This window comes from Lissotriton vulgaris, chromosome 10 (genome assembly GCF_964263255.1).
Source record: "Lissotriton vulgaris chromosome 10, aLisVul1.2, whole genome shotgun sequence".
Taxonomy (NCBI): domain Eukaryota; kingdom Metazoa; phylum Chordata; class Amphibia; order Caudata; family Salamandridae; genus Lissotriton; species Lissotriton vulgaris.
The window spans coordinates 887,038,804-887,110,892 of record NC_141698.1 but is presented as its reverse complement, the minus strand read 5'-3'; positions in this window follow the sequence as shown (position 1 = coordinate 887,110,892).

Genomic DNA, 72,089 nt, shown 5'->3' with positions numbered 1-72,089 from the left:
TGAATATTCATATGGTAGCGACAGATGGTCATTGATTGTAACTTGATTTACAAGCAAAAAGTGCTGGAAATAAAGTAAAATATTTCCCAGTGAGATTTTGTTTATATTACCTTTCCTTGATTGTTTTGTTCATGTTATCAAAATTCCAAACTGTTTTCAATCCTAACTTAACCAAAGTAAATAATGATGTGTTTGACATGCAAACTAGACAATCAAAGCTACTATATGACGTCTTCAATACTAACATTCTGACCTGTTAAAGACAGACCTGTCAAGTCACTCGTAATTTGCATGTATCATCTGCATTTCTTGGTAAACACCCACACATACGCAAAGTTAATCTCCAAACCACAAATATTCAGAGCTGCAGGCAGGACAGCCCCTCAGAGTGACTTCAGGAGGGAGTAATCTCACTGATGATTCAATCTCTTCCTAGCACTCACAGCTGGACTGCAGTAACTGTCCTCTGGTCACATAGGTGAGCTCCAAGGTTGGCTGACACTGGGCTGGGACAGTTAGTCCTGGTGTAGGGGGCGAGCACGAAGGGAACAGTTTTACGGGCACAAATCACAAACAGCAGTCCTTGAAAGTAGGGATACCCCGCAGCAACCCTGTTCCAGCAGCTATTTTGGACTGGATACCAGGAAAACATGGTGAATCTGTCCTGGTGTCATTTTCCAACACTAAGACACATTTCAGCAGTGCCCACATATTGTATGAGTTATTTTTGGGATAACAACATGCAGCCAGGAAGGGGGCGTTCTTATGCGCACTTCCAGCTAGGCCAAACCAAAGGCTTGATTTAAAGGACCATTTCCCTTCTTCTGTTTATTTATTATCCTGGCTAGGAGCTATCTGGAGCCCAACACCTGATTCCAATGGAATGGAAGAAAACAAAGGGGCACACCTTGCTATCACTTCACAAGTGCTTAAGAGAAACTATGATTTGGAGGCAGGTTTTTTGTTTTGTTCAACTCACTATGTAAGAGATGTGCTTGCAGTGTAAGAATGCAAGATTTATCTGTATGAGTAATCACATCAAACTTGATGTCACTGGCACCTACTATTTTTTTCGTTTAATTCTTTTATATTGCTATTCATCCTAGGGTAGGGTGTCGGAGTGCTTTATATTACACAAAGAGGCACAATAAATCATTTAAGTGGGTACTTCATTGTACAAGAAATGTTACATAAAACAATAAGGGTTATAAGTTGTAGAAATCACATATCATTCATACTTGTAGACACTGTATGTTAAGAATGAATGGTCGGGAGAAACACAAAGTCAGGATATAAAACCTGATGCAGCGATTGTGGTTGTCTGTACAATACGACGTTATAACTTCCCAAAGGCACCCTTCTTTGTAATCTTATAATAACGTATAATTGAGAAAAAACAATAAGAATCGAATCCCATGATTTACAGTTTGCATGCAGTTCCTTGATATTGGTAAATAGATCACTATGCTATATTCAAAGACTTGCAGCCTGTGAACTGAAAGTAACAAAATAATTTCAGTATCAAAAGCAGTAGCCCCTTCATTATTTAACACCTTGGCTGCTAGGCGTTTTCCCCCCCTGTGCTGGAAATTGCTCTTACTATGTATTCATGACGAGCTCAGCTCGTCATCAGCACAGCTCAACTGTGCATCATGACGAGCTGAGCTCGTCATCAGCATCGAAAGGGTTAAATAAAATACAAATGTGTGATTTGAATGTTACAGGGTGTGCTGTGCAGCAGGCACATTAACCCTCTAGGCTATTTTATGAGTTAAAACTGTGATTGGGCAAAACACAGACCTCTCTCGTAGCTGCATTAACCACCAAAGTTATCTTGCAGTCATAGCCCCTCAGAATTTCTGGGCACACAATTAACTGTACAGCAGGTGGTTTACCTCTGTAAGATATTTTAAAATACAGCCTCTATGTGACCAATTAAGTAATCTAGAACAGATTCACTGTCATGGATGTTCTTGTTGCCAATTTCTGTGCAGCAGATTAAAAAAAAATGTAACTTGATTATTTGACTCTGGTTTTCAAGCTCTGCCACTCTTGACTCCAACCCCCACCCTTTCCAATGCTACACCATGACCCCCAATTTATGGGTTCCTGGATTACATTTTTTCCAATTCCAGCACTGGCTGGGAGCTGTCTAAATTCGCTGGAACAGACACAAAAGGCCCAGGACAAGCAAGGTTTCCCGGCAGCAATACAGTCGACTCTAAGTGAGAGTGGCAAATGCACACTGTCCTGCTATCTTTGGAATGGTTGGTTCACTCCCTGGCTGTTGTTAAATAAACTTTCAATGGTCTACCTCGCTCTTTCCTCCTAGTTGAAAGTGTTCTAATGACTTCATTTGAAAGGACTCTGTCAATCACTGTCCCATGCAGATGCAGACCTCTAGAAATGAACGCACTGTGGCTGGACAGTTGTAAAACATCAGCCGGCAAAGACTTTCTTGTTAGTATCTTTCTCATTTCCTGTCTTCATTATCCCAAGACCCTTGCCAATACCTCCCTATATTCTGGCTTGCCTTGAGTGTCACTAACATAACAAGAGGATATGCCAAAACTGATATGAAAGTTTCAAACATTAAATGGCATCCAGAGAAGAAAAACTATTCAAAACAGGGAATTGCTAATTAATAGCTATTTATTCAATGTAAATGAAAAAATGCAACATATGGATCATTTCAATCAAAATGTTACATACACATATAGAGCAAATTGGACACAGCACAATAAAATTACACACACACCTTCACTAGTCAAGCATATCACAGTCATTCAACTCACATACATACATTCATACAAAATACTCAACACAATCTGGGATGACAAATGTACCAGTGTGGGAAGTAAAAGAAACTGCTCTCTTAATATGGAATTTACAAAACAAATTCTAAAAGATAGTACACTCCAAATAATCAGTGACAATAACAATTATCAAAAAACATTTCATAAAGGTTGTGTACTCAAAAAGAACTCAAATGTGGTACAAGTCAACTCTTGAATTACAAGAGCAGACCATATGACAGAGGCCTACGTGTTTCGAATCCCTGTGAGTCAAAAAGGGATTCTCCTCAAGGCCAAGGATATTCTGAAAAACAGAAAACACAGAACCTATATGTAAACTGTTTAAAGGAAGCAAGAGCACTAATGAGCACTGATCCACCAAGAACAAACACAGCTTACCCTCTTCGATTGTAGGAAGAAACTGGTGCAGTGTAGAAGACTCCTATAGAGTTAGGATAGAGAAAAGAACAGAAAAGATCAGGTTTAGTGTGCGTGGAACAAGACTGTATGGGCAAAAACCGTTCTCAACGGTAGGAAAGAAGTTCTTTTACCTATCAGTGTCGGCACTGGGTCCACAGTGAAGGACTGTATTTTATTAGCGAAATGCAGTTAACCTAGAAGCAGAGCATAACATTCAGTGCTCTGAACGGGCAAGCTCGCTTAGAAATAAAGCAGGATTTTACATGGATTGGCTGGTGTCTTACCAGTAACTCCTGAAGTCCGCGTCTGAATGGAGAGACTAGTAGAACGATTGGAAGGATCCACAGTTGGCCTTTAGTGACGCTGGAACGAGGAAAATGAGGTAATTAGATGAAATGCAAGGTGAAACTTCTCGCGTTTGCATTGAACAGCGGCATGTTAGAGAGCTTACCGCGGATCAACAGAGTCTCTCAGTATACCCGGTCAGTGTCTCAAAGTGCACTGATTCCTCAGGCATGCGCAGTCGCGGTGAAATCCCGGGCTGTAATCGACGTGAAGGAATTGACGGACTCTTGATGCAAAAACTAAAATCCAAAAGAATGAAATGTTTACGGAGCAATTGCGGCCTCTCATCTACGCTAGAAAACAACAGCGGGGTGAGGGGGGCTTACCAGGATGGAACCAAGCCTCCCAGCGTAATCAGTCAGCGTTCGAAGAGCACTGGTCCCTCGAGCGTGCGCAGTGGATGCGTGCTGGCAGCGTGTGGAAACCTGCTGTTTTAAACAATCTGGTTACTAGGGGAACCCGCCCCTGGGTGGAGACAGTTGACAAAGTCAGGACCCTAGGCGACTGGATCACGTGCCGGAATACTGAGTGCCACAGCGTGTGCGTGGTCGATTGATGCAGTCTATGTATATAAGAAAGGGGGGGATTGCATACATGTGGGAGCGTCAATCAAAGATGAAAAACATCTCCTTGTTTGTAGCAAAAAAATTCGCTTATGAAAAATGGTGTAAAAATAGGAAATTAAAGTTTGTAGATTTCAGACAATTCGTTCAGACCTGTGACGGCCGCGTCAAACTTAATGATAAGGAGTGCCTCCCTTTTAGATAACTTGGAGTCCCAATCTCCTCCACATGGATCTCGTTCCACTTTTGAGATAATGGTCCATTTCAAATCTCTGATCTGGTGGTTCAATTTTATCCAGTGATTTACCAGTGGTGCTGTCTCGACTTTGTTCTTTATCCTTGACTTATGTTGGGAGATTCTCTGGCGGATCTCTTGATTGGTTTTCCCAATATATAGGAGTCCACATGGGCAGAAAATCCCATAAATCACATACTTGGACTTACAGTTACTGAATGTATCGTGTTTCCACGAAATGCCTTTATGTTGGAATAGCACGCCTTCCATCGTAGTGTCACAACACAGGCATGTACCACATTTGTGGTGTCCAATGATGGGAGTTAAACCCATCATTTGTCATATCGACGGTTGTGCTTCCTTTACAGTTGTCGCTCTCACTACATAGTTGGCAATGCTGTTTTCCTTTTTGAATGCAAAAAGGGGAGGCTGATTTAGACTTTTGTCTAAGTTTTTTACCAGATGCCAATTGTGTCCAATAATTTTTTTCAATTGGTTGGCATTTGGACAGTAAGTTGTCACACACACCTGGCCTTTTAACTGGGGCTTATTCCGTCGCTCTAGGAGGGTTTCTCTCGGGGTCCATCTCGCCCGTTTCATTGAATTCCGCTCCAGTTTTCTTGGTTACCCTCGATCACATAGTTTGGACACCAAATTGGTGGCATGAAACTTATAATCTTCATTGGATGTGCAATTTCTACACACGCAAAGAAATTGGCCATATGGCAAATTTTCTTTGAGGCTCCTCGGGTGGTTGCTTAAAAAGAGGAGGGCCTTATTACGGTCAGTTGGTTTTATAAATAACGATGTAACTAATTTGCCTTCAGATGGAAATACTTCTTCATCCAAGAATGATATCGTCTTCTCGGAGAGGGACATGCTGAACTGAATGTCCGGTGTTCTCGCATTAAGCCAGTCATAGAATAATCTGAGGTTTTCTTCTCCTCCTGTTCATACCATAAAAACGTCATCTATGAAACGTAGCCACGTTCCAATGTGGTGTTTAAATGGGTTATTATTGTGGACATACGTATCTTCATACAATGACATAAACAATACCGGCAGTTCAGGGGCGAATGGGCACCCCATCGCAACTCCTTTAACTTGAAGGTAGAAATCTTTCCCAAAACAGAAGTAATTCTTTTTCAAGGCAAAGGACGCTAAATCCACCAGAAATTTGGTGGGTACTTGCACTGGTCTTGGTCTTAGTTCCAGGAAGTGGGTGAGCACTGCCACCTCTTCGTCCTGGGGTATTTGGGTGTATAGGGAGGTGACATCTTGTGTGACCAGTATGTCCCTCCCCGGATTGAATTCCACCAGTTCCAGTTTATTAATGAAATCTGTCGTATCCTATAGATACGAGGATACTTGGACCATGAATTGTTTCAGAAAACAATCAACATATTTGGCGATTGGTTCAAGTAGGGAGTCGCATCCTGCCACAATGGGTCTCCCTGGGAGCTTATTCTGATCTTTATGGACTTTAGGCAAAATGTAAAACAAAGGTACCTTTGGGTGTTTATTTTGCGAGAATTCCAATTCTTTGGGGCCTAAAAAACCTTGTTCGAATCCATCCTTAATGAGGGGGAAGAGTTGGTTCTGTAATTCCATTGTTGGATCCTTTCCAATCTTGCGATAGCAGACTGGATCATTGCGTTGTCTCAAAACTTCGGTGGTGTAATCGGCGGTGTCCCAAACAACAATGGCACCGCCTTTATCGGCCTGTTTAATGGTCACCGTAGAGTCATTTCGTAGGTTTGTTAGGGCATTGGTTTGTTCTTTCGTGATGTTGAATTTCAAATATTTCCTTTGTTTTTCCATTTCAGATATGGCTGAAAGCAAAGTTTTTTCGAAAGTGATGATTTCCTTGGGAATCTTATGGCCAGGAGGGCAGAATGTTGATTTTTTACGCAATCCTGTAACTTCGGATGGCAAGGGAGTTGGGTTTTCAGAGAAAAACATAGTTAGTCTTAGCTTGCAACAAAACTCTATAAATTCAGTTTCCATCCCCACGAAGTCAGTCCTTTTGGATGGGACAAATGACAATCCTTTTGAGAGGATACTTTCTTCTGCTTTAGTGAGACTAGGCCTTTCTTTTACTCACTGTTTCGCTAAAAAAACCCTTTGCCCCAATATCTCCTTTTCTCTCTTACTCCCCTTCTTCATCCCTTTTCCTTTTCCTCTTTCGTCTCCTCTAGCCCTAGAATCCACCCATACTGTAATCACTTTTCTTTCCCCAAGATGCTTTTCCTCCTCTCTAGTCCTTCTCCCCCCCTGGAGCAGCGTAATTATGGCTCCACCTGTACACCTAACAAATACGCAATATATACCAGCTCTTAGCATTATATACTTGTGTATCCTAATGTTATTAACCCCTTCGCTGCTAGGCCTTTTCCCCTCCTGTGCTAAGCCTTTTTTTGGCTATTTGGGGTAGTGCGCGCTTAGGCCCCTGTAACGTTTTGACAACATAAGGTATCCACGCCAATTTTGCGTCCTTTTCTTTCAACATCATGGGGATTGTAAAGGTACCCAGGGTTTGTGGATTCCCTTGGAGGGGTCCCAGAAATTAGGCAACATACAGTAACATTTTTGGTTTTTTCAGAAAAATGGGAAAACCGGGCTACAAATGAAAGCCTCTGGGTTTTCCCCTGCAAATGTTATCAACAAAGGGTTTGTGAGGCTGAAATCACCATTTTCCCAGCTTTTAGGGAATGACAGTCTTTTGTCATAGAAACAACATTTTTCACACAGTTTTAGCATTTTCTGGAACATAGCCTATTTTTGCTATTTTTAGTGCTTTCAACCTCCTTCCAGTTAATGGTAAAAATTAGTATGAAAGCAATAATGGATCCTGGAAAGCTATACTTTTTAGTAAAGTAGACAACATTCTGAATTCAGAAAGGGGTCATTTTTCTAAATCCATTAAGGTTTCTTTATAGAAACTAACAGTTAAATATTAGAAGAATTGAAAAATAGTTGAAAAAAACAGCCTTTTGTGTCAACCTTTTCATCTGTAACTTCTCCGCTGGACCTTCCTGGTTGTGGGGATATATAGGACTTGTAGGTTCACCAAGAACCCGACGAACCCAGAGCGAAAAACTGAGCAGCAACTTGCAATGGTATTTTATTATGTACCGGGCAATTATTCTTGGAAAATGTATACATGGAAAAATTGGTATGAAAGACACCTATATATATCTGAAATGGGTACAAATTATAGAGTTTAGAAAAAGTACATATTTGCACATTTTCAAAATTGGGAATACTCTTACTAGCATGAGAATTGTTGGTCATTTTTTTTAAAATGACTTCTTTTTTACTCAATGTCTTTCATTTGGAAGGGAGAAATGCATGAAAACTCAATAGGTAATAACAGGTGATTTACAAATCTAAATTACCCTAAGTCTCCCGATAAAAACGGTACCTCACTTGTGTGGGTCGGCCTAGTGCCTGCGACTGGAAACGGTGCAAAACGCAACGTGGTCACACCTCAAATGACCCTTTTTTGGCAAAGTGCCTAGCTGTAGTTTTTTAACCCTAGCTCTGCCGGCACCTAGGGAAACCTGGCAAACCTATACATTTTTGAAAACTAGACACCCAGGGGAATCCAGGATGTGGTGATTTGACTGCCTCCTACCAGGTTCTGTTACCCAGAAACCCTTGCGAACCTAAAAAAATGTCCCAAAAAACAAATATTCCTACATTTCTGTGGTGGAAAGTTCTGGAATCTGCGTGTATCCACAAATTTCCTTCCGCCCTGCGTTCCCCAAAGTTTTCCAAGAAAAATGGTGCCCCACTTGTGTGGGTCAGCCTAGTGCCTGTGACAGGAAACGGCGCAAAACGCAACGTGGTCACACCTCAATTCCGCAGTGAAAAATGACCCTCTTTTGGCAAAGTGCCTAGCTGTAGTTTTTGAACCCTAGCTCTGCCGGCACCTAGGGAAACCTAGCAAACGTATACATTTCTGAAAACTAGACACTCAGGGGAATCCAGGATGGGGTGACTTGACTGCCTCCCACCAGGTTCTGTTACCCAGAATCCCTTGCAAACTTAAAAAATTTACAAGAAAGCACATTTTCTCCACATTTCTGTGGTGGAAAGTTCTGGAATTTGCGTGTATCCACACATTTCCTCCTACCCTGCATTCCCCAAAGTTTTCTGAGAAAAATGGTACCCCACGTGTGTGGGATGGCCTAGTGCCTGCAACAGGAAACGGCCCAAAACGCAATGTGGTCACACCTCAATTTCGCAGTGTAAAAATTACCCTTTTTTGGCAAAGTGCCTAGCTGTAGTTTTTTAACCCTAGCTCTGCCGGAACCTAGAGAAACCTAGCAAACCTATAAATTTTTGGAAACTAGACACTCAGGGAAATCCAGGATGGGGTGACTTGACTTCCTCCTACCAGGTTCTGTTAACCAGAAACCCTTGCAAACTTAAAAAATTGACAAAAAAGCACATTTTCTCCACATTTCTGTGGTGGAAAGTTCTGGAATTTGCGTGTATCCACAAATTTCCTCCTACCCTGCATTCCCCAAAGTTTTCTGAGAAAAGTGGTACCCCACGTGTGTGGGATGGCCTAGTGCCTGCAACAGGAAACGGCCCAAAACGCAACGTGGTCACACCTCAATTTCGCAGTGTAAAAATTACCCTTTTTTGGCAAAGTGCCTAGCTGTAGTTCTTTAACCCTAGCTCTGCCGGCACCTAGAGAAACCTAGCAAACCTATACATTTTTGGAAACTAGACACTCAGGGGAATCCAGGATGGGGTGACTTGACTTCCTCCTACCAGGTTCTGTTAACCAGAAACCCTTGCAAACCTAGAAAATTGTCCAAAAAAATACATTTTCTCCACATTTCTGTGGTGGAAAGTTCTGGAATCTGTGTGGATCCACAAATTTCCACCCACCCCCGTTTCCCAAAGTCTTCTGATAAAAATGGTACCTCACTTGTGTGGGTCGGCCTAGTGCCTGCGACAGGAAATGGCGCAGAACGCAACGTGGTCGAACCTCTATTTCGCAGTGAAAAATTGCGGGTTTTTTTACAAAGTGCCTAGCTATAGTTTTTTAACCCTAGCTCTGCCAGCACCTAGGGAAACGTAGCAAAACTATACATTTTTGAAAACTAGACACCTAGCGGAATCCAGGATGGGGTGACTTGACAGCCTCCCACCAGGTTCTGTTACCCAGAAACCCTTGCAAACGTAAAAAAGTGACAAAAGAAAACACATTTTCTTCAAATTTCTGTGGTGGAAAGTTCTGGGATTTGTGTGTATCCACAAATTTCCTTCCACCCTGCATTCCTCAAAGTCTTCTGAGAAAAATGGTACCCCACTTGTGTGGGTCGGCCTAGTGCCTGCGACAGGAAACGGCTCAAAACGCAACGTGGTCACACCTCAATTGCGCAGTGAAAAATGACCTTTTTTTGGCAAAGTGCCTAGCTGTAGTTTTTTAACCCTAGCAAACCCACACATTTTTGGAAAGTAGACCCACAGGGGCTTCAAAGGAGGTATGGGTTGTGTGGATCCTCGAACATCCTCTTACGCAAAATCACTTGCAAACCTCAATTTTAGCTGAAAAAAACAGTTTTTTCACACATTTTTGTGTGGGAAAGTGTGGCATCACCGGGCTCACACAAATTTCCTACCACCCAGCGTTTCCTCAGGTCTCCCGATAAAAATGGTGCCTCACTTGAATGGGAGGCCCAAGTACCTGTGACAGGCAAGGGCCCAAAACGTAGTGAGGCGACTTCAAAGTTGCCTATGTCAAAACCACCTGCTTTTGCAAGGGGGGTCACCTGTGTTTTTGGCCCCGTGCTCGACGGCCATCTAGGGAAACCTACCAAACCCACACATTTCTAGAAAGTAGACACCCAGGGGGTTTACATGGAGGTATGGCTTGCGTGGATCCCCCAACGTCCCTTTGCCCAAAATTCCTTGCAAACATCAATTTTAGCTGAAAACATCAGTTTTTCACACTTTTTTGTGTGGGAAAGTGTGGCATCACCGGGCTCACACAAATTTCCTACCACCCAGCGTTCCCCCAGGTCTTCCGATAAAAATTTGAAGCCCCCGGGTGTCTACTTTTCAGAAATGTGTGGGTTTGGTAGGTTTCCTTAAATGGCCGCCGAGCACGGGGCCAAAAACCCAGGTGACCCCCCCTAGCAAAATCAGATTGTTTTGGTTAATCCTCTACCAAGTTCCCACACAGTTTATCAGTCACTCCAAAAGTGGACGGACAACCAGGGGGGTTAATCCTGGACTCCTTACCGGTGTACACCCTGAAATTAGAGACATATCCAGTCCGACTGTCACACAGTATATACAGCTAAATAGCGTGCCCTCTTACTAGAATGTATTGACTAAAAACCAAGCAGCCCTTGAACAACACCAAAGACTCATCCACTGCAGTTTCTTTCCCTGGATCATAGATCTCAGAAAATTGATCAACAAAGTGATCAATGACAGGCCGAATCTTGAAAAGACGGTCACAATCAGGGTGATCTTGTGGCAAAGCTAAACCATTATCGATAAAATGCATCATCCAAAGCAGAAGCAAATACCTATCACGACTCATGACTGCCGGAAATATAGCAGTTGCCATCAAGGGACTAGTAGACCAATATGAAGCCATTGATGGCTTCCTTAGCAAGCCCATCAAAAAAGTTAAACCCAAGAACTTCTTCATCTCTTCCAGATTTGTGGGAGTCCACCTGGTAGCTCTAGAGTGGGGCTTAAGGCTGGCACTGTTGTCCCTCAAAAACTGTTCAGCATACAAATTAGTCCGCTCAACAATCTCTGCCAAAAACACATCATCCATAAACAACTGCAAAAAATCAATCGGCAAAAAGTTTTCAGTGTTCACCCTACACCCTGGAACACCAATAAAGTCTGGGAAGTCTTGCAGCCCCAGGCTGCCGCCCAGCTGCCTCTTAACTCACTATACCAACAGGAAGTCTTGCAGCCCCAGGCTGCAACCCAGATTTCTCTTGTCTCACTATACCAACGGGAAGTTGTGCAGCCCCAGGCTGCAGCCCAGATACCTCTTGTCTCACTATACCAACGGGAAGTCTTGCAGCCCCAGGCTGCAGCCCAGATGCCTCTTGCCGCACTATCGGCACATCAATGTCCTCCTCTAACACAGGCACTTCATCAGCACCAAGATTAGCTTCATCTGCACTCAGAGTATCTTCATCATCAGATGATGCCATGTGGAGAGAAAACTCACTGCCTGAATCTTCCCCTCCCACCTCTGCCTCAGAATCAGAGCCAGTCTCTGGACCATGGTCAGAGGAAGAATCATAAAGCATTCCAACAACTTGCTGTTCTGTAATCCGGTGGCTAGCCATTATCCTTACTAAGAAGGGAGACTGCACAAACATGTCAACAACCAACACTGTGCAAAGTAAGTAAAAAAATGTGTGCCTTCATCACAAAGATCTATATACTGAAAAACTATACAATTCGCTTACAAGGGACAGCTACACTCACCAACACCTACTCTGCAAAGACACAGCAAATAGTCAACAATATCCCACTAGAAAGAAGAAAAAAAATAATCTACAGAAAACAAAATACACATCAAGCACAAATGCAAAACATTTTTTAGACATTCAAAAAACAGAAACCAAACATATGGGTATTATTACACACTTTGCAAAAAACACATTTACATTGAAATTGTACAAAAAAGGTCTCTTACCAAACACATTCAACTGCACAAACAGCAGAACCACCAGTAACGAAACCGCAACCTGCAACAGTCTAAAGAGCAAAAGCCTTGAACTAGAACAAAAAAGGGGGAAATAAAACATTACAATTCACAAGAAATAAAAACAATACACATTATAACAGGCTATGTCACAGGCTATGTCACTACACAAATGAGGGCAGAAAGGCAAAATAAACAAATATATATGTCCCCTGGAAGCAACCAATTTATTTATTTGTACATCCCTTGCACTAGTGGGCTTTTCTGCCCCCCCCCCCCTCACCCCCCCCAGGCCAGAAATGCCAAAAATATAGGTAATCTGTCCCCAAGGGGGAGGGGCAGACAAGTCTAACAAATTAATTAGGCCCATAAGGAAGTGACCCTTGCCCAAGGGGTCGCTTCCATTTCAAATTTAAAACACTCCCTGGTGTCTAGTGGGGTTTTCTGCCCTCCCCTGGGGGCAGAAAGGCCAAATAAAGAAACTGATCTGTCCCCAGGGGGGGCAGAATATACTAAAAACAAAAATGGCCCCTGGAAGCGACTGGTCACTTCCAATAAAAAAAACAGCAATTCCCTGGCTCTAGTGGGCTTTTCTAAGGCCATAAAATCAGGCTATCTGTCCCCAGGGGTGGCAGAATGAAATTTCTAAAAAAATCGGGCCCCCTGGAAGCGACCCTTGCCCAAGGGGTCGCTTTCATTTTTTAAAAAAATGAATTCCCTGGTGTCTAGTGGGGGTTTCTGCCGGAAGGGCAAATAAAAAAAACGATCTGCCCCCAGAGGGGGCAAAATATACTTTAAAAAGATTTTGGGCGCCTTGAAGTGACCCTTGCCCAAGGTGTCACTTCCGATTTAAAAAAAACACGAATTCCCTGGCTCTAGTGGGCTTTTCTGCCACCTCTGGGTCCAGAATCGGCTAAAAAATGGCCGATCTGTCCCCAGGGGGGGCAGAAAAGTCTGATTTCATTTGTGCCCCATAGGAAGCGACCCTTGTCCAAGGGGTCGCTTCCTTTTTGCCAAACAAACACATCCCTGGTGTCTAGTGGGGGCATTCCTGGTGCACGATTGCAACGCTGTGCGCGATCGTGCACCAGGAATACCCTGCATTGGGACATCAGGGGAGAGGAAACACTGTTTCCTCCCCCGATGGCTCAAGGCCCAACAAAATGCCCCCCCCCCCCGCCCCACCAGAGGACAAAACCTACCTCCGATCGCTGGACGCGCTGGAAACAAATGGTTTCCGCGCGTCCAGCACTTCCTGACGACATCGGGAAGCGTGGGGGGGCTCATGGGGTGGCAGCGGAAACTCTTTCACTGCCATCCCTGTTGCTGTGGGAACGATCGATGCCCAGGGGGGGCTGTGCTGATGACGGAGCGGTTCCGGGAACAGCGGATCCATGCTGTCGGAGGAGAGGAGTGAGACCATCGTGTCTCCACCTTCAACCCACCGCCGCTTCTATTGTGGAGTAAGCAATTGAGACCGCGGACCCAAGTGGTGACTCAACTCAAGGAGCAACGTACTCCTTGACCCAAGCCCCCATATTAAGGTGGCCTCATGGCCCTTCACCTGGACCCGTCAAGGCACCGCTTACTTTGGGCACGGTAACACCCCTTATGCCCAACTGCGCCTGACCAAGCCACCCTTGGAAATTGGCAGGCGTTCGTATTGCAAACAGGCAGTGATTAAAACAGTCCTGATGATGATCCCGGTTATTAGGAGCCTTGGGATCGAAACGTTGACGCTTTAAGACAGAGTTGCATGAAATTCATTTTGCATATTAATCTGTACACACTGTTGGTCGAGACTTGCTGTGATTGATTATTAATTTGCAAACGACAATTGGCTCCAAAACTCTTCTTGCCTGTTAAACCTCTTTCCTTGACTCACTTTCTTTTCGTAACCTATGGTTTTTTTCAATTTTCGGGATAGGTACAGGATTGTGCCCTATCTAAATGTTTTTATGTGACCCTCTTTAGGTCAATCTAATTCTTGTTAATTCTAAATTAAATATTCCTCGCCCGGCTGGGCATGGAAGCTGAACTATAGTACTTATTGTGGTCTATAGGTTTATTTATTTATCCATTGCAACTCCTGTTAACATTATTAAATGACATATACTTACAGATTTGATAAAAACCACCCTCACACTATTAAATGTATTAACTTTAGAAATGAGAAAGACTTGTTTAATGTGCGCATAACTGTTTCATATTTATATTTATAATCCAGTTCTTAGTCACATTTAGAGATGTGTGCTCAAAGTTATTCACCTTTATGACACTTTAACATGAGTCTAATGCACTGACAGGTTTATTCATGTGTGGTTGAATGTGTACATGTATATTGAATGTGCACTATAGATTCAATATGTTAACTTGTCATATCTACGCCCATGTTTCTTTCTGTTTTAAATTATGTTTTCCATTTTCTGCTTACATGTCTTTTTCTTGCAGGTACATTCTCACGGTTTTTAATTTTTTAATTTTTAATTTTTATTTAATTTTATTCAGACAGATATATAACAACGCAGATTAATTACAAGCATTGCACAGTAGTCGCAGTTCAGACATCTCGTAAGGGAGTTATTGCAACAATAAGCAGTGCAGTTCAATCATGTTACACAGATTTACATTATTGACATCGTTTGTTAGTTTGAGAATATATGTAACATTGTACTAGAGATAGAGAGAGAGAGAGCCTGAGGAGACCTTGACAAGGAATATGGGGAGCCAGAGTGTTAACTGAAAGTTTCCATTTATTAATGTTGCAGCGAATCAAAGCTAATCAAGGCAATATCATGCCCAGGTTTGGCCTGGGATATTTGGTGAATGTTGCAGGTCGCATCATGAAAATTATTATTATTATTATTATTTATTTTTATAAAGCGCGTAGTCACCCGGGAGTATCCCAGCGCTAGTAAAAACCCTAATTCAGCAGACCTGAGAAACGGGAGCTGAGAGCAGAGGAGAGGAGGGGTAAGGAATCAACACGGGGGAGCATGAGAGCTAGGGAAAGAGATGCGTCTTTAGCAGCTTCCTGAAGCGCAGATATTGTAGTTCAAGACGTAGGTCGCGAGGGAGTGAATTCCAAAGACGAGCAGCTTGTACCGAAAAGCGTCTTCCTCCTGATCTGGTTTTCCTGAATCTTGGGGTATTAATGAGGTTTTCTGCGTTAGAACGGAGAGATCTGGTGGTTATGTAAGGGGTGATAAAGTTGCTGAGAACTGGGGGGCCTTGGTTATGCAACGTTTTATGGACGAGGCACAAGGCTTTGAATTTGACTCGCTCCCTTATGGGGAGCCAATGAAGGAGTTTGAGAGCGGGTTTAGCAGATGATCTGGCCGGGGTGTTTGTGATGATCCGGGCCGCGCATTTCTCAAAATGGAAAAGACAATGGAGCCCCTGATGATACAAACAGAGGGGTGTTATTTTTTGGAGACTTTCACTGTAATAACTGGTGTTCCTACTGTCTGAGCATGAGCCACATTCCTTTGGACTTTGAGAGGTATAGAACTCTGTGCTTATTTCCTTTGACTCTTACTGAGATGTCTTAGGCTAACACTCATTTTCCTGTCCCAAGAAGAACCTTGACCGAGATTCTGAAAATCTGACATCTTCCTGCACTTTCCTGCATTTTCTTATTTTTTTGCATATCTCTGATTATTAGGTTTTAAACAATCTTCTTTCATTTTGGGCATAATGTAGATGGTTTTAGACTTCACCCATGTATAGCAGAGAGAACCAGAACTCTTCTCTGAGCATCATATTCTGTTATTGATCTTTTGTAGTGCTGTGACAGAACTTCTCGTTTGCCTTATTCTGGTATGCTTAAACTTTTTTAGGAGGTAGGGTTATCCCTTTGGATATTCTGTATCTTTACAGCATGGTATTGAGATCAGTTTACCCTAACCTGACAGAAAATTTGAAATAAACCTTCTTAACTGTAGTCGCTGATTCCTGCTCCTTATTCTGTAGCCAAATGGGCTGCACTGTTAATGAGAGGGTTTGATTAAATGCTAACTCCATTTACCTTTCAGTTGGCAAAAAAAGTCTATTGGATAACAAATGGTAAGAGAGCTGGCCCAGCCCTGGATCACTTCCATCCCGCTATTTTTACCACACTCTATGCCCCCTCACCATCCACTGGCCTCTTTTTCCCACAGTAAGTGTACCTTTTCTATTTGGTTCTCCCCATATTTTTTTCTGTCTATTGTACACGTTATTTTCCCACTTTTTTCTATGTTATTTGTTATCTCTTCACTCTGTTCTTTCACTCCTGCAATGTTCTAGAAAATATTATAGTGCTCTACTCTGCACTTCCTATGCTTATCTCCTCTCCACTTCAATTGCGGTTTCCTTCTCACACCTCTGCCACTCTCCCAATTTCTCATCAAGAGCACCAGTCCCCCCCCAGATTTTATTGTATCAGTGCTGCTTGTTTCGGCCTTCATCCCTTTTCCATGCAGTTTTCTCATTGGCGACGTCTCTTCTTTCTGAATTTCAGCACAGCATTATGCACCAGTAATTTCAAGAAGCTTACCTTTTTTTCAGAAACCGGCCATCTGATTTTTATTACTGTATGTTTTCTTTGCGTTCTGGTACTTACGGTTTTGTTATACTCACAATAGGTTCAGAACATAACATGTAGATAGAAAGAAAAATAAAATATAATAAACATTGGGAACCTTGAGACCTCAAAAGAGTGTTGAGGATGTAGCTTAAGGGCGAGGGGTCGACCTTGTAGCCTGGGGACAGGGTTCGAGTCTCGGGAGGACCGCTAAACCTCCTGTGATTAAGGGCAAATCACTTCATCTTTCTGTGTCTAACAAAAAAACAAACACAAAAAAAGCGTGTTTGTCTCTGTAATGCAACTAGTGCTCATGTAAAGCGATTTGATACCTTCTGGTCGAGTTCCAGCTATATAAAACGTCCCAAAAATAAAGGAGAATGTGTCAACTTTAGTGGTCCAGGTTCGGGGTTTAGGACAGAAGGGATGCCATGGCTGTGAATCACGGAGCCTGGTGCGCACTCGTGCTGCCTCTGTGATCTTCGCATATATCTGGCAGCCAGTGCCCAAAACAGCAGCAAAGAGCCGCCCAGGGACAGCTGTGCTGAGGTTCTGTCTGGGAACGGAAGAAGGAATGCGGGGCCGAGGAATTCGTGAAATAACAGACACTCACACCTCATGGCTGTGTAGCCTCTGACCTCAGGTTCCGCTTCAAAGTCCCCTTTATTTTCTCCTTGCCTATCGCCCCTCCCTCTCCTGGACTCCACCACAGTCAATCAGAGCGAGTGCTGAAAGGGCACAACCCTCGTGGGTCAGCAGAGTGGGGAAGACCACCAAACATAACAGCTGACAGGAGTGCCAGGAAACAGACTATCCAAGAGACAGACTGTCCAGGTCTGATGCCTGAGCTGCAGCTGAATTATCCAGATTGAGATCTAGATCAGCAGCTGCGCTTACCGCAAGCACCAAGTTAGGGGACACTATGCCAATCTGTGACCCACAGCACCCTGGCTGTAGCTCTGATACCTGCATCTGACTGTCCCATGCAGAGCAGACAGTCAGTTTGCAGAAGTGGTACACTGCTCCTCCAAGTATTGCTCGGTTCATAAATTGCCCAAGCACTTCAGCAAACCGGTTGCAGTTGCATTCCTCCAATCCACCCCCTGTCACATCACTATATATTTCTTGGGGCTACTGCGCCAGCTTTAGTGCATCTCTCAGGGTGCTTCCACGGCTGCTTTCACTCTCTCTCTCTAGAAGAACAACACCTATTCCCCTGATCCCCCTTCTGCCTCTTTCCCCGTTACCCACCCTCTCGAATGTCTTGGTCTCAGCGCTGGGATGCTTACGGGTTACTATGCGCTCTACAAAACCCCAATAAAAATAATAATAATAATAATAAGAAAAAGAAGAGCATGGAGGTTAGAGGAGTTGGCATAGTGATCTCGCGGTTATAATTATAGATGGCCCCACCGGATGTATCTGCAGGCACATAGTGTGGCCTCGATGTGATTTCTGAAGATACCTCTGCAGCTGTTGTGAGGACCTTTACAGATATAACCTTGCACAAATGGGAGCTGCTTCTGAAATGAGTCCATTGTGCAGCCTAACTGATTTCTTCCACCCACATAAAGTGTCATTCAAAGCTTAATTTGAGACAGTGTTTTTCAGATGCTCGGCACCAGCTCTTAATTGTCACCACCACACTTATGACTCTCTCTGCCACATGGTGGCGCTGCTCATTAAATTTAGAGATGAGAAGAACAACGGCTGTTTATGAACACAGTATACATTAAATGATACTAATACCTGCCTCCCCTGCCATTTCTTTAGCCTTGGGCACCAGGAATAATCTGAACTGTCGCACTTGCAGGCAAGAGAGATGTTTTAGTAGTTGTTTTGGTACCATCATTGGCCGCTATGGAGGGCAAAGGGTGGTGCATGCTGCAGTGGCTTCCTGTTCAGGGTCTTGTTCACTTATTATTCCACAAATTAAGCAGTGATTCAAAGTATCCCAGTGAGCAAACTGGAACCTCGGCTGTGATGGCGGTCCTCAGAAGGAGCTTTGGTCACTGCACGTGACTCAGTCCATCTCAGTCAGTTTGAATTTAGAGCAAATCATAGCACTGAGACTGTATTGATAAACACCACGAAGAAATACGAATGACAATAGACAGTGGCAGGTCAGCGGCTCTTATCTTGTTGGACCTGTTCACGGCGTTCGATGCGGTGGACCATGGCCTACTGATTCACCGTCTGAACGATATAGGGAGTAGAGAAAAGTCTCTTACTCTGCTAACATCCTTTTTATCAGGGAGATCCCAAACGGTTCATGTAGGTCAGTTTAAATCCTCACTGTTTACTCTGTTACTCTGTAACTCAGGGCTCTTCGCTAAGCCCAATGCTTTTTAATATCTACGGCTTTGAACTCGCCCCGTTGATAAGAGGTTTTAACCTGAATCCAACATCCTATGCTGATGACACCCAGTAGGTGATCTCTGCGGTGGATAAGGACGTCAACCATTGTCTAAGACTACATGATTGCATGACTGCCCTGAGCAGCTGGATGAGCAGGCACTGCTTGAAACTGAAGTCAAGCATAACAGAGGTGCTACTGTTTGGTAACCGCTCTCCAGCTTGGTCTCCTGCCTGGTGGCCGGACAACTTGGGCCCACCTCCCACTCCACTGATTAAAGCCAAAGTCTTGGCTTTATCATGGACGAGAAATTTAACTAGGAGACCCAGCTGTCTAAGGTAGTGTCCTCCTCTCTCTACACCATTAAAAAGCTGAAGAAAATCCTCCCCTTTATTCCCAAAAACACCAGAAAGATGGCCGTGACCTCGCTAGTCCTGTCCAAGCTGGATTATTGTAACGGCTTGTACATGAATCTTCAGGTCAGATTACTTACTAAGTTTTATGTGGGGCAGAATGCGGCCGCCTGGCTGATCCTGGATGTTCCCAAATATCAGCCGATAGCTACAGGCATTTGAGATCTTGACTGGCTCCCGGTGTGCCAGCAAATTAAATTTAAGGCGCTCTGCGTTTCTCAGAAGGCCCTGCACAGAAAAGGTACAAGATTTCTTTGGAATACTTTTAGTTGGTACTCTCCAAGTAGATCTCTCCAATCTGCCAATGCCATACTGGTTACCTCAGTTAGAAACAGAATAAGCAAATTGGGGTGGTAGGAGTTCCAGCTATAGTACAACCGGGCTGTGGAGCTGTTTCTAGGTGTTTTGCACCCCTAGGAGAGAATTGAAAAATGCTGCCCCCTCCCTTTTACTACCATCACTCTCTTCCCCGGCCATCCAGGCTAGAGAGGTACACCCTCTACTGCAGATCCCTTCTATGTTACTCTCATTTACTATCAGGAAACACGATCACAACAGTCAGTCCTGCAAACGACCTCAACAAAAAGCCCAGGCCCGACCGTTACTGTAGCCATACACTCACAGAACTATGTACACGATGTCCAATAAAGCCTGGTGTTTGAATACCACGATGCGTCAAGAGCACCTTATTTTCAAAACCTTAAGCAACAAAAATAGTAACTTGCATTGCTCACTCACCCAGTGCCTGTGTTCAGTACCCATCATTGAACACAGATATCGGGGCTAACTTGGTTAGTACCTGTCCTCAGTACCCATCAGTGAACACAGTTTTCAAAGTCACTGTCAGTATCTGTCCTCAATACCCCTCAGTGAACACAGTTGTCAATGCTCAGTTGGTCAGTACCTGCTCTCAGTACCCCACAGTGAATACAGTCGTCAATGCTCCCTCCGTAGGAACTTGTCTTCAGTACCCATCAGTATACACAGTCTTCAATGCTGCCCTCAGTAGTCCACAGTGAACACAGTCTTCAGGGCTCCCTCGGTCAGTACCTGCTCTCTGTACCCCTCACTCAACACAGTCTTCAATGTTCAATTGGTCTGTATCAGTCCTGAGAGACCCTCAGTGAGTACCAATTCTCAGTGCCAGTCCTTAATACCCCTCCCTATTATGCCAATCCTCAGTGCTCCTTGCTCAATGCCAGTCTCAGTTCCCCCAGTGCCAGTCCTCAATGACCATCACAAATACTAGTCCTCGGACCCCTTACCCCCTCCCCTCGTTAATAGTAGTCTTCAGTACTTCTTGTTCAGGGCCAGTCCTCTTTAAGCACCAGTCCTCAATATTGCTCGCTCAGTAATAGTCCTCAGTGGGCATACATGAGTATCAATCCTCAGTGCCCTTCATTTAGCGCCAGTCCTCATAATCCCTCTCCAGTGACAGTGCTCTGTGCCCCTCTGTTAGTAGCAGTCCTCAGCGCCATTCTTCGGCACACTTCACTCAGTACCAGTCCTCAGTGCCCCTCTGTGAGTACCAATCCTCAAGACAGTCTGTGAGTACCAATCTTCGGTGCCAGTCCTCAGTGCCCTTCACTATCATTCAATCAGTTCCAGTCCTCAGTGCCTCTTCGTTGGTAGCACCCCTCAGCACCTCTTTCTCAGTGATAGTCCTCAGTAGTGTCTTTGTTCTCATGTCACCGGTGCCCCTTCCCTCTTGCATGGATCATTAAACTCTGTCCTCATGCCCTTCTCATCCCACATGCCGATGCCGGCACTGGCAGCTCTCGCTTCTCCCACAGCACCTGCAGCTAACCCTGGAGCGTTACCTGCTTTCTCCTTCTACCTTTCACTTCTTCTGCTGTGCACCCTTCTTATCCCTGCAACCTCTGTGTTCGGCGCCTCTCTTCCAGGAGGCCTCCTTCCGGATCCCCTCTCTCCTCTGCAGGGCTCTCTGCACCATTCACTGCCCCTCATGCATGGCTCCTTCTGACCCTCAGGTCACCCTGTTGCGTGCTTATCTAGGTTCCTGATCGATACTGTGACCTTATGCCCCTATTCGGCTATAAATCCATTTATTCCCTATATTGGCATAACCGTTCAAGTGCGATTTTCTGTAAAGTCATCTCTGGCCTCACACGAACAGAGCCACAGAGCCACATTCCAGCATGACTCTCTGCTACTTCCTTTGCGACCAATTAGTGCAATGACAGAGCAGCAGTCACTATCTGATATTCCTAGATAACACTCCGAGTTCTTCAACAAGATAAAAACTTAGCAAACCTAGAAATCCCCGCTTGCTATGTTTTGATTAGTAATGGAACTCTAATGAGCAACTGATAACTATCACTTCCTAGTGACATCTTTAATTGACGTCTTATGTCCAGCAAACTTGCGTCAAACCCGGCACCTGTCAGGTATAAATATTACCAACGTTGCCTTAAGCAATGTTCGTTGCCTGTTGCTGATGCCAGCTGCCTGCAAGACCCCGTGTTGGTAAAAACTAGCACTCTGTCGCTGCAGCCTGCTATCCTGTGGTGGTGAAGCTACTGATTACCATTATCGCCGCTAAAGCGCGACCTATGGTGCAGTACGCTTGAGGAGCCGTGCAGCCGTCCTCTGCGAAGACATCCAGCCCAGCTGCCCGCGGACGCTGTCACCCCTCCTTCCTCCCGACGCGCTGAGAGAAGCCGCTGCCTTTCTCGTGCAGAGAAATCCAGTCCCGGCGCTTCCGGTTTACCCTCGCGGGTGACTGGGATATCGAGAGAGACCCCTGAAGGAGATACCAATCCTCCATCATTCTATTCAGAGGTATGGTGTTGACTAAACCCTTAGACGAGAATTCTTGAAACAACCCTTGGCAAAACCAACTTAACTTAAGCTACTTACTTACTCCCCTTTTCACGTGTTAGGCTTAGGTCAGGCACACTGGGGTAGGCTTAGTTAGAAGCACCAGTTGAGTATGTTAGCCTAATGTATATATGACTGTATATATGTTTTATTACTTTTAAACCATTGTATGGCTAAGAAACCATATCAATGCTTTTACAGTTCTATTTCGTAATTCTTATCTTACTGTACGTACTTTTTATAATAACAGTTATTGCAATTGTGGCAATACATTTCTCTTGTACGAGAAGAAAGACTGTTCAATAAATGTTAACCTTTATTGATACACGCCCGTCTCTCTATTCTCTACATACCGTGAAAGTAAACTGCACTAGACTGACTGAGTGAAATCTGTGTCTATTGTTTCACACGACCCTAGAGATCGACTCTTGATCTGAGGAGCAAAGTTGTCATGTTGCACGGTTGTTGGAAAACTGAATCCCTTCTTGTCTGTGCCAAGGAAGCTGATCACTTCCTATGCAGAGAAGAAAGTTTCCAGTGACCTCTGAGCTAGTTGGTAACACAACCCAATTAAGTTTAGCATAGTCAGTGGAGGCCTGGAATATAGCCAGTTCCACGTCGATACTACTGTTTATGTTATTCCAATGCGCAGGGCCTAGTGGGAAACTAGGAACTACACTACATGGCGCCCAACGTTTGGTAAGGCGATAAACTAACGCAAGACTTGTAGAGTAACTCAGTCGTGCATATTTCACAGACCCCTCTCTCCCGTAAAAACTCCAATAGACGTCTGGAGTGGGTGAAAGGTTAAAATCCGCCCGACCTTAGTAGGAAGAGATTCCTATGTAAAGCTCTGGTTTATTCAACGTTGAAGGATACAGTGTTCCAAAATATTGTGCACCTAATCTTTGTCTCCTTGGAGACCTACTCTGCAAAAACTGCATTTATAAAATGTCAGACAATGAAGGAGCAGCTAGGCTGGCTTCCATACTAATAGAGGAAGACACGAGTCTCCTACAGGCTGACCCGGATGCTATTATCATCCCGGTCCAGTTAAGAAGATCTATAACTTTAAAACTTATAGAAAACGGACTGACACCTCAGGGTGGTACAGTAATTTTTGTGATAGAGGCTCACGAGTATCGGCAGACAGAGGTATTCTATTCATGGATAAACTTTCCAGCGGTAAACGCTATAACACAAGATTTTCACTATTACAAAATAGAGGAACCTCCGGATGAGTACGCCCCTTTCGAGGAGGTTGAAATTCCACTTAAATTTCAAGAGCACCTGCTCTGGTTTAATGGCGCCCTAAAACACAATAATCACATTACCAGGCTCGGTCCACTAGGTAGACCAGGAGCAACGTGGCCGGTTCTAGCCAGCTACACACCACATCCTGACATTGCAAGAATGTCTAAGGAAGAGCTGTTAGCACAGCTAAACACATTAATAAAAATACATAGGCAATTAGTCCAATATGTAATACGGACTGCAACAGTCCAGCCAGCTGTTAATACACCACAGCTGACCCCTCATCAGGGGAACACAAATAAAATTACACCACAAAACATACAGTCATGTCTGGGTAAAACACCCGTAAAACGGGAACAAATTCCTTTCTGGTTAGCCCAGAAAATCACTCAAATAGAGGCAGTATTTCCTGATACTACCCCTGTTGAGAAACACAGAATCTTGACCATCTGCCTTCCTATGGGAATCGCACCACACGTGGAGGACTGTGACACTTGGGGTACAGTCTTTGCTTCCATTTACACAAAAACACACGGTGTTCCGTCTATGGCGGTAATACCAGAAGTGCTAAAACAGATTCAAAATGAATTCGGTCCAGAGCCCGCTTTAAATCTAGGTATGAAATTACTGAAAGATTTCAAGCAGGTCACGGCTATATTATTAGCCAACGTAAAGGGAGAAGCAGCATCTGTGGCGATTCGCCAGAAGTTGAGGGAAACAGATATAAAAGATCCTGTTGAGCTAGCAAAAATCATAGAAAAGTGCTATGAAGAATTAGGTAGAGACAGCTTGGGTGGAAAACCAGTTAAGCCCCAACTGCTCGAAAATCCTGAAAAATTATTTATTAAAAATAATTTAAACACTCCTAAAAAGAGCTGGGATGGAAATAAACAATCCACTCCCAAGGAAAAAGTTTTCCAGTCCAGAGGAAGGTCTCCTCGACGGAGGGAAAGAACTCCGACTCGAGAACGCCAGTCTCCCCAACGGGAGCCCTCTGAGAAAAGATATAACCTTAGAAATAGGGATAATATAAAAAGACCTGATAGATATCAAAGTATTGATACACGTCCCTCTCGATCTCTTCCACAGAATTCGGAAAGAAGAGGACGGTCAGACCCAGGAGAGCACACCAAGTCCAAAGACAAGGAACCTGCTCAAAATAAGAAATCTCAATTTCAGAAAAAGAAGGTAGCCAGTATTAGAGTAATCAACCATGCCGAGAATACTGAGGACACAGTTGAAAAACGGGGAGTGGGCATTGACAATGTTGGACAGTGCAGCAGAGATCAGTATAGCGCGCAAGAACTTGATGAGTCATCTGGAGACAGTGGACACGAATGAATACATTCAGGTTGAAACTGCCGACGCCAGACTTAGCGAGCCCCATAAAATATACGAAATAACATTGCGTATGGAGGGTGATAAGACTAGGAAAATTAAGGGTCTAGTTTGGGATAAGCTCTCAAAAGGCTATGATATTCTGTTAGCTGAAAAAGATTGGCCCCCGGAGTTTGTCAGGGAGTGCCCTCGTGGCGAATAAGTAATTATGCCTGCCTTCTCGAATCACATACCGATTCATAAAAAACATACATATGCAAGGAAATGGGCAGTAGCCCAGGCACCTGCATTGTATAAAAATCATGTAGGATGGGATGAGGATTCTCCTCCTCACAAAATCCAACTAAAAAGTGAACCAACTGCCCAACGGCAGTATCCCATAAAGCAAGAAGCTAAAAAACAGGTCAGGGAGATCTTAGATCAACTTGAGTACCAGGGGGTGATTGAAACATGCACCTCTCAAATGAACAATCCTTTGTTTCCTGTCTCCAAGCCAGACAATTCATATCGTCTAGTTTTGGACTACAGACATCTTAATACATGTTGCAAAACTTTTGCAGTACAAAACTCGCATAGTGCAGCCCTAATGAATAATATAGTTAGGAAAAAATATAAAACGACATTAGACATATCTAATGGTTTCTTTTGTCAAAACATTGCACCAGAAAGCAGATATTTGACCGCTTTCTCCGCATTTGGGTCGCAGAAAAAATTCTGTCGACTCCCACAGGGGTTCAAGAACAGCCCAGGACTATTCTCAGCTAGGGTAACAGAGTTACTACAAATCTATGATGATGAAGCATTATCTTACGTAGATGATATTTATCTCACAGACGACGACTTGGATACTCACTTGAAAAGAGTGAACACCATTATACTTGGGTTCGCAGCAGAGGGTTACAAATTCAACTTTAAAAAGTCCCGAATTGCCCATCTGACAGTACTGTTTTTAGGGTACGAATTATCAAGTGAAGGGAAAAGCCTAGCGGACAACTTCTTAGAGAAGTGCGCTGTACTCCAAGCTCCAAAAACGCTGAAGAATTTACAATCAATACTAGGTTTTCTGAATTTCGGAAGAACTTACATTCTAAATTACGCAGAGAGGGTTAAACCTCTCTACGAACTAATTAAACCTGATTTAAAACAAATCAATTGGACTCAAAAACACACAGAAATCTTGAGATCACTGCAAACAGACATGTTAGCAAAAACTAAATTAGATACACGTGACAACACACGTGATCTTGTAATCCGAGTCATCCCAGGAAGATGCGGATTCACATACCTAACCTCTAATGAGGGAGAAAAGGTACCAATTTCAATTAAATCTCACTTGTACACACAAGCAGAAAAAACATTCAGTCACACAGAAAGAACTGTGAACGCAGTGCAAATCGCATTAGCAAATGAAAGAGAACTAGCACACGGCAAAAGGATTAACATCCTCACAGCGGAATCCGCCTTCGAAGCGCTATTCAGCCCAGTAAACCTGCCTACAGTGTCACTAGATCCAAAATGGATACAGTGCATAGATTCTCTAGGAGCGGAAGACGTGAAATACTATTTCGCCCCGCAATACGAAGAACTGAATGATTTAGAGTATGAAGAAGAATATCCTCTGCCTATCGAAATTCTGCCTCTCCCATTATATGCCTGTATAATCTATACAGATAGCTTTGTACAGCATTTCAACGTAGAGAGAAAATCCTACGATGTAGCATGTGCGATCATTAAATGTCGTTGGCTGTGCGGTAAAATCAAACCGAAAATAACAAAAACTGAATCAGTGAAGTACTGTTCGGCTCAAAGAACTGAAATCAGATGTTTAAAGATGGCGCTCGAAAATGCAGAACGCGAATTCCCCACACTTATAGTGTGCGATTCTCATTTTTGCGTCAATTCTTTCAATAACAAACTGCAGAGTTGGATCGAAAACGACTACAAAGATGACACAGGTGCCACAATAAAGCATAAAAAGCTCTGGAACGAGGTAGCTCTTTTACACAAAGAACTACAAAAGACTCACGTGATTCACGCACAGAGTCTTCAACGTGATGGCGTTCACGTTGCAGGGAATTCATTGGCTAATACAGCCACCGCGGAAGCAACTAACTCGGCTTCCGTAGCCACAAAAAAGCGTACAGATAAGTATATAGACGGGGAAACCATGCTGGCAGTAAAAACGACCGTAAAATGTGACTGTGCAGCGCTACCCGTAAACTATCCACTCAATTATGCATACGTAATCGATGCAAACTCCGTTCCTTTTGCTCGAATCCCTGGAGTGGGGGATAAAGTAATTCCAAACAGGAGCAGGAGAGGCTTCCTATTACTGGAAGCACACATGGGGTTGGGTCTGAAACACCAAACAATCAAAGCCTCTCTGAAAGAATTACAATCAGAGTACTGGTGGCCAGGAATGAGTATAGATATTCAAAGTTTTGCTCAAAATTGTGAAGACTGCAACAGAGATCGCAGTAATGAACAGGCCAGTGTAGTTTCAGGATCCCTTCTAGACAGCATAAGGCGGTCTATCTGCGCAATCAAAGAAGAGAAGCGCGTCCCAGTGTACACCATTTAAGACGAAATACACTTAAAAAATGAGGTCACCAGCGCTCGGCTGACGCTAGAACGGTTATAAAAGATTTGCGAGTCTTTATCGGCACATACGCAATTACCACGTTCCATTCTGACCAGGGTCCTGCTTTCAGCTCTCGAGCCTATAAGGAGGCCATGGCTAGCATGGGAATTGGGTTGCGGTATTCTTGTCAGTCATACCCCGGAAGGGAATAGTGTGGTAGAAAGAAAAAACCGGGACATAAAGCAATCTATAACAGCGAAGGTATTAGGTTCAGGCGCTGGGTGGGTCAAACATTTAATAAGTGTCCAGACTAGTCTTAACAACATGCCAAGAAATTCTCTAAAAGGTTTCAGCCCATACGAACTATTGTTCGGAATTAGAATGAACGTTCAGGACCTCGATAGTCAAATGTCAGTGGTACAAGAAGAAACAAAGCACTTTGATGTAAAGGATCGTTTGGCTGTTTTACAGGAACTGAATGAAACAAGAAAATCATTAAGCAACATAAAGTTAAAGCAACAGCCAAGTACCACTGACGAGGCACCACCCGCAACAGCCCCAGCAAGGCCTGTCTGGATTCCAAAGATTGGGGATCTAGTCAGAGAAAAGATCGCGGTTAAGAAGGAATTTGGGCCTTCTTACAGAAAAGCAGTACCTGTCTTGGCAGTCACCGGAACAAGATCAGTTGTGCTACCGCCCCTTGCTGGTAAAAAGGAGAACAGAGTCGTGTCCATCGATCTGGTAAAACCACAAGCATGTGGCCTATAATCAACAGTAGGCCCAGTGGACTCCCAAGAAACAACAGAATACCCAAACTTGCAACAATCCAAGAGGTTCAAACTGAAAGACTCATCACATTCGATCAGCCTGCAGTGCACAATGAAGGACTATGCAATAATGCCATGGAACTCGTGCCTCTTGAAACACAGATTGAAACAGTTCGTCAAGAAACAACACCAGTCTACACTAATGTGGCATCAGAAAGTGCTACCGAGAGACAGATTGAAAGAACAATCCCATCAATTGACAGAACTGCCTCTGGTTATTTCATCAACTTCGACAACTTCTCTGAAGATTTAAATGACCCCGAAGTGATGCCAGAAACAAAAAAGTCTTTTAAAGAAAAAGCAACAGAACTCTTTCATCAACTGAAGGAAATCTACCTTATTTCCCCTTGGCTAGAGTTCTGGTTCGGTCTAGGTGTATTTTTCCTCCTGCTTTGGCTCATCATGGTACTGTGTTTGGGAAAATTCATTGAAGGAAAATATATTACAATGGACACAGCAAGTCAGAACATCAACCTAGTCCTGAAACCACACAGATCATCCCACGTGAAGAAAAGAGAACTGTCAGCAGTAAATGTCACAGCAATTCCAATACCTGGTGGGGTAGTATGGGAGAAAACAGACTATGAGATCTATGGTCCGGTCGAAATCCTGAAGTATCCTCATCAACTAAAGGTTTCCTTAAGTGACTTTGTTACACCAAGTACATTCTCTGATGATTGGGACTTTAACAGTATTAATGACATGATGTCTGATTTAGTAATGTCTGCTAGATTCACAGATCATGATTATTTACAAGGTTCATCTAGTTATGAGCAGTTATTCTGTTACACCCACTATGGGGATCATTACTTGCATAAATCTGCACAGCCTAGAAATGTTTTTATGTATAATCAATGGGAACATTGTTCTACACCACCTAAAAGCAGTTCTAAAGCATTTTTTGAGAAATTCAAATATTTTTCAGGGTTTAACACCAGTGATGCAGAAACGTTTTATTATAAACTGTTAGATAAAACAGGAATGAAAACAATGCTGACAAATTCTAAATTGATATATTCAGAAGCATTTTATGACAAAATGATGACATTTGGTTTTGATTATTGGAAAAATAATATTGAAACGAAAACAATTTGGGGTACAAAAGATTGGCAGGTGCAAGGCATTGAAGCACTATTTAGAACCTGCATGATACCAGAACAAATGTTGTTTTTAAATGACACTATACACCAAACATCTTGTCTTGGCCTAGCTAAGATCAAAGAACTTAAAACACCGTCTATACCAAAGCCAACAGCTGAGAATGCAACTGCAGATAATGAGTTAGACGTGTCACACATTTTTCATTTCAACAGAACACATCCTGATTGGAAAAAGTGGTTAATCTGGCCTACAGACACAAATAGCTGTCAAGATAGGTTCCTGAACAAAACGCAGGGTTTAAAAATGACCAGATTAGACCCTAGATACTCCCAGAGACAACATCCAGGAATTATAACAACATACAGTGTAGGGAAACTCTGCCTAGAATGGCTAGCTACATCCACACTGGCTGAAATTAAGCAACACTTGTCTTTATTAAAAGATGGTGCTGATTTGCGCGATTTCATTCTTGGACCACGCAAACAGCGTCAAAAGCGTTTCATAGCGACCAGCATCTATGCTTCTTACAACGAGGCTTGGAAAGTAAAGCAAATTGAAACTGCTGAAAAGATACGAGAAATTGATCGTATTAATTTGGAAAAAACACTTTCTGTAGTAGACAATGGGTTAATGACTCTGTCTTCCAGAATATATTCGTTGGACAATATTGTATCCTCTGCCTTTGATGTGATAGACAGAGATTTGCTTATGTTACAACAGGGCCAGTCTCAATTGCGTTCTATTATAGAATTAGGCTGGACGCTGCAAAATCTTCGTTCAGGCTATGTGCCTTGGCGTTTAATCAACACAACGTCATTATTATCCAGTTTTAACCTTACTGATAAACAGATCAGTTTGGCACAGAAAGGAGCAGACTATACAATCCTGAGCATCGAGAAACTCGAGAGATTACCATTGACAATGTCAGAGAGTCCTGTCATTGAATGGATAATACACGGAATTATCACAATTCCGATAACAACTTTCCGATTTAAAAAGTGCCTTGAGTACATACCTGCTGGCCAATATGAACAATTGGGTAAAGGATATTTAAAATCCGAATGGAAATTACCATACACTCATTCTTGCTATAGTGACAGCGACAAAAATGTATTTCTTAGTGGTGACAACTGTAAACACTCACTAAGCGGTATACTTTTGTGTCAGGGTATTAATTTACACGGAGCATGTGATGGAAATTCAAACAACCTTTCATGCCACCAGCTAGTCACACCTGCAACTCAGATAGAGCCCTTCTTTATGCAACTCGCAAACGGGAGTTACATTCTAAGAACGGATCACAGGTGCTGTGGCCTCGCGCCAGGGACAAGTTATCTAGTACAAGTAACATCCACGGTCAAATGCTGTATGCAAGCATTGTTCCCGAGCGGGCCTCCAGACATAGTGACTCCCCTCTGGCCTCGTCTGAATCTCTATTCTATAAGAATTGATACATTAAGCAAAGTGAAATCTGTGCTTTTACAGACAACAGTGCCTATAACGTCATCTAAAGAGACGTATGATCTTCTAGTCTCAAGGACGGCTACTGAGGTCCATGACCTTTTATCAACAAATTGCCCCGTGCATTTCGTAGAAATGTGCAGTCAACTCCTTAACATGTCTAGTGCAACAAGCATCCCAGGCATATTTAAGACAGTCTTTACGGGACTGCTAACACCCTTCCAGGCAATTTTGGGAATCTTTCCTAATTTTGTGCACTCCATCTTTGGTGGTATTCCACTATTTTTGGGACTCATCGCAGGGATTCTATTTTTGACCATCCTGCTACGTTATGGCAAGCCTCGGCTCAGACATAGCTCCCATGGGAATGGAAGAGACAATCCTAGCAATGCGCTACAGGGACAGGATAACTAACGTCCTTGGATTGGCCAGGCTGAGAGATCTAAACATGACCTGGTTCCTTTCATTCAGACCAATATGGCAAAATTGCATTTTACCTGTGCTAAGGTGTATGCTTTGCGGCGAGGAATGCGTGTTGGACATCTGTCTTTCACTTCCATCAGCAGTACCAATGGACGTCGATACTTTGCTAAGTCCAATAACGGCTCACGCATTGTGTTGTCCCCAGCGGCTACCAATCCTGATGACGGCATTTGTGGAGACTCCTGTACTACAGCCAAGTGGTAACAGTGGAGCGAGTGACAAAAGCAACATCACCCAGGTACAACGTGCTGTGAGCATTGCTGGTCCTGCCTTCGATGACAGCAATCATTCTCACACCTGCCAAGTTACAGCGCTATCTAATTTGGTTGAACTATCACCTGATTTTGTAGACCAATTCTTTGCGAGCCTGTCTGATACGATGTTCTCTCCCATAGAGAAACAATAACTTTTTAAACTTTTTAGAAGCTTTCCGACACACAGCGTTCCCATGAACTCTGAATTCGGCCTTCAGTTTTGATCAACAAAAACTGCCAGGAGCTTTGGAAATCTATTTTCTTTGAATTGGACAATTTTTTCTAATATTGACCTCTTTTTGGCACGAACAATTCTTTGCTTAACGTAGAAACTATTCTTAGAGAACAGAAGCTTCACACTTCTATTTCTAAACACATCTAGAGACATAACAACATAACACCAGCCTCTAGCACACATGTTATTACAATGCATTTTTATGTGATGATTTATCTCGCATTTCTTCTGTCAGAGATACTGCATGTGTAATTCTATATGCATAATCGTTCATTGATTTCATATGCAATACCTTTTGAATGATTACTATGCTTTTAAAACTACGTACAGTACCTACATTCCATGTATTACAAGTACGCCTATTTCGAATGCATTTATGTATTTTGGGGTGGGCTATGTTACACAATGTTACACATGCATCTAATTGCTTAGTTTTAGTAATTTTGATGGACATTACCCGTGGAGTGGGTGTTGCGTGCTTATCTAGGTTCCTGATCGATACTGTGACCTTATGCCCCTATTCGGCTATAAATCCATTTATTCCCTATATTGGCATAACCGTTCAAGTGCGATTTTCTGTAAAGTCATCTCTGGCCTCACACGAACAGAGCCACAGAGCCACATTCCAGCATGACTCTCTGCTACTTCCTTTGCGACCAATTAGTGCAATGACAGAGCAGCAGTCACTATCTGATATTCCTAGATAACACTCCGAGTTCTTCAACAAGATAAAAACTTAGCAAACCTGGAAATCCCCGCTTGCTATGTTTTGATTAGTAATGGAACTCTAATGAGCAACTGATAACTATCACTTCCTAGTGACATCTTTAATTGACGTCTTATGTCCAGCAAACTTGCGTCAAACCCGGCACCTGTCAGGTATAAATATTACCAACGTTGCCTTAAGCAATGTTCGTTGCCTGTTGCTGATGCCAGCTGCCTGCAAGACCCCGTGTTGGTAAACACTAGCACTCTGTCGCTGCAGCCTGCTATCCTGTGGTGGTGAAGCTACTGATTACCATTATCGCCGCTAAAGCGCGACCTATGGTGCAGTACGCTTGAGGAGCCGTACAGCCGTCCTCTGCGAAGACATCCAGCCCAGCTGCCCGCGGACGCTGTCACCCCTCCTTCCTCCCGACGCGCTGAGAGAAGCCGCTGCCTTTCTCGTGCAGAGAAATCCAGTCCCGGCGCTTCCGGTTTACCCTCGCGGGTGACTGGGATATCGAGAGAGACCCCTGAAGGAGATACCAATCCTCCATCATTCTATTCAGAGGTATGGTGTTGACTAAACCCTTAGACGAGAATTCTTGAAACAACCCTTGGCAAAACCAACTTAACTTAAGCTACTTACTTACTCCCCTTTTCACGTGTTAGGCTTAGGTCAGGCACACTGGGGTAGGCTTAGTTAGAAGCACCAGTTGAGTATGTTAGCCTAATGTATATATGACTGTATATATGTTTTATTACTTTTAAACCATTGTATGGCTAAGAAACCATATCAATGCTTTTACAGTTCTATTTCGTAATTCTTATCTTACTGTACGTACTTTTTATAATAACAGTTATTGCAATTGTGGCAATACATTTCTCTTGTACGAGAAGAAAGACTGTTCAATAAATGTTAACCTTTATTGATACACGCCCGTCTCTCTATTCTCTACATACCGTGAAAGTAAACTGCACTAGACTGACTGAGTGAAATCTGTGTCTATTGTTTCACACGACCCTAGAGATCGACTCTTGATCTGAGGAGCAAAGTTGTCATGTTGCACGGTTGTTGGAAAACTGAATCCCTTCTTGTCTGTGCCAAGGAAGCTGATCACTTCCTATGCAGAGAAGAAAGTACCCAGTGACCTCTGAGCTATTTGGTAACACAACCCAATTAAGTTTAGCATAGTCAGTGGAGGCCTGGAATATAGCCAGTTCCACGTCGATACTACTGTTTATGTTATTCCAATGCGCAGGGCCTAGTGGGAAACTAGGAACTACACTACAACCCCATGCACCTCTCCTCCTGTGGGTCTTTCTGTTCACCCCTCACATCTCCTTCTGCATGTTTCCCTCAGTTCTTCTCACACCTCAGTTTGTAGTTGTTCCTCTGGACCTCTCGCCTCTCTCTCCATGTGGTCCCCCTTCGCTCCAGTCCTATCACCTTCTCTCCTCTCTTCTCATTAAACTCCGAAGTGAATTGTTGCAGGTCCAGGACGAGCAGTCTGGTGGAGATCAACAATGTGCAGCACTGATCTGCTGGACAGAAAAATCATGCAGAGCACACAGGGCAAGACAAAGGAAGCTGTTGTGAAGAAAAATCTACAGGCCAGGCAAAAACGCATAACGAGGAATGACAGCACCATAGCCTGTCCCTGGGGATATGAACGGTGAAAATGAGAACTGTTCACTGCACCTCACCCACGTTTTGCATGGAAAAATTACAGACAAGACATTTCCAGGAAAACAATACACACGTTGACCGGATCTGGAGGCTGGTCTCTCAACCCCTTATTTGTGTTCCTTCTTACCGAGAGTTAGTCCTTCCGATGCAGTGAAAGGATGCTTCTCTAGGTCAGGCGTGGAATGGATCACTGACATAATATTGAGGGACAGAATATCGACTAGCAACAATATCGATGAAAAAATATCTACAGACAGAATATCGAGTTTGTATCTACAAACAGGTAAGTACAAAAATATCGAGTACAAAATATCGTTTACAAAAATATAGTTTATTAAAATATCGACTTTGTTAAATTAAATTAATATTAAAAATTAATTACTAAATTATACTTACAAAAATTAAATTAACTTATAATAATTAAATAATAAATGAAAATTATAAAAAAAATTACACTCATATTTGTTAAAACATATATATATAGTAACATTATATAATTAAATAATATCCAATATTATTACCGTATGATAGCAGAATTGTAAAAAATACTATTCACACTCCAGTGGGTGCAACAGTAGAGAAAGCGTTCGAGAGCGTAGGGGTAAAAATTACTATTCCCACTCCAGTGGGTGCAACAGTAGGGAAAGCGTTGGATAGCGTAGGGGTAAAAATTACTATTCCCACTCCAGTGGGTACAACAGTAGGGAAAGCGTTGGATAGCGTAGGGGTAAAAATTACTATTCCAACTCCAAAGAGTGCAACAGTAGGGAAAGGGTTGGATAGCGTAGGGGTAAAAATTACTATTCCCACTCCAGTGGGTGCAACAGTAGAGAAAGCGTTGGATAGCGTAGGGGTACAAATTACTATTCCCACTCCAGTGGGTGCAACAGTAGGGAAAGCGTTGGATAGCGTAGGGGTAATAATTACTATTCCCACTCCAGTGGGTACAACAGTAGGGAAAGCGTTGGATAGCGTAGGGGTAAAAATTACTATTCCAACTTCAAAGAGTGCAACAGTAGGGAAAGTGTTGGATAGCGTAGGGGTTAAAATTACTATTTCCACTCCAGTGGGTGCAACAGTAGGAAAAGCGTTGGATAGCGTAGGGGTAAAAATTACTGTTCCCACTCCAGTGGGTGCAACAGTAGAGAAAGCGTTGGCTAGCGTAGGGGTACAAATTAGTATTCCCACTCCAGTGGGTCCAACAGTAGGGAAAGCGTTGGATAGCGTAGGGGTAATAATTACTATTCCCACTCCAGTGGGTACAACAGTAGGGAAAGCGTTGGATAGCGTAGGGGTAAAAATTACTATTCCAACTACAAAGAGTGCAACAGTAGGGAAAGCGTTGGATAGCGTAGGGGTTAAAATTACTATTCCCACTCCAGTGGGTGCAACAGTAGAGAAAGCATTGGATAGCGTAGGGGTACAAATTACTATTCCCACTCCAGTGGGTGCAACAGTAGGGAAAGCGTTGGATAGCGTAGGGGTAAAAATTACTATTCCCACTCCAGTGGGTGCAACAGTAGGGAAAGCGTTGGATAGCGTAGGGGTAAAATTACTATTCCAACTCCAAAGAGCGCAACAGTAGGGAAAGCGTTGGATAGCTTAGGGGTAAAAATTACTATTCCCACTCCAAATAGTGCAACAGTAGGGAAAGCGTTGGATAGCGTAGGGGTTAAAATTACTGTTACCACTCCAAAGAGTGCAACAGTAGGGAAAGCATTGGATAGCGTAGAGGTTAAAATTACTATTCCCACTCCAGTGGGCGCAACAGTAGGGAAAGCGTTGGATAGCGTAGGGGTAAAAATTACTGTTACCACTCCAAAGAGTGCAACAGTAAGGAAAGCATTGGATAGCGTAGGGGTTAAAATTACTATTCCCACTCCCGAGAGTGCAACAGTAGGGGAAGTAAATACTTCATATATTATTTATAAAAATATAAATAAATATCTATAAAAAATAAATTAAAAGTTATTACCAATTTAATATAATTTAATAATATACCTATTAAAATTACTAATTACCATTAATTATTACAAGTAGTTACCTATTAATACAAATTAATGACAAATTAACAAATAATTATTTAACAATTAAAAATTAATTAACAATTAATTCAAATTAAATACAATTAAATAAATGTAATTATTTAATTAATTATAAATAAATTACTTCCCACCCTATTCCCCTATAAACCCACAACCCGCTACAGAAAATAAATTAGTAAAATTAACATAATTAGCAATTATTCAATTAAATTAAATTAATTGGCAATTAACATTTTATTATTTACACATAAAAACTTAATTAAAAATGAATTGTAAATAAATACCAATAAATTTTACATATTTATTCAATTAATTATAATTAAATTACTTCCCACTCAATTCCCCTATAAACCCACAACCCGCTACGGAAAATACATTAGTAAAATTACCACAATTAGCAATTAACCAATTAATCAAAATTAATTGCCAATTAATATTTAATTAATTACCAAATATAAATAAATAAAAATTAATAAAAAATTAATACCAATTAGTAAATGTACATATTTAATTAATTATAATTAAATTACTTCCCACCCTATTCCCCTATAAACCCACAACCCGCTACAGAATTAAATTATGCAAAAATTAAAAAACACAAAATTCATTATTTTAAAATTATTCATAACATAAATACACACTTTTCACACATATAATAACATAAAAAACACTATACAAAATTCGATATTATTAAAAATTCAATAATTTTAAAACTATATATTATATACTATGATATTTCAACTTTCTATATTTCTTACATTCGATATTACATTACTTACCTTAAAAACGATATTTTTGCTGTCTATATTCTGTCCATTCGATATTTTGTCCAATCTATATTTAAAACTCGATATTATGTCCAATCAATATTTTGGACTCGATATTTTGTCTGTTTACAGCGTGGAATCAACCAGGCTGGTGAATCAGTCGGGGTGCGCAAATGCACCCTAAGCCCTTAAGACTGCATGGAAATTCATAGTTTTGCATATTTTTGAGGGTTCTGGCGATGCAACAGATTCTTCTTCTTTTTCATTTAGGAAGAGGAGGGGTTATTTTTGTTCAAAAGTTGGCTCATTTGAGTACGTATCCACTTTGCGGTTGGATTACCGGAATACATTTTGTTTAGATGCGAAATGTGCGTGTTTGTGAGATGTCTTGTACCACCAGTACTTTTTTTGAGTTTATCAATTGAGCGTGCGAAAGCACACTTCCTCTTCTGATGCATTAGGTAGCGGTAGTCAGCAGCGTGCATGCAGGGCCGTTTCTATCATTTGGCAAGACTAGGCGGCTGCCTGGCTTTACTTCCGTAGGTTCAAATTATAAAAGAATTCCCCCTTTTGCCGCCCTAGCCATTTTGCCACCCTAGGCGGCCGCCTAATCTTGCCTAATGGTAGAAACGGCCCTGACTCTCTCCCATTATATCTTAGGACTATACCCACCCTTCTTGTATTCAGAAAAGAACTTAAGACCTGGCTTTTCAGAAATTAGCTATACCTCAGCACAGTATGTTCATGATTCTGAAAGCACCAACACACCTACGGGTATACACACGCTATACAAGTTTCAATAACATAACATCTCCTCCAATTCTTTCAGCAAAGCTGTGACTATGATTTCACCACCAAAAAGATCCAGGGACATCACAACAGCATGCTGTCTGACTTTATCCCTGGAGAAGGCCACCCCCAGCTTCCTTGAGAAATGGTCATTAAACTATACCCAGTCCTAGTTAAAGTTATTGGTCTGTGGTGCTGTAAAATGCACCAGTCCTCCACATATTCCCGAATCGGAAAACCCCTACCAGTACTCCAAAGACCTGCAGAGGGCACTCAAAGCAATACAGAGACCCTCCTTCTTGTCTTGAAAGGCTGACGGGTACATGTGCTTGGGAAAGCCTCAGTAAAAGTACAGTCGTTTTGTTATGTGAATTACTGCTACAGTTGTATATGTATTTGTGAGGTCCACTGCTAAAACAACAAAACTTTATCAAAACAATGCAAACCCGTCTAACGTCTTGGGAAGTGCAGAAAGCACTCGTGCCTGAGAGGGAGGGGAGTTTAGAGGGCCTAGCGGGGCCTTGATTTTGTCGGAGCGAACCTGGTGGGTGACCGGCAGCCCTGAGGCCTGAATGCAGTGTTGGCACGCCGAGCCTGCCGGGGCCTTACTGCGGGTGCTTGAGCCAGGTGGCAGACCGGACTTCATGGAACAGACCCGCCTGCTCTTGGCGTCCTCCTCCTTCCACAAGATGGAGCCCAGCATGACCTCAACATCAGCCTGGGGATCCAGCATGCTGCGTCCTCCCACCACCACCCGGCCATCTACCCCTAAGGCCATCTCCACCTCGGGGAACCCTTTGGACCAAGACCACAGCCGCTAAGTGCAACACCACCTGAACGCCTGCTTGAATGATGGCAATAATGTCATGCTCTGTAAATATGTAATATATAATTGTCCAACCCTAATCGCTTTTTAAAATGTAATCGTGAGTGATTTGCAGCTTGTAAATAGGTAACTCTAACCACTAGTATCTCTAGTAGACAAATGTACTTACTACCATTCTTATGTGAATTTAGAGTTTTTCTGTTTGTATCTTTTCCTTGAGTGAATTTTCAACTTATATATATGCAACTCTAACCACAAGTCTCTGTAGCAGACATATGTACTTACTACCATTCTTTTGTGAATTTAGAGTTTTTCTGATGTATATTTTATGTAACTCATGTACTCCGAAGTCCATGTGTAATGTAACTGGTCCTTTTGTCGCACCGATCTTCTCAGACGGGTGGTACGGATAAAATCCCAAATGATGAAGGGCGGATCCGTTTGGTGACTGATGGGTATTTTCCTCATCCTGTTGAGAGCCCTCTGTGACGCATCTCTTTAGAGGTCAGGGATGGGTTGGCTTTTCTTTCTATCTGGGCACTTTTTTTGAGACCCTCTGGTACCATTGTTGTTCATATGTTTCGTTGGGGAGAGTATCCAGAGCTTGGTCTTTAAACTTCCCCCAGGTCCCCCCCTACCATAGTTTTTTTGTTGCTTTAGTGCAGTTTTCCAACTGCGGACCTTTTGTCTACGGAGATTTGTCCCCGTAGTAGAAGTTCAGTACCCAGTTGTGTCCTGAACTTCTCTTGTGGATCTAGAGCACAGTTTGCACTTCTGACAGCACGCCTTCTATAGTCATGGCCGAGAACCATGGTTTATCATTTTCTGATGCAGACCTTTTGGCAGCACTTGCAGAACACCCTGACTTAACAGAGTCCATGGCTTCTAATGTCATCGTGAGTGAGGACGAGTGGGGTAAACTACTAGGGTTAAAGAAATCACAAACTAGGACAACCTTACACGGCACAATCATGGCCCAATATCTGCGTAATGATTGCGCACCCACAGGACTCATAGTGACCAACGCACCTAGGTTGTTTTTGAATGATAAGGAGTTTCTGAATAATTGGGCCCTTATCGCGTGGAGGTGCACTAGAGACTGGCTGATTTTGATCATCCAAACCTCCAAGCGTATAGCTGACACCATGCTCATAGAAATTCAAATCCTTGAGTCCAAGATTAAGACTACTATAGCTCCCAAGGTCTTCAGCAAGAACCTTGATGACACTAACAAAAATAACAGAGACTTCAGAGAGCACACTTTATCAGTAAAGATGGACAAATTCAGGAAAGACCTGGATAAGTTTAAATTCGAAAGGATATATCCTTACTCAAGTGACACATACACCCCCCCTGATTTTGGTAACACTGGCCGCAGGAAGGGATCATCTTACAGCACATCTAGCTCAGATGCCAATTCCTCAGGTAGCGACACTGGTAGTGACAATTCTTACACAAGAGGTCGTGGTAAAGGGAAAAGAAACTTTAGAAATAACTGGAGAGGTAACCAACAACAACAATGGTGGCCACCCAATCCGTGGCAATTCGGTGGTATGCAGCCCTTTTTTCCCCCGCAACAACCGGGTCCGTTTCAACAACCAATGGGACAGAACATGACCAACTTTCCTGGTGCTTTCCCAACAAACAACTTTAATGGGCAACCTTTTTTAGGGTTTGGCCGGGGCAGACCTCGGGGCAGAAGGAGAGGGAACACACAGCCCCAAGTGCACTTCAGTCCCCCATCAACATCCACAGAAGGGAGGACACTGAGGAGCAACTCGTCCAAGAGCAAGGAGGCCGGACAGAACAGTGCAGCCCCAGTATAGTCATGAACCTGAGCAGACATACCCTTACTCCAATAGAGGAGGAAGCCTTGAATAAAGGACTTGGCTTTGTGATCACTCATCATAACGATGAGTTTGAAACCCGTCTGGAAGTAGCCAGATTCTTGAGGAAGATCAGACTGCACTTCTTCTTCGCTGGCAAAGAAACCTCTATACAGGATGAGGAGGATGTTAACACTGGACTGAGATGTAAATCCACCTTCACCCCACCTACTCATCTTATGCCACCCCAGGTCCTTGCCTACGAACAGGCACTGGAGAAAGAGATGGACGACCTCTTTAGTACCAAACACAAAACTTTCCAGAACATGCCTAAATCACATCATTTGGCATTGAAATCTCTTACTGACAACAAAGAGTTAACAATAAAGCCAGCCGACAAGGGCGGCTCTATTGTGATTCTGGACACTGAGGTCTATCGAGCTGAATGCCTCAGACAACTCAACATGAGACATTCTTATTCCCCTGTGAACCACGACCCAACGGAGGAATTGAAACGGACTATTAAAACAATGGTTGAAGAAGCATCTTCAGAGGGATGGATTACACCTGCTGAAGCTTTGTACCTCTGTACGGAACACCCTAGGATGCCGTATTTTTATACCTTACCTAAGGTTCACAAAGAACAACGACCACCTCCTGGACGCCCAATCATCTCGGGGATAGGATCAGTCCTGGAACCCCTTTCCACCTTCGTGGATCACTTTTTACGACCAATGGTGCAGGAGATGCCCACCTATCTCAAGGACACCACCGATTTGCTCAGATTGCTACCTAACATCGAATTTGATATCAACAGTGACCTCTTAGTCTCTTTTGACGTAGAGGCACTCTACACCTCCATCCCTCAGGATGAGACATTGGAAGTTGTGCACCAACTTTTGGAGTCCAGGGAACTTAACAGCATCACTCCTGTCCAATTTATAATGGCCTGTGCCACCCTGGCCATGAAACAAAACTTTTTTCAATTCGAAGAACAGGTATACCTTCAAACATCAGGTACCAGCATGGGGAGCGTTTATGCCCCCAGCCTAGCGAATCTGTATGTACACTCGTTTGAACAAAGTCATGTCTTAAATAATGTGAATCCATTCATCGATAACCTCAAAACCTGGAAGAGGTATATCGATGACGTCTTTGTTGTGTGGAGAGGTTCGAGTGATAGTTGTCGAGAATTCCTGGGTTGGTTAAACTCAAGGAACAACCATCTGAAATTCACTATTGAAATTGGGCAACAACAGCTAGCCTTTCTCGACCTATTGATAACTGCTGGTCCCGAGGGCTTACAGTCTGAGTTATACAGGAAGCCCACAGCAAGAAATTCATTACTGTTATTTGACAGCAACCATCCCAGAGCACTGAAGGAGAGCTTACCCTTCAGCCAATTTTTGCGGGTTCAAAGGAACTGCTCCACGAGAACTGCCTTCAAGAAACACTCGGAGGACTTAAGTATGCAACTTGTGGCTCGCAAATATCCTCCCAGACTGGTCCATAGATCCATGAAAAGGGCAATGAATAACAATCGTGAAGCCCTGCTGGAACCCAGAGCTCCTAAACCCGACCTGGATCGCCTGACGTTTGTTCAGACCTTTGGAAGTCTTTCAAACAGCATCCAAAAGAGCGTCAGGAAACACTGGCCTATACTAAACTCGGGACACCTAACTCTTCCCCGCCCCTTGGTTTCATTCAAGAGGGGCCCCAACCTTAGGGACAAACTGGTGCACACCAGGCCTCGTGAAGATCCACCCAGAGTGGTCGGATCACTGTGGAATCTCCCTCCTGTCCAGGGACATCACCCCTGTGGCAATTGTCAGGCCTGTGCGCAAACATCAAAGTCTTTGGAGATTGACATTGGTACTGGAAGACCATGGAAGCAATTAAAATTCACTAATTGCAATAGTGACCATGTAATCTATCTCATTACCTGTCCCTGCAGCTACAAGTATGTAGGCATGACCACACGTAAGGTCCGTATACGGATATCCGAGCACAAGAGCACCATCAGGTGTGCTAGACAAGCTACCAAATTAACTGCCCACTTCCTAGAGGCAAAACATCTGGCCTCGGAATTCCAATGGACTGTTCTGGAACAACCTTTTATCCCTAAACACACAGCAGATGTGACCAAATATCTGCTGATAAAAGAACAAAGATGGGTACTCAAATTGAACACTCATAAGGATGGGCTGAATGACGACATCCCGTGGTCAAGTTTTTGAGTCAACAGTAGAAAGCAGCAGGGTCCTAAAACACACATCTGTTTATACATTCAGCCTCATGTTGTACACCCACTCCAGTGTCGATATTGATAGGTTGGCTAATGGTGTCACGCTTGTGATTATTTACCCCCCGTGTGCACACACCCGACTCTATAAGACCACTAGGGTATGAACACATGTCCTTACTTGTTCAAGAATAATCACTCGTCCCCATAGTGATACTCCACATGCCGGCTAGAGATACATGCCGGTTAGAGATACAACACCAATCACTACTTGCAATTACATACAGCCTGAGTGTGCTGACATCTGAGTATTAATATGAGACTTAGCTTAACGGACCATACAACAGTTATATCTGTTCGTGAATGGTTCTGTTGGTCCTCACATTTTTCGAGTTGCCCTTCCATACTCATTACTTTTGACGTGGGACAGCCCGCTCGAGGTGTAATTCCTAGTAATGCTAGCTACTGGCCCACAAGATAATACCTCTTGCTTATGCTCATGAATTCGAAGCGCTTCACTTTTCTCTCAGATAGCGCGTCTTCATGTACTTTTTACTCTTCCCCGGCGAGGTTTTGCTCCCATGACTCCTCTAACACTTAAAGCCCTTGTTTGTTGTTATCGCGTCTCCTTGGCGACGCATTGGCCGACCGACCAATGACCATTCTCGGTGGTCGGTCGACCGGCCTATTAAAACGCAGGCGTGTTCCACCCTGAGCCAATGGTAGACGGTGTTGACGCGTCCCACGTGACAGCGCGTCCAATGAGAGCGCGGCTTATAACGGGCCTCGCTCCTACCTCCCGGTACCTCCCCAGACGGCCAGGACGCCGGCCCTGGAGTACAGACGGAGAGGTAGGAAGGACTCTGCCCCTAACGTTGCCCGCTTTCGAGCATAAGGTTACTCTGCCCAGTTTGGGGACTCTCATTGCGCTATTTAATGGGTACTTTTATTTTTAATGTATAGATGACATGTACTATCGGCGCAAGGTATTTCAATGTCCCGTTTTATACAGGCTCTTGTGGACATCGATTTTACGCCACGCATTCTTACTTAAAGTCCCTAAATTACAGAGAGAGGGTTCACTGCCCCATTACTGCAGAACATATCCATTTTAATACACTAAGACCATTTGACTTTCGATTCTCATGTCATAGAAGGTGTGTTGTGTACTGTTTGTGCTCACTGTGTGCTACATGTGATTGACATGTTTTCTAGAGCGGTGCTTCATCTTCCCCTGAGCCGCTGCCAGGTGGGGTGAGGCCAGCCTACCTTGCAGATCTAGGTAAGCACGGAACACCATTTGGCATATGAATTTTCTTTCCAAATGTGATAATGTTAGATTATACTCACTCTGAGTATCTGTACATCAACACCTTAAGTGTGATGTTTTGTCTAATTTACATGAAATGGACTATTTCTACAGCCCACTGGACAGTGATTGCTATACCTAACCTTCTTCTCTTCTCCCAGTGAATAACACAGACTGTAAGGGCACCCGGAGCAATCAGGTGACCAATTGCACTTGCTGCTTGTCTTCTTGGTGTCGTTTTTCACTTCCCTTTCTCCACATGGTGCAGTAGTTTTATTCATTTCCTGGTCCTGATGAATGCAAGGACGCAACAGTCCCCTAATTGCAGAAACTAGTCGACCACATCTACCTTAGGCGGTCCACATAATCAGACAGCCTAAGGTTATATATTTTTAATATTGGTACGTTAGGCACACAGAAAATAAAGTTTGTTTTGTGCTCTTTCTGAACCAATTTTATTTCACCCCTTTCTTGGTTTCCTCACTTCCACACACTCTCTATCACTGAACACCCCAGTCCCACTTTTTTGCCACTCACAACATCGAGAGGCACACCACACTGTCATTGCCGGTAACTGTTGAGGAACCCCCTTACCACCGGGTTGACCTCCAATTGTGGCACCGATCTTCTCAGACGGGTGGTACGGATAAAATCCCAAATGATGAAGGGCGGATCCGTTTGGTGACTGATGGGTATTTTCCTCATCCTGTTGAGAGCCCTCTGTGACGCATCTCTTTAGAGGTCAGGGATGGGTTGGCTTTTCTTTCTATCTGGGCACTTTTTTTGAGACCCTCTGGTACCATTGTTGTTCATACCTTTTGTAAAGCGCTCTGACACCGTTGGGTAAAGTTTGTGCTATATAAAATCGCATTAAATATATACAAATAAATAAATAAAGCATGGAGTCTGCAAAGCCACCTGGTAGAGCCCTACAATGACATTGGTACCAATGGATGTTCTAAGATTTTATCCACCCTCTTTTTCCTTTATAATTGGCTCGGTGACCCCTTTTGACCTTTCTAACTCTGGGGCTCTGGAAGTAAACATACACAGTATCTACGTTCTGCTGGCTCGGCCCTCTCTCCAGAACCTTACTGGAATTGGACACGGAAAGGCAGGGCGGAATGGAGGTGCATCGCTTGAGGTTTCACAGCACCTGCGGGGATTAACCTGCAACTGTTAATCATGCATTGCTGTTGCCCATATCATACTTGTGTAAGCTGTACCTGTTCTGTGCTCTACTTTTCCTACCCTGTGCGTTTTCTCTGCATAAGTGAAGCTGGTGTTAATGCTGCATGTGCTATACATAATATGCATGTGGTGTAAGCTTATATTTTACTGCTTCTTACCATACTGTCCTTAAGAAACGTATAGCACCGACATCTAGTACTGAACTGGTTACGTGTGTGAGAAGCCTGCATTATTGATGCTGTGTACATATGTAATGATGTCCTACCTGTCCTGTGTGCATTAAGGAAGATTGCATGACTTATGCCCAGTGCTGCACGTGTCCTCCCTTGAGACAAGCTTGCACCTACTGAAGGGCCCTCTATCTGCTTGTGAGCTGAAGAATTCTAGCACTGCTGCTACCCAGGTGTATCTGTCCCGGGTGTGAGTCAACCTTGCAGTGACTATTTTCATCGATGGATGTGTCTCTTGTCACTGTGTCCTGGAAATAGAAAAAAAGAATTTCAAGAGGAAACACCATCCTTACAAAAATTTTTAAAATAAAGTAATGCTCAGATGCGCGTGCATTAATAATCTTCCTTTATAAAGTGCCTGCTGCCACAGTCAGGTGGCTTTGTAGCACTACAGGTGAGAGTTGTCACTGTTACTCAGCTCAGTAGTACACTTTTTACAGGCCTTGGAAAGATGCAAGCTTGAGCAGCTCTTTTGAGATTTAACACCTTGGCTGCTAGCAGTTTTCCCTTCCTATGCTGGAAATTGCTAAAGTCCATAAATCATGACGAGCTCAGCTCGTCATCAGCACAGCTCAACCGTGCATCATGACGAGCTGAGCTTGTCATGAGCATGGAAGGGGTTAACCACCAGTGGCGTAACGAAACTTGAGGGGGCCCCCTGCAAACTACATGGAGGGGGGCCCCCAATTCTCCGTGCCATTCTAGAGCTCTCAGGCCAGCGACCCGCCATACTGCAGGAGATGCGGGTCGATCTTTACGCCACTGTCACCAATCCAGCCTTTATAAGTAACACTGAATGGTGGAGGTAAAGGTTGGGCTTAGTCTGCCCGCAGGCCATCAAAGATGGTGGTCCATTCATTACAGGGTCCCTGCCATCAGTAGGCCTGGGAAGTTTGCCCAATTTTAGGTGGGTTTCCTGATGTAGACTCCTGTCTTGATATACAATATCGGGCCCACTCATTGTTCAGTTTTGACAAAAGTGCATCCACTGCTCCTTCTCGTTTCCGTTTTAAAATGTTAGACAAAGCGACAATGCAGTATTTCAAAAGCAGATGTAACTAGAAAGAGCACATTTTGATAATACATTTTTATTAGTAGACAATAGCAATCTTAAGAGGCATTGCATAGCTTCATACACACTTTGAACCCAATTCCATCACAGTCTCTCTCTCTCTCAGTGAGTCAGTCTCTCTCTCTCAGTCAGTCAGTCTCTCTCTCTCTCTGTCATTCAGTCTCTCTGTCAGTCTGTCAGTCAGTCAGTCTGTCAGTCAGTCTCTCTCTCTCTGTCAGTCTCTCTATCTCTCTTTTTCTGTCAGTCTGTCAGTCAGTCAGTCAGTCAGTCTCTCTCTCTCTCTCTCTGTCAGTTTCTCAGCCAGTCAGTCTCTCCGTCAGTCAGTATTCAGTCTCTGAGTCAGTCAGTCTCTACTCTCTCTCCACTCTATCTCTCTCTCTCCATTCTCTCTCCCAACTCTGTCTACTCTATCTCCACTGTCTCTCTCTCCACTCTCTCTCTCCAGTGTCTCTCCCTCCACTGTCTCTCCCTCCACTGTCTCTTCCCACTGTCTCTCTCGCCACTGTCTCTCTCTCCACTGTCTCTCCACTCTCTCACTCTTTCTACTCTCTCTCCACTCTCTCTCTCTCTCTCTCTCTCTCTCCACTGTCTCTCATTCTCTCTACTCTCTCTCCACTGTCTCCCCCCACTGTCTCTCCCTACTCTCCCTTCTCTTTCTACTATCTCTCCACTCTCTCTATTCTCCTTCTCTCCACTCTCTCTCTTCTCTCTCTCTCTCTCTACTCTCTCTCTCCAGTGTCTCTCTCACCACTCTCTCTCTCCACTCTCTCTTTCTCTCCTCTCTCCCTCCACTCTCTCTCTCTCCTCTCTCCTCAACTCTCCTCCACTCTCTCCACTCTCTCTCTCCACTCTCTCTCCACTCTCTCCACTCTCTCTCCCTCTCCACTCTCTCTCTCTCTCCACTCTCTCTCTGTCCACTCTCTCCCTCTCCACCCTCTCTCTCTCCACTCTCTCCCTCTCAACTCTCTCCCTCTCCACCCTCTCTCTTCACTCTCTCTCTTCACTCTCTCTCCACTCACTTTCTCTCCACTCTCTTTCTCTCCACTCTCTCTCCATCTCCACTCTCTCTCCATCTCCACTCTCTCTACTCTCCCTCTCTCCACTCTCTCTCTCCACTCTCTCTCTCCTCTCTCTCCTCTCCCTCTCTCCACTCTCTCCACTCTCTCTCTCCTCTCTCTCGCTCTCTCTCTCTCCAGTGTCTCTCTCTACTCTCTCTCTCCACTCTCTCTCTCTCCACTCACTCTCTCTCCACTCTCTCTCCACTCTCTCTCTCCACTCTCTCTCTCCACTCTCTCTCCACCCTCTCTCTCCACTCTCTCTCTCCGCTCTCTCTCTCCGCTCTCTCTCTCCACTCTCTCTCTTCACTCTCTCTCCACTCTCTCTCCACTCTCTCTCCCTCTCCACTCTCTCTCCACTCTCTCTCCCTCTCCACTCTCCCTCCCGCTCCACTCTCTCTCCCTCTCCACTCTCTCTCCCTCTCCACTCTCTCCACTCTCTCTCCCTCTCTCCACTCTCTCTCCACTGTCTCTCTCTCTCCACTGTCTCTCTCTCTCTCCACTGTCTCTCTCTACTGTCTCTCTCTCCACTGTCTCAGACTCTCTACTCTCTCTCCACTGTCTCCCTCCACTGTCTCCCTCCACTCTCTCCCTCCACTCTCTCCCCACTCTCTCTCTCTCTCCCTTCTCTGTCTCTACTCTCCCTTCTCTTTATATACTCTCTCTCTTTCCACTCTCTCTCTCTCCACTCTCTCTCTCTCCACTCTCTCTCTCTCTCTCCACTCTCTACCCACTCTCTCTCTCTCTCCACTCTCTACCCACTCTCTCTTTCTCCACTCTCTACCCACTTTCTCTCTCTGCACTCTCTCTCTCTCTCCACTCTCTCTCTCACTCCACTCTCTCACTCTCTCTCTCACTCCACTCTCTCTCCCCTCGCTCTCACAAAGTAGTATGTGTTGCCATGGGCGTCCGCAGAAATGTTTCCAGGGGAGGACACATTTTTAACTTCATCACCATCCCCCTTGCACTCTTCTCACCCTTCCCCTTGCACCCTTCTCACCCTCCCCCTTGCACCCTTTACTACCTTGCACCCATCTCCCCTCCGCCTTGCACCCTTCTCCCCTCTGCCTTGCACCCTTCTTCCCTCTCCCTTGCACCCTTCTCCCCTCTACCTTGCACCCTTCTCCTCTCTACCTTGCACCCTTCTCCCCTCTGCCTTGCGCACTTCTCCCCACTGCTTGGCATCCTTCTCCCCTCTGCCTTGCGCCCTTCTCCCCTCTGCCTTGCACCCTTCTCTCGTCCACCCTGCACCCTTCTCCTCTCTGCCTTGCACCCTTCTCCCCTCTGCCTTGTACCTTTCTCCCCTCTGCCTTGCACCTTTCTCCCCTCTGCCTTGCACCCTTCTCCCTTCTGCCTTGCACCCTTCTCCCCTCTGCCTTGAACCCTTCTCCCCTCTGCCTTGCACCCTTCTCCCATCCCTGTTGCACCATTCTCCACTCCACCTTGCACCTTTCTCCCCTCTCCCTTGCACCCTTCTCCTCTCTACCTTGCACCCTTCTCCCCTCTGCCTTGCACACTTCGCCCCTCTGCTTTGCATCCTTCTCCCCTCTGCCTTTCACCCTTCTCCCCTCTGCCTTGCACATGTCTCCCCTCTGCCTTGCTCACTTCTCCTCTCTGACTTGTACCCTTCTCCCCTCTGCCTTGCACCTTTCTCCCATCTGCCTTGCACCTTTCTCCCCTCTGCCTTGCACCCTTCTCCCTTCTGTCTTGCACCCTTCTCCTCTCTACCTTGCACCCATCTCCTCTCTGCCTTGCACCCTTCTCCCTTCCACCTTGCACCCTTCTCTACCTTGCACCCATCTCCTCTCTGCCTTGCACCCTTCTCCCCTCTGCCTTGCACCCTTCTCCCCTCTGCCTTGCACCCTTCTCCCCTCCCAGGTGCACCCTTTTCCCCTCTGCCTTGAACCCTTCTCGTCTCTGCCTTGAACCCTTCTCCCCTCTGCCTTGCACCCTTCTCCCATCCCTGTTGCACCATTCTCCACTCCACCTTGCACCTTTCTCCCCTCTCCCTTGCACCCTTCTCCTCTCTACCTTGCACCCTTCTCCCCTCTGCCTTGCACACTTCGCCCCTCTGCTTTGCATCCTTCTCCCCTCTGCCTTTCACCCTTCTCCCCTCTGCCTTGCACATGTCTCCCATCTGCCTTGCACCTTTCTCCCCTCTGCCTTGCACCCTTCTCCCTTCTGTCTTGCACCCTTCTCCTCTCTACCTTGCACCCATCTCCTCTCTGCCTTGCACCCTTCTCCCTTCCACCTTGCACCCTTCTCTACCTTGCACCCATCTCCTCTCTGCCTTGCACCCTTCTCCCCTCTGCCTTGCACCCTTCTCCCCTCTGCCTTGCACCCTTCTCCCCTCCCAGGTGCACCCTTTTCCCCTCTGCCTTGAACCCTTCTCGTCTCTACCTTGCACCCTTCTCCCTTCCGCCTTGCACCCTTCTCTACCTTGCACCCATCTCCTCTCTGCCTTGCACTCTTCTCCTCTCTACCTTGCACCCTTCTCCCCTCCGCCTTTCACCCTTCTCGGCACCCCTTGCCCCCCCCTCTACTTTTTCAGACCGCGAAAAAGCAAAAATCATTGAGAAAGGCCTTTTCCTGTAAAGTGAGGGAAGATGTAGAGCTACCTCTTGCAAGCTTATTGCTTCGGTGAATTTGGTAAAACATCAGAACATCATCATAGGTTTTGTTTGTTGGTTGCTGTCTCTATTGTTTTGACACTTTTTTAGGTGTAAATAAAAAACTCTTTATTTTCTCTTTGGCTATGTATTAGCTATATATATGCCTATTAGCTGGTCAACAATCCAAAGAGACAACCAAAGAATGAGAACGTCTGACACTGTAACAAATAGTTCCAGATGACAACACATAAGTACATCTTAGATACACCTACAACACATTTTCTCGCAAACACCACAACATTAAGAGTCCTACTGCTTGCTATGTGGCACATTCCAGCATTTAAATTTTATATTGCCAACATCCCTGCCAATGGCAAACTTATCCTCTCTACTCTAAAATGTAAGATTGATGACCTCTGAGACATGTATAGCGCTCAATTTATAATTATTCAGGATAATAAACCATGCCCACATAAGAAGTCACGAACAAGCCAACCCAGAGCGGATAGGGTCATACCAATAACAGGCATATGCCACTTGGAATAACATAACACATTTTTCTAAAAGCATATCATCTCCCTATTACGAGTGCTAAGGAGTGGTAATTCTGCATTTGTTGTAAAAATGATCACCTGCAACGATTACACGTTTTACTTACAAAAGGAACGTATATGTGTAAGCAAAATGCCATAAGATGAGTGTAGACAATGCCATGCACTAATGGACCTGGTTATTGTGGGACTCCGTTGTTACTGTCAATCTCTTAATAAGGTCCAACGACTTGTTGAGTATAGACAGGGGGGAGTGCAATTGTATGGAATCATCCGTTCGGTGCCCGAGCCCCACATTGCATTACTTCTCCAGAAAGAACATCCTCAATAATTGTACATGCGCCTGCAAAAAACCTATCTGACTCGACCTACCGTTCAGTTTCTGGGGCACAAACTACTTTTTTAACAACACTACTTCCTAAGCGCATACTCTTTAGATTCCAAAAGAAAGGAAAGAATAGGAATTATGTTGTTAATGCCTCGACCTTTAACATTAGATCTTAATAAGTAACAAGAGGATTCCCATTGAACCCGTTCTCCCTCATTCTGCTGCTGGCAGAGTGTTGATGTCAATCGATACGTGTAGGGCACACTTGTGAAGAAACTGCTGCTCAGAAATTAAAACATTCAATTATATTACTGTGGAGAATAAACCCGCCTAGGTAAACAGACATAATATTGATTCCAAAATATAGACTGGACATAATATCGATGAAAAAATATAGACTAGACAAAATATAGACCAGACATAATATAGACTACAAAAATATCGAGTTATATCGATATTAATAGCCAACATATCGAATCAAAAATATAGACTAGACATAATATCGACTAGATAGAATATAGACAAAAAAAATCGAAAATAAAGTAAGTGTTTACTAATTTGTAATAATTGTGTAATATAAATCTGCAGCGGGTAGTGGGTTTATAGGGGAATAGGGTGGGAAGTAATTTAAATATAATTAATTAATTAATTATGTAAATTAATAATAATTGTAAATTAATTAATAATTGGTAATTAAATAAAATATAATTGGTAATTAATAATAATTGATTAATTGATAAATAATTAATTTATAGTAAATTAGTTTCAGTAGCGGGTAGTGGGTTTATAGGGGAAAAGGGTGGGAAGTAATTTAAATATAATTAATTAATTAATTATGAAATTAATAATAATTGTAAATTAATTAATAATTGGTAATTAAATAAAATATAATTGGTAATTAACAATAATTGATTAATTGATAAATAATTTTTTTTTTTTTTTTTTTTTTTTTGGGGTTCAATTCTGCTTTATTAAGAGAAAGGCGAAAGGATACACAGCTTGGAGCGCCTACAACCCGGAGGCCGGCAGCAATGCAGCAGTAACAATACACAGCCTGACAGCCGGCATCCCGGGGGCACGGCGGCGCATGAGCGAATGCCGCTGTAACTGTCCGGTACTCGGCAGAGGCCAATCAAAGCAAGGATAAGCAGCAGTTGAACAGGTTTTTCGTGAACGGGTGCATAGCCTCGTCACTGTTTTGATGTCCGTGAAACAAAAAACCATAAACCATCCCAACAGGTTAACAAAATGAGAGGTGTTACATGACTGTGTCCTAAGAGTGTATGGCAGTGGTGTATCGTGGCGGTCCTGGTAGGTGGCGCTGCGCGGGGAAACCTATCTGTCCTGAGCAGGATGGCTAGTGTGGGTGGAAGTCCGTGGGGTGCAAACTGCAGGAGTAGCAGGATACGAAGAGCATAGGGCATTCGGAGGGGGACCTCCGGCTCATGCAGCGGGGAGGATGCTTAGGCTTCGGAGGGGGTAAGAGAGCCTATCTGTTTACCCCAGGGCAGAGATCTAGGTCCACGAGAGTGTCAATGCAGCTGGGGAGCGTCGGGTGCATCGCTTGACTGTTCCTCTCCCGTTGAGCGTTTAAGCAAATAGTGTACCAGTGGCTGCCATATGTCTCCTGGGCGACATGAGAGAGGCAAGAGCTCTGCAAAGGTGTTGTGTTGGTCTTGGCAGTATGTTAAGTCAGTCAGCCAGTCCTTGAATTTGGGAGCCCTGCCCCTACCCCAGCGGCAAGCCACACGTCTCTTGGCCAAGAGCAATGCAATGTCAGCGAATTTCCTGCATTCCCTAGCTATGTGTCTGGTACAGCCGAGGATGACCACAAGAGGGTCCGCAGGGACCTCCACTTCGACCATGTCTGCAATGGCCTCGAGGACCTGTCGCCAGTAGTCAGCGATTCGGGGGCAAGACCACGCCAGGTGGAGAATATCGGCATGTTCAGCATGGCATCGTTCACAGCGGTCATTATCGGCCAATCCAAATCTGAATTTCCGTACCGGTGTGTAGTATATCCTCTGAAGGAATCTATAATGTATCATTTTCAGTCTGCAGCTGGCTGAGATGCGGGAGGTCAGTACGCAGCAGTATTGCCACTGGTCGTCTGAGATATCTGTACCTAGTTCCGCCGACCAATGCAACCGGGCAGCAGAGACTTGCAAGGGAGCAGCCCCACGAATCTGACGGTAGAGCCCCGAGACCAAATGGGTCCCAGCCTGAGACTCCAAAAGATGGTGTAGTGGTGGCAGGGTCGCAGGCTCATTAGGGTAATCAGGTAGGATGTCTCGCATCCCAGCGCGTAGTCGGAGATAGTAAAAGAGGTCGAGAGGCGATCGTTCATGCGCACCAAAAAATTGGTCAGCCGATTTAAACAGCCCATTGTGGAACAGATCCCCCCAATAGGCAATAAGGAGCCTGCTACAAAGGCGCTGGAACCCTGTTTCCGAAAGCAAGGCAAGCCGAGGATGATAGGTAAGAGGCAATTTAGGGGAGTAGGGCAACTCGCAGAGCAGCCGCCTAGCAATACGGCGCCATGCATCTAGCGTGCAAGAAACCGAGGTGTTCGAGGTGGTGATGGAAGTCTCAGGGCAATGCAGCAGACCATTCAGTGGGAGGGGATGTACTATCCAGTCCTCCACCGCGATGTGCGGCATGAAGGGAGTAGGAGCCATCCAATGATAGGCGTAGTGCGCCTGTGCGCATAGATAGTACGCTTCAAAATCAGGGATATCAAAACCCCCTTGGTCATAGGGTAGGGTTAACGTCGACCATTTCAGCCGGGGAGATTTCCCGCCCCAAAAAAGTCTGCGCAGCTCCGCATGAAGTGTCTTGAAAAAGAAAGCACCAGGGTAGTAGGGAATATTGAGAAAGAGGTATAGGAATCGGGGTAGTATCACCATTTTTATAAGGGAAGCTCTGCCAGCCATGGAGAGAGGTAACGTGATCCACCTATCAACAGTGGCTGTCAATTTGGTCACGGCCACTCCATAATTGGAGCGGAGCGTCTCGTCCTTGGCGCGTGCGACACGGATACCAAGATATCGAAGGTCATCACGGCACCATACCAGTGGGTAGTCCAGCGGGAAATCGTGCACAGCATCAGTGAGGATTAATTGATAAATAATTTATAGTAAATTAGTTTCAGTAGTGGGTTGTGAGTTTAAAGGGGGATAGGGTGGGAAGTAATTTAATAATAATTAATTAATTATGTAAAATAATTAAATTAATTAATTAATAATTGTCCATTAAATAAAAATTAATTGGTAAATAAAAGTTATTGGTATAGGAAAATAAATTTACTTGGTACTAATCTTACTATAAATTATAATTATTTATGAAGTTTTTCATTTTTATACTGTTGCACTCACTGGAGTGGGAATGGTAATTTTTACCCCTACGCTATCCAACGCTTTCCCTACTGTTGCACCCACTGGAGAGGGAATAGTAATCTTCACCCCTACGCTATCCAGCGCTTTCCCTACTGTTGCACCCACTGGAGTGGGAATAGTAATTTTTACCCCTACGCTATCCAACGCTTTCCCTACTGTTGTACCCACTGGAGTGGGAATAGTAATTTTAACCCCTACGCTATCCAACGCTTTCCCTACTGTAGCACCCACTGGAGTAGGAATAGTAATTTTAACCCCTACGCTGTCCAACGCTTTCCCTACTGTAGCACCCACTGAAGTGGGAATAGTAATTTTAACCACTACGCTGTCCAACGCTTTCCCTACTGTTGCACCCACTGGAGTGGGAATAGTAATCTTTACCGCTACCCTATCCAGCGCTTTCCCTACTGTTGCACCCACTGGAGTGGGAATAGTAATTTTTACCCCTACGCTATCCAGCGCTTTCCCTACTGTTGCACCCACTGGAGTGGGAATAGTAATTTTTACCCCTACGCTATCCAACGCTTTCCCTACTGTTGCACCCACTGGAGTGGGAATAGTAAATTTTACCCCTACGCTATCCAGCCCTTTCCCTACAGTTGCATAACTGGAGTGGGAATAGTAATTTTAACCCCTAAGCTATCCAACGCTTTCCCTACCGTAGCACCCACTGGAGTGGGAATAGTAATCTTTACCCCTACGCTATCCAGCGTTTTCCCTACTGTTGCACCCACTGGAGTGGGAATAGTAATTTTTACCCCTACGCTATCCAACGCTTTCCCTACTGTTGCACCCACTGGAGTGGGAATAGTAAATTTTACCCATACGCTATCCAACGCTTTTGCTACTGTTGAATTCACTAGAGTTGTTACAATAAATTTTACCCATTTTGCTGTGCTACGGTAAAAATATTATATATGTTTAATTCATAATATGTTTATATATATATATATATATATATGTATTATTTTTGTTTTATTTCTTTAATGTATAATCATTATTTAGTAATATAACATTTATTTAATAATTTTAAGTAAGTTTATATTACATATATTTATTAGTACATTAGTTTTAACTTAATTTAAAGACATTTAAAAAAAACGATATTTTGACAGTCTATATTTTTGTAACTCGATATTTTAGAGTCGATATTTTAGTACTTACCTGTTTGAAGATAGCCAGTCGATATTTTGTCCATCGATATTTTATCCACGATATTTTTGCATCTCGATATTTATGTTGTCGATATAATTTCAGTGATCCAAAATTTAAATTATAATGCCTTGAAACGTTATAATATATGGGAAGAAAATCTGAATAAAAAGACAGTTCAACTTTTGTGTTTTCCAGAGGTGTGTTCCGTCTCATCTGTATGAATGGGGTTTCTTTTCTGAAGACAGCCGAAGAACTAGGGATACACAATTCCAAGGGGATACCAAATGTTTCACACCTGTGATCTGCTCGTTTTATTGTGCCTGTCTCTTTAGTGCTAAAAGTAGCTTGGATCAGTTTATTTTGTGTGATACTGCCATCTACTGGTTAGTACCTGGTGCTGTCTCTAATCGTATAAGCTTGTGAAACAATCCAAGCCAGAGAAAACAAAACGTTCCTTAGTGGATAGTCATTTTATATGCTTACAAGTGTTGTAAACAATCATAATGAATAAAATTACTACAAAGGAGCAGATCTTACAAACAGTGGACAACACAAACAAAATGGAAATGTGCACACCAAGAATTCCACAACCTCTGTTAGTCTACGTGAGCCCACAATATACATCTAGAGCACTGAAGTCTTCTGAATCAACTAAATAAACAGTTCAAAACTATTAATATTCTTTCCAATGGGAAACGACTTTTCCAGTGACTCAATAGTAAATGTGACATCTTTACTGGAACATAAGTTTTGAAAAAAATAAACTGCAAGATTTGCACTGAGCAAACAAGCTGAACTTCAAAATTCTATAGTTAACATAGACGAATCCCATTTTTCCTTCGGCAACCAAAACTCAAATCACTGTTATTCACCCAGTCCGCAAAAGTATAAGTGACAATTAGAATGTCAACGGTATCCAAACCCATCCATTCGAAATATTAAAGAACATGGACAATCACTGTGGAATAAATTCAAATTTAACAAAGACGACACTATTACATGTGACAACCACAAAAAACGAACAATTCTCAGAATAGCTGAAAGTCCTGATGAACCGAAATATCTATAAATGGAATTTACAAAAGATTCAAATGAGATGGGAAACCAGCACTGCTACCCAAGGGAACCCTGTTGTAATTTACCCAACAAAGGAAAGTATGTATGTTAAATACATATGTGTTGTTGTCACACTGATATATGAAAAAGTACACTTACTGTATTATATTGTCGGATTTATAGCGAGGATTGGATATATCAGATACCAATCGAAGAACTAAACAATTTAGTTCACTTGGATTTGGAACTGTGATTGGGTAGAGGAATGACTCCAAAGTCTCAGTTCCTTTATAAGGTATGGATCTCTGATGTGATTTGCAATATCCTTATCATCTACGGCAGGGGGTACTTAACCCCTTATAATACATGCCCGCACCATCACCTTTCCCATAAACCACTTAAGTCCATGGTGCATAGGTCTTTCATATGAAAGAGAGGCCATGTTTGCAACAATTTAAGAATGCAAAATAAAGTTACTTGTGACAAATTAAATACATCAAAAAAGTTGTTAGACATATCAGATGTTAACAAAAAATATTAGAAAGAGTTGAATAGAAGTTAATTAAAAAAAAGTGCAGCAGAAACATGGGACAAAATGAGCAGCGATAATGGGCACCCCTGATGAATGTCCATCCCCACCGGAAAGGGTCAGGACAGTACTCCATTTACTCTGATCCAGGTTCATGGAGCGATGTATAAGACAGTAATGTGTTCAAGGAAAAATGGGAAAAAGTTAATCCTACCCAGGACTTGAAACCAATAAGACCAGTGGACTGTATTGAAAGCCATTTTCAAATCCACTGACTTCAAGGCATCTACTTCCGCAGTTCATCAACTCTTGTGACTACTACGTGCAGATATTACAGAAAATAGCGTGTCTCTCTGCCCAGCAAAAAGCTTTTTTGGTCAGTCTTGTCTAGCGAGCATATAACTCTAATTGTTCTGCTGGACAGTCGCGGCCTGTCCCCTGCCAAAGTGGTGGAGTGGGCCAGAGCTGGGAGGGGCAGGGGGGATAATTGGGGACAAAATAAAAAAATAAAAATAATAACTTACCTGATAGCCGCCATCTCCGCCATCCGCTCCATCCCGCTCTTCCTGCTTCTGGCACAGGCTCCCAGACTGCACTGTGGCCAATCATGATGCTGCAGGAAAGCAGCATCAGGATTGACCTGAGCGCTACAACTTTGCGTTCCCAGAAGGACTGGGAGCCTGTGCCTTCTTTCTTTAGCCCAAGCAACGCCGCTTCAGACAGCTTCACTCTGCATGAGGTGTTTGTCCAACCTGAAACGGCTGGCCAAACACCTCATACACAGTGAAGGGACCAGGGAGTGCACTAGCTCTCCCCCACTACAGTGTCCTCCCCCTGGACCTGCCCCAAGACTCATCAGAGTCCTGGGGGCGGGTCCAAGGGGGTTAAAATAAAACAATAATAAAATGGGTTAGAAACTTTTATTTTTTATTATCGTTTTATTTGAGGCTTGTGGCGGGTGGGGAGGGGCGCTCCTCCTCTGCCCTAATTGAGGATCAGCCCCTGCTGCTGGATAACACTTTGTTATGATTTTGGCCTCCATGTTAATTACAGAAATAGGGCGTTATGAAGAGCAGTGGGGGGTGTTTTTTAGGTTTCAGTATTACTGTCATGGTAGTCCCAAGCAAGTTTGCTAATATCTGTGCATCAGATCTCTTCAAACATTGCCTTCAAGTGTGATATTACTAGGGCGGCATCATTTTAAAAACATTCTAAAAGAGGGGGGCGTGGCTTCGCGGGCGTGCATGGCGGACGCTGCTTAGAAGAGCTCCGTCTTCGCCCAATAAATATCCGCCAGTTTATCCTGTTCTCCGACCCCTACTGTTGCCAAAAGTGCAGTCCAGCTTGTGGAACCTGCGGGGCACCCTCGGAGGACACTTTCAGACCTCCGGAGTTTCGGACGCCGGGCGGCGAGCTGAAACACTTTGCTGCCCAGTTTGGCGCCATGCAGCCGGGGCCTCGAGTTTGGCGCTCTCCGGGTCATCGTCGGCGGCCACATCTTCAGCGACGGGACCCGGAGGTACATGGAGGCCCAGCTCTGCTCCTACTCATCGGTGGTAGCCCTGAAGACAACTGTGGCAGGCGGTGGACACCAGGGACGTTCCCTTTGGGGATAAGCCCGTGGGGGGCCCCAGAGGCGTGGAGCCTAGTTGCTGACTCCCAGCCGGGGGACGGAGAATGGCGACGCCGGCGCTGCGGTCTGTGCGCGCCTGATTTGTGTACCTGATGTAGCGGACCCCACTTTACTTGGGCTGCACCGGTGGGTCTCTTGCGGAGACATTGGGGAGCTGATCCCGCAGGCGTACAGTGGCAGAGGTGAGGACTGTAGCCCAAAGCTGTCGGGCAGGATTGGAGGCGCCTGACGGAGACCCCGGGACACTTAAAAACGGAAGACTTGTGGCAAGGCTGGGGGGACCTGCAGACCGGACCGCGGCTCGCATTGCAGGTCGAAGGCTCGCGCTCTTGTGGTGCACTTTGGGAATGTGAGAGAGGAGCCATTGGAGTGGTCGTCCCCCGTGACACGGCACTGGAGAGAGGACACCGCGGGACACCCGGCCTCCAGGACTGAACCCTCTGGTGTCCCTGCCTGGGTGAAGACGACACAATCGCCAGTGCAACCAAGGTGGGTCGAGGCGGGTGTGGGATCCGGTATATGGGATTGTGCGGGGTCATCCTGGGAGTCGCAGAGTGCTGAAAAAGGGAGTGGACGTCGATGAAGATTACCGGCGATTTAGGTGCCTGACCCCAGCAGAATTTGGATAGATACTCCCGACGCGGTCCGCCATGACCAAAGGCAGAAGTGGTGGTGGAGCCTCGAAGCAGGGTACGATCGATAAATTCACGGGACCGAATGGCGGCGCTGGAGCCGCCGGTAGCCAGCAAGCATCAGGGCCGGACAATGCGGCGCTAATGGCGGCGATCACACAGTCGCGAGATATGCTGGATGCGAAAATCGGAGCTGTGGGGGCAGATGTCACACTGCTGCGCCAAGATCCACGGAACGCTGTGGCCCGCATCACGGAGGCCGAAACGAGGATGAATGGAGTGAAAGACGATGTGGCGATCCTAAAGAAAAAGGTGGCCAGCGTGGAGGGACTCCAGAAGGGCTTGGCACTCAGGGTGGAGGACGCGGAAGGACGGGCCCGGCGGAACAACCTGAGGTTCGTGGGATTCCCGGAGGGCTGCGAGAAGGGTAACATGGAGAAGTTCCTGACTCAGTGGCTAGAGGGCTGGCTCCCACCTGACTCAGGTTCAGGTTTTAAAGTCTTTATTTCGATAATAAAATCATAAAAGACATTTTTTTTAAAACATGAAGTTTTGGATATACAGATTATTATTAAGAGTTGGTATTACAGCAAACACAATTATAGTTTCAATTACTGTATACAAATTCGAATTTCATGAAATTCATACATATGGAATATAACAATTTTTTTTAATTACAATTAAACAGCCTGACAATACAAAGACAGACCTGACCTAAAAATTAAAGAAGATTAAAAAGGTTGGAATTGAAAAAGTTGGAATTAAAAAAGAGACAGGTTCTTAATAATTTCTGCTTACTTCTCGTTCTGATCACCCATGCCCACCCCAAGAATTTGGCTACGCTCACAACAATCACATCAGAGGTGTTAGTTCTAAGTGCCCAAATAGCCTCAGCACACCCTTTGTATTAAAGTCGCTGGCAAAGGGGATTTATCCATTTACTTCGAGGGGCTTGATAAATCGAACAGGCAAATAGAAGATGACCCACACTCTCCTTGTGTCCCGGGCACCAAGGGCAATATTCATTCACTCCATTAGACCAGTTTTTAGTGAACGAATTCAAGGGCAAGGATCCCACACGAAACTGATGGTAAAGTTTCTTGTCAAGTGGCCTAGTGATAATGTCCCAATAGTTCTCTAGGAAGGGATACAACTTGTGAGTCAGGAACCTTCCTGTTAAACTAGCGGAGCCAGAAGCAGTGACCAAAGCTTGACGAACAGAGGCCCAATAAAGTGCCTTGTACTCCTGTTTTGATGGAAAAATATTAGATCCCGGGGAAACCCACAACTGTTCAAGGCCCATTTCAACCAGGATCAATTTTACTGCACGCAGCCATGGAATACCACCGGACCCCCAAATTGTTCTTACTTCTGCAAGCTCGTTAGAAAAAAGGCTAAGGTCAGGAGAGGTCCAAATACGTCTCCAAAGAGCCACCAGTCTGTACCTTGCCATTTCGTTTATTGGGATACAACCCATATCCAGACAAAGTGGTTTAGATGGAGAGGATTGGGGTAGACCTACAAGTTTCCGCATGAACTTGCACTGCGTTTTCACCAGAGTAGAGAGGTCCATATGTCCCCAAAGATCTGCCTCATACAAAATTGCAGCGTTAACCTTGGTGGTATAGATCCGAAGTGCAGGTTTAACTCGTTTAGTAAGGGACCTTTTTTGCTCTTGTAGGAGACAACCCGTGAGACGCGCAAATTTTAAATGTAATGTATCCACCTGCGCTTTCCAACGGAGACAATAGTCCAAGGTTACTCTCAAATAGGTCATAACCTCAACTTGTTCCAAACTCTCTCCATTCATAGTCACTGCACTCCTTCGGGGATGACTCTTAGTGAGCACCATAAATTTCGTTTTGCTCACATTAATCTTAAGATCATTGATGCGACAGAACTCCTCAAAGCGGTCCAGTGCTGACTGTAAACCGCTATGGGTCTTAGAGAGGAGTAATGTGTCATCAGCAAAGATGAGCATAGGAAACCTGGTCTCCCCCAGAGTGGGTGCATCAGTGGGGGTACTAGCAAAAAACTTAACCACTTGATCGATGAACAATAGAAAGAGCATGGGCGCCAGTACGCACCCCTGACGGATGCCCCGTGTTACGGGGAAGCAGTCCGTCACCTGTCCTTGGCCTCCCCACCTAACCCTTGCAAAATTGCCCTTGTGTAATCTGACAATCAGATCTAATAATTCTATTGGCAATCCCAGGTCTCTAAGAACGGACCAAAGTTTAGCCCTTGGCACCAAGTCGAAGGCCGACTTCAGATCGATAAACGCGGCATAGATAGTTCCACCGCCCAGCAGCACCACCTTCCAGTAGATCAGACAAAATCTGAAAACCTGATCGATGGTACTTGTACCAGATCTGAAGCCGGCCTGCATTGGGGACAAAATACCATCTAGCTCCATCCAGCCCTGAACTCTTGCAAGGACCATCCTTGCTATGACCTTTTGGAATGAGTCTATAAGGCTAATTGGACGGTAATTCCCTGGGTTCGAGCGATCACCTTTTTTAAAAATTGGTAGAATCTCAGCCCCTTTCCATGACACGGGGATCCTGGCCCCCTTAACAATAGTATTTGCGATCCTGGTTATGTAGGGAACCCAAAGTTGGGGATTGTTTTTATATAGATCAGCTGGGATTAGATCCATCCCCGGTGCTTTCCCCCGCTGGATCAGGCCAAGTGCAATCTCGGTCTCCTGTTCTGTAAAAGTCAGCTCTTCAGTATGGACAAACATAGTTTGTAACCTGGGTAGGCCTGTAGTGGATTCTAAATTCAAATCCTTGAATTGACCGGAGTAGAACTCCACCCAGGCTTCTGCGGATACATGGTTAGTAGGTGTTTGGGAGTCAGGGTTTCTGCCCCACTTTACAATTTCCCAGAGCTTAATCTGGTTATTGGAAGTGCAGGCATCCAGAAGGTCAGACCAATAATTATCTTCCCACTCTCTTTTTGCTTCCCACTGGATTTTTTTATACTGTGCCCTGGTTTCTTTTATGTCACTCAAATCCTGGACTTAACTGCTTTCACTAATCTGCTGTGGGCCTCCCTACATTGCTTGTTATACCATTAATGCCAGGAGGCATGCACCTTTGGGGAGCCTTTGGTTGGCGGCAGTGTTAGAAGGACCTTGAGCTGGGCGAAGCAATGTTCATGAAGTTCACAAATATTATCAATATCACCCCTAGTGGTGACAAGGATCGAAATGTCGTTAGCTGTCTTGGAAACCACATTCGTAATGCTATCCAGAATAGTCTCATCCCCCACTATCCTTGTCCATTTAAGCCTTCTTCTATCGTTGGTCAGGATAGTGTCCCCTGTCGAATGAACAACTGGTGGAATCCTTCCACATGCACCTAGAAGTCTCAAAGTGACAGAGGATTATGATCACTTCAGGGCGGGGTACTACCTCCATGTCTATCAGAAGTGGCCAATATTCCATCTTCAACAAGATATAATCTATACGGCTTTTCCTTAGCCCATTATCAAAGGTGGAATTGCCTCCCTGATCAGAGGCAGTACGGCCATTTCTAGCTCTTAGCCCCCAATTCAGGCACAAGCCCATCCAATGTAGAGCTGCCTCAGACCCTTTTGTGATTTTATCAACGGACAGTTCTGGGATCTTCCAAACCACATCCTCTGCTAACCCCCAATTATCCCCTACAGCATAAAGGGGCTCAAAGGTACAGTTAAGATCACCAGCTAGAACAAGTATCTTGTCTCTCCCTATCCCTTCAAGATATGTGTCCACAAAGTCTACAATGCTAGTGCAGCGGCCACCCGGTTGGCCTTGTGCATAGATATTAATGACTATGAGATCCTGGTAGCCGTCCTTGCTTAATTTAATACCCAAGAGGTCTGGGTGATCCGCAAGTATTTCAGTTGGATGGTATCCCATTGCCTGCTTAACCCATGTCACTAGCCCTCCTGATGCCCGGCCCTTGCTGCCCCTTATAGCTGGTTTGTAAAAATTAAAAAACCCGGCCCTATGAATTGGATCCGGTGCCCAGGGTTCTTGAAATAATAAAACATCAAATGTGTCAATGTATTCTAACCAATCCTCAGAATCCATCCGCCCCTTAATCCCTGCCACATTCCAAGAGGCTAATTTGAGTGTTTCCTGTATTGTTGTTATGCTACGTGGCCCACTCCGGTCCACTGCCATGGGTGCAGCTAAGCTCACTTGATGACTCTCCACCCTAGTCGCATCTCGAGCCGTTACCACCTTGCTAGTGACCCCCTGCTCGAACCCCACCCCACCAGCACCTTCTTTCACACCCCCTGTGGGTATTTCAGAACTCTCCCCTGAATCCAGCACCTCCATTCTCTCTTCCCAACAACCCCCTGAGGCATCTCCAAACCAGCTCCGTCTGCCTCGCTCACCCGATTCCTCATATCCTTTTCATTCCCTACAACCGGGTAGAGTCAATCAATGGCCTCCAGGCCAGAGAGGGGCTCAAAGCGGTTAAACAATAATGGGTACTGCGGGAGGTAGGGTGTTCTATCAACTTGGTGCCTCCTGACTGGCAATCTTGAGGGTAGATGTCTCGGGGGAAACTCACAGAATCGTCTTGGATAAAAATAGCCAAGACCTAAGGGCTGCACATCCCCCAATCTTGCAAACCTTGCTTACCTACGTAAGAAATCTACCACCCAGGGATCTTTAAAAGATATAATAATACAATCCCCCTCTAAGTCCTTACTGCCGTGATCCACCCATTCAACTCTCCTCACAAACAAAATTTCAGTCGAGAATGATGGGGGAAGGGGCGATTTTTGTTTAACCAGAATACCACTTTGTTACGAAGGTCCCCATAAGATTCGTTGGCACCCTCCCTAAGTTGTGCTACACCAGTTAAAACTATTGTGTGCCGGGTTGCTTCAGGGGGTAGGTCTGTGCGAGGGTGAGCCCGCTTGTTAGGTTTCCCTAAGGGGGTGGTAGAGTTCATGCTCCCTTTAGCTGCCTGCCCTGGGGTAGACTGAGACGATGTACTAGGAGCACCCTTTGCACGGTCTTGCGGCCGTAACGCCGGTGTTCGTTGGGGATTAGATTTGGAGGTGGCCTTCTTTAGCACCTGCAACAAAGGGCCTACAACCGGAGTACAATCCTTAACCCTAGAGGATCCCCCCGCCACTGAATCTTTATTTGTTTTAGGGTCAGGGTAATTTAATGCTAAACCAGTGGTCACGGAAGTTACTGTTTTACCAGTTAATGCAATTTTCTGGCCCTTTGTGTTGATCGTAGAGGAACAAGGATTCCCCACGACATTTTTGGGGCTAGTAAACTTATGTAGTAAACCAGTATTAGTATTTACAATGGACTCAAGTACATCCAATTTAGAGGTCATCAGCCTTGTTCTCTCAAGTACAGGAAGTAAAAGAGTTTTAATCATGGCCTCCATTTTTACCAATAAGCTTTCATCGCTACTAAAACAGGTTGGGCATGGGACAGAGGAACCAAAGGGGATATGGGAGGGGCATAATGGATCTATTGGTACCAGGGCAGGACAAAGGGTAGGAAGGGCCTCGGGGTTTGGGGCACTAGTGTGGGCCAGATTAATAGTCTTTGGTATCTTGTAAGCTCCCCCCCTGGTGGCCCAAGCGCCTTTTCCTTTTGCGAGGTGCAATTCTCAAAGGGGTCCTCGTCACCTGGGGAGTTCGACTCAGAATTGCTGGCCAAGAGCACACTTTCGTTTTCATTTTCATTTCCCCTGCTATCTTGGGTATCATCCAGATACAAATCAGTTTCCCCCACAGAGGGTGGGATGCCCTCCCCTTCCCCCTCGCGGTGCACAACCACCTCTGCTGTAACCAAATGTAGACTGCTACTCGGGGCTTGTGCAACGGGGCTGGGTATTATTGCCAACCTACAGAGAGAGGAACGCTTCCCACTAACTAGGTCAATTGAGAGCCTTTTCTCTGCCATCGCTATCTCTTTTTCTAAGATCCCAGTAGCTCGAGTAATGAATGCGTCTAATGGACCGGAGACCACCCCCTTAGCAGTCTGCAATTGTACTGTACGTTCCTTGCTGGAGCGAAGAGGCATTGCAGTTTTAATTAGTACTATAACAATAGCAAAATTATACTAACATCAACAATAATGTGTACAAAATTAACCAGGGGGAATGGCCCAACCCAACCTCGCCCGACCACGGACGTCCCAGGAGAAGCCCTTTTGTCCCGGGCTTCTCCTGGGACGCTCCCGCGCGCTCCCGCGCAGAGGAAGTAGACACCACTAATATAGGTTAGGTGTGACGCATAGGGGGTGGGGCTAACAGGGAGAGCGGGCCAGGTGATCTGAATTGGCCAGGCAGGGACTACTGGGAGATGTATTCCCTACAGAACGCTCGCAGCCCTGATCAGATGCCCCAACACTCCTCTGTCAACACAGCAGCTCCACAGATTCCCCGGCGGCTTCCCCTGCGAAGCGGGATCCGCGAAGCGAGTCCGGCGGCTTCCCCTGCGAAGCGGAACCCGTGAAGCGGGTCCGGCGAGCAGTGGTGTAGAAGCAGGTCAGCAGCCCAGAACCAGGAGTCCAAGAGCAAAGGTCCCAGTAGCACAAAGTCCAATCCAGCAAAGGGTCCCACAGGTGAGAGGCAGGGAGTCTCTTTTACACAATCTGTGCACAGGGGGCGGGGCTAACAGGGAGAGCGGGCCAGGTGATCTAAATTGGCCAGGCAGGGACTACTGGGAGATGTAGTCCCTGCAGAACGCTCTCAGCCCTGAGCAGATGCCCCAACACTCCTCTGTCAACACAGCAGCTCCACAGATTCCCCGGCGGCTTCCCCTGCGAAGCGGGGCCCGCGAAGTGGGTCTGGCGAGCAGTGGTGTAGAAGCAGGTCAGCAGCCCAGAACCAGGAGTGCAAGAGCAAAGGTCCCAGTAGCACGAAGTCCAACGACTCTCTCTCCAAATGCTTCGGATGGCCCTTACACAACAGCCGCCGGTGGGGTCCCGTCCCCGTGTGGTGATAGCAAAATTGTTAAACTACCATGATAGGGACTCTATCCTACGTCAGGCACGGGAGAAGGAGCCACTCATGTTCGACAATCACAAGATCCTTTTCTTTCCGGACTATACTAGGCTTGTCCAGCAGCAGAGGCAGTCCTTTACCGCGGCAAAGGCGCGTCTGCGGGATCTTAAACTTCCATATGCTCTACTGTACCCAGCCCGCCTGAGAGTGGTTTATCAGTCCCCTACTCTGTTCTTTGATACCCCGGAGGAGGTGTTCCACTGGACTGATGAAACAGTAAAAATTAGGGTGCATACACCGCCGGGCCGGGACTCGGACTCCTCGTCGAACGGGGCACAGGGGCGGACTCCCCGTCGATCCCGTAGCCGGAGCAATTGGAGGTCCAGGTCACAGAAGCGCTCCAAATCCGGGAGCCCCGGCAAACAAGAAGGACGCCCCTGACCTACCTCAGGCGGACCCTTGATTCCGGATCTATTGCATGGCTGATGTAAGGTACATTTGACCGGCTGGGATGTTGGATAAGATGGAGACACTGGGGGCCGATGTCCTGGGACATGCTGAACTGATTTATTGAGACTGCTGACTTATGGTGAACTTGGTTGATGGGGAAGGCGGTGAGGGGGGAAGAGTTGTGTAAGGGGCAGACGAGTTTCTCCCTAGTTATGGGGTGTGTTCAGGGGATCCATTGGAGGGGGTGGTTCTCGGTTCCCCGTTGGGGACCAAGCCGCGATCCGACTGCGACAGGTGCTTCCAAGTTGGGAGGTGCGGGGTGGGGGGGAGTTGGTGGTTGAATTGGGATGGGGGTTTTGGTTGCACTTAATATGCTGCTATCAGTATCTTGGGTTGTGTGCATGCTGGACCGTTGGGGCCTTCGTGGCTCATATGGTGCCTTTGTCAAATGTGATCTGTTCAGAGTAGGGGGCGGATAGCTCCAGGCACAGTGCGCATTGTGAGTTGGAATGTGAGGGGGTCCTGGACAAGGTGAAGCTGGGTGGCGGTGCTCCGCTATGTCAAGAGAGCCGGGGCAGATGTCTTAATGCTCCAGGAGACCCATCTACTGGGGACGAAATCGCTTTGCCTCCAGCGATTCGGGTTCTTACATGTTTTCCAGCAGGCTTTACCAGGGGTTCCCGGGAGGTTGCAGTCCTCATACAACGTAGAATCTCCTTTACACATGAGCAGAGTTGGTCTGACCCACAGGATAGGTACATCTCTGTCCAGGGGAGGGTCGGGGGAGATAGAGTGACCTTTGGCAGTGTCTATGCCCCGCCGCCGCTACAGTGGCCTCTGGTGGAGAAGGTTATGTCCCTCTGGAGTGGCATGCCCGACACTCTGGCCGTGGTAGGGGGTGACTGGAACGATGTGATGGATCTGCGCCTGGATCGGTCGCGGAGGGGGACGATGGACGCAGAAGTAGACGTAGAAGTGGAGGTACCCCCCACCAACCTTCGGGCCCCTGCCACAGGATTGGAATGGACAGATGTCTGGAGGCTTAGGCCCAGGCTCTCCACATCACTGGAGTCAAGCTATCCAGGCTGAAGAAGGCTGATAGCCAGAAACCGGTCCTTGGATGCTTGATTCCGGTCTAGGAAAGACATGGCTTGATAATTCGGGCTGGACTGTTCCCATGAGGCACAGGGTCAAGGCTGATTTGCATATAGCCAGTGTCTGACCTAGGGTGGTGTGGAGTGCAAAAAAACGATGGATTTAGGCCCAGATCGTTGTACTGGGGTGAATGTAAGACATTGTTCTGCATTCTGTCCATCAACTGTGTTTTTTGCACTTTTCACCCCGAGTGGGCTGGGTATGCTCAGACGTGAGTCCCAGGCTCTCCACATCACTGGAGTCAAGCTATCCAGGCTGAAGAAGGCTGATAGCCAGAAACCGGTCCTTGGATGCTTGATTCCGGTCTAGGAAAGACATGGCTTGGTAGTTCGGGCTGGACTGTTCCCATGAGGCACAGGGTCAAGGCTGATTTGCATATAGCCAGTGTCTGACCTAGGGTGGTGTGGAGTGCAAAAAAACGATTGATTTAGGCCCAGATCTTTGTATTGGGGTGAATGTAAGACATTGTTCTGCATTCTGTCCATCAACTGTGTTTTTTGCAATTTGCACCCCGAGTGGGCTGGTTATGCTCAGACGTGAGACCCAGGCTCTCCACATCACTGGAGTCAAGCTATCCAGGCTGAAGAAGGCTGAAAGCCAGAAACCGGTCCTTATATGCTTGATTCCGGTCTAGGAAAGACATGGCTTGGTAGTTCGGGCTGGACCGTTCCCATGAAGCACAGGGTCAAGGCTGATTTGCATATAGCCAGTGTCTGACCTAGGGTGGTGTGGAGTACAAAAAAAAGATGGATTTAGGCCCAGATCTTTGTACTGTGGTGAATGTAAGACATTGTTCTGCATTCTGTCCATCAACTGTGTTTTTTGCAATTTTCACCCAGAGTTGGCTGGGTATGCTCAGACGTGAGTCCCAGGCTCTCCACATCACTGGAGTCAAGCTATCCAGGCTGAAGAAGGCTAATAGCCAGAAACCGGTCCTTGGATGCTTGATTCCGGTCTAGAAAAGACATGGCTTGGTAGTTCGGGCTGAACTGTTCCCATGAGGCACAGGGTCAAGGCTGATTTGCATATAGCCAGTGTCTGACCTAGGGTGGTGTGGAGTGCAAAAAAACGATGGATTTAGGCCCAGATCTTTGTACTGGGGTGAATGTAAGACATTGTTCTGCATTCTGTCCATCAACTGTGTTTTTTGCAATTTTCACCCCGAGTGGGCTGGGTATGCTCAGACGTGAGTCCCAGGCTCTCCACATCACTGGAGTCAAGCTATCCAGGCTGAAGAAGGCTGATAGCCAGAAACCAGTCCTTGGATGCTTGATTCCGGTCTAGGAAAGACATGGCTTGGTAGTTCGGGCTGGACTGTTCCCATGAGGTACAGGGTCAAGGCTGATTTGATATAGCCAGTGTCTGACCTAGGGTGGTGTGGAGTGCAAAAAGCGATGGATTTAGTCCCAGATCTTTGTACTAGGGTGAATGTAAGACATTGTTCTGCATTCTGTCCATCAACTGTGTTTTTTGCAATGGAGGCTCAGGCACGGCGCGAGCCGAGAGTATACATATTTCTTCTCTGTGCATGGATCGTTCTCTAGACTGGATTACTTGTTTGTTCCTAGTGGTCTGGCACAAAGGATTGTGACCTCTGATATCCTGCCGAGGGCTCTGTCAGATCACTCGCCGGTGGCTCTCACCCTTAGATTAGACCCGTCTGGGCTTCCGTTCCGTTGGCGCATGTCTGGATGGCAGCTATTACAGGCCCCCTATAGAGAACATATGTCTAGGGAAATTGACAGCTACCTGACTACCAATCATAACTCAGTGGAGTCCCAGGCGACCCTTTGGGAGGCCCTCAAACCTACCCTGCGAGGGGTAGACATATCCTGGTGCGTGGCGGCTCGGGTGGAGAGGAGGCGGGATCTGGTGCGGCGAGAGATGGAGCTAGAGGCGGTGGAGCGCAGGAGTAGGGAGGAGAGTGGTAGATTGACAGGGCGGCGACTGGTCCTAGCCCAGCAGCAATACACGGCGGTCTTACTCAGGGAGGCGAGGCAGGCCTGGCTTGCCACTCGTAGTCGGGTGTACCAATGGGGGGACAAGTCCTGTAAGATGCTACATCGCCTGTATCAGGGCACTCTCCATGCCCAGCCGCTGCCCCAGCTGTTGGACCCGGTGGGCTCACCGATCTCTGAGCCGTCAGATATCGCAGAGAGCTTCGCAACATATTTTGAGGGACTGTACGCGCCCCTAGAGTGCCTACCGGCGGAGACTGTTCAGCGGTTCCTTGATAACCTCCCCCCGCGGTCGGTTTCGGATGAGGTTCGAGATCTGTTGGATAAGCCCTTCACGGATGAGGAGCTGGGCTCTGCCCTAGGTCAGCTCAACCCGGGTAAGGCACTGGGCCCCCACGGGTTCCCCTGCAAATTTTTTAAACGGTTTCATGTGCAGCTGTGCCCACGCCTGCGCCCAGTAATCGAGGAAGCGCGGGACAGTGGGGTGCTCCCGCCGGACTGGAGACACGCTAAGGTGGTGGTCTTCCTGAAGCCGGGATGGCCTCTGGAGAGCCACTCGTCCTACCGCCCGATATCACTGATCAATACCGAAGCCAAGGTCATGGCCAAGGCCCTAGCCAATAGGCTTAAGCCACATATTACGGACCTGGTTCATCCTGACCAAGCGGGCTTTATGCCCCGGAGGGCCACCCGGCACAATATCAGGCAGCCCAGGTGGCGGTCTCAGCCTGGAGAAACCTAGATGAGCGGGCTGCCTTGTTCCTGGCAGACATGGATCGTGCTTTCGATTCCCTAAGTTGGACCTACCTGTTTGCCCTGCTATGCCACCTTAACATAGGTCCTCCCTTTCTGGCCTACATGCAGCTGTTGTACACCGGCCTCACGGCCTCCGTGCGAGTCGGGGGCTGTGTCCCGACACTTTGTGGTTCAGAGGGGTACGCGACAGGGGTGTCCTCTCTCCCCATACCTGTTCGCGCACGCCATGGAGCCTTTGGCCGCATGGGTGCGCATAGACGCCCAGCTCAAGGGCTTTCGCTGGTCCCCGAGCCTTCCGGACAAGATAGCATTATACGCTGACAACATACTGTTCTTCCTTACAGATCTTGATCGGTCGGGGCCACGGCTGTTGCGTATATTGCAGATCTTTGGGAAGTCCTCCGGCCTCTATGTGAACCCGGGTAAATCCACCTTGTGGGTGCTGGGCGGCGGGCGACCGGCCGGGGACTGGGCGGCGGGCTTACAGTATCCCCCAGAGGGATGAAGTACCTGGGAGTCTTTCTGTCCGAGGATGCAGGTGTCTCCCGCGCTCGTAACCTTGCCCCGCTGTGGAATCGCACGCGGGAGGATATGAAGGCGTGGGGCCACATGCCACTGTCCATTTTTGGGAGGTCGCCATATTTAAAATGGTGGCGCTCCCACGACTTGTATATCAATTACAGAATCATCCCTACCCCGTTCCGCCTCGGTGGTTTCAGCAAGTTAATTAGACACTGGGCAGGTTCCTGTGGGAGGGTGGGACCATCAGGGTTGCGCTGCGGACATGCTTTTGGTCCACCTACGTGGGGGGCCTCGCTACCTCTGACATACTTTCGTATTATCAAGCTGCGCATCTTTTGTTCCTCAATGATTGGTGGTACGGGGACAGGGGGGATCCAGCATATGCTCTTGAGCACCACCTGATGAGCTTGTCGTCCATCCATGCCCCTCTGTACTCGGCACCGCTTCGGCAGAATCTTCCATCCGCCACGCAGGTGGTCTTTTCAGTCTGGCGACAGGCGCTGCGCCGGATGGGATGGTGGAGCGTCCTCACTCGGGAGACCCCTCTCTGGCACAATGGTCGCTTGCCCCAACTGCAGACCCTCAGGAGTTTCGGCGGGTGGAAGGCCATAGGAATCTCCTCTTTGGGAGACGTGATGTCCGGTGATACCTTGAAATCGTTCCAAGATCTGCAAAATGACTTTGGGATGCCCACTCTCAATTCTTTCGCTTCCTCCAACTTCGACATGCACTGACACCATACCTGACGGACATAGACACCCTTCCAGACTTTAGCCCACTTGAAGCCCAGCTGTTTATGGGGGAACTACCAGATAAGAAACTGTCCCGCATATACCAGTCCCTAGTGCAACACTGCTCCCCG